The sequence below is a fragment of the Homalodisca vitripennis genome, chromosome 6 (assembly GCF_021130785.1).
Source record: "Homalodisca vitripennis isolate AUS2020 chromosome 6, UT_GWSS_2.1, whole genome shotgun sequence".
Classification (NCBI taxonomy): Eukaryota; Metazoa; Arthropoda; class Insecta; order Hemiptera; family Cicadellidae; genus Homalodisca; species Homalodisca vitripennis.
The window spans coordinates 56743714-56815802 of NC_060212.1; the positions used below are offsets into that span (position 1 = coordinate 56743714).

The 72089-nt window shown below is 32.5% G+C and overlaps 1 protein-coding gene across 1 annotated transcript; it reads right to left on the reverse strand.

The window, feature by feature from the left end:
* Positions 1-19277: 19277 nt before the first annotated feature.
* Positions 19278-28952, reverse strand: LOC124365387 (putative ferric-chelate reductase 1 homolog). The gene is made up of 3 exons (XM_046821364.1): positions 28599-28952; positions 20034-20125; positions 19278-19397 (listed from the first exon to the last, which is right to left on the reverse strand). Exons 1-3 carry the CDS (start codon positions 28950-28952, stop codon positions 19316-19318), a joined length of 528 nt encoding a protein of 175 aa, XP_046677320.1. The 3' UTR covers positions 19278-19315.
* Between the last annotated feature and the right edge of the window lie 43137 nt (positions 28953-72089).

The following is a 72089-nucleotide window of genomic DNA, read 5'->3' on the forward strand; positions in this document are numbered from 1 at the left end:
AAGGTTTAGAGCTTTGTCCATTATGGTGGTTTATAACGGTGTTTAATTAATATTTGAGATGAATTAGCCGGTTTATTATTAACTTGTTCAATCATGTGTAAAAACTTAGATTGTACCTGTCCAGACCAGGAAGTTGCGACTGCATGAAGTAATCTAGATGAAGAGTACTGTATTTTTAAAACTTAATTTAACTTTTTAACTTTTAAATGTTTAGAATTAAAGTTATTTTTCATGTCCAATGTACTATAACAACTTTTACTAATTGATAAGACAACTGCTGATTAGGTTCTATTTACATAATCTCGTTGTATGTATTTTTAATAACAAATATTTAATTAGTTTTTTTTAGATTAGCTTGCAACTTTTAAAATTATTTTAAAATTTACCTCATTGAACTTGAACGTGAACTAGCATAACTAGAAACCTAATAACGAAGATAAAAATTGGTAAGAAACTAATAAAGACAAATTAGATCTGCTCTTGGTTGTATGAAAAGATTAAGAAGTAATTTAATGATCTATTTCAAAGTTCTTCATTTCGCCCATTTCTAATTATACACTACAAAGGCGAGAGTGGCGTACGTATATTTTGAATTGAGAGGGGGTTTCTTCAAAATTTTTGAATATATAGTATATATATGTATACTGTGTTTTATTTACTGACCTGCAGTAGCAAAGATATATATATATATATCGATATAGATATATTTAAAGACAAGAAATTATTAGTTTATTTAATCAGCATTGTCTTTTTATGAGACTAAAATTTTGAGTTATTTTCCATCAAATTATATGTTGTCCTCATGTTCTCAATAATATAAATTATTAACATTTAGAAAAAAATGTACTATTGTGTTTGTTCTGAGAATTTAATATATTTATAGGATGACGAAATCGAGGCTCTGTGTTCCGTATATGGAGACCAGTGACAGAGCGAAGACGGGATAGTTCGAGCATACCGTGTGAAGCGGTGCTGCACATCAAGCTACTTCAAGAGGTATAGTGAATACAAGTGAGTTCCATGTTTTAGGGACAACATTGGTGAGAGCATCATATACCAGTGGGTGGAAGCTGTAAGGGAGTTTCTCCAAAATAAATTTTTATCTAGTGATAACTGTGATTTTGAGCAAGACATAGTCCACTCAGATGAGAAATCTATCAGAGAAAAAAACCACCAACACCAGATGACTGAAAACATTCCATGGCGAGGCCGTCATCGATCGTAAATGCATTTTTCAGGCTCATGCGGCCCTTATAACCTCGGTCTAGAGAGTCTAGTATGGAAACATTTATTAACTTTTGGTTTATATAAGTTACATATCCCTCAATACCCGTGCAGTACCCACTCTCAGTACCAGATCTCTGCTCCAAATCTGACCAGGAGCGATAACCAGAGCCTCTCAGCTAGCTGGAGCGTATCGTGTGGAGGTTAGGGAGAGGAAGTGTGAAGCGGTGCTGCACATCAAGCAACTTCAAGAAGTATAGTGAATACAAGTGAGTTCCATATTTTAGGGACAACATTGTGAGAACATCATATACCAGTGGGTGGAAGCTGTAAGGGAGTTTCTCAAAAATAAATTTTTATCTAGTGATAACTGCGATTTTGAGCAAAACATAGTCCACTCAGATGAAAAATCTATCAGATAAAAAAACCATCAACACCAGATGACTGAAAACATTCCATGGCGAGGCCGTCAACGATCGTAAAAGCATTTTTCAGGCTCATGCGGCTCTTATAACCTCGGTCTAGCAAGTCTAAAATGTAAATATTTATTAACTTCTTCAATTAGTGTGACAGATTAAGTAAATAAAGCCGTTGTAAATTAGTAAGCAGTTTAGCTTTAGATTTTTTCAAGCGGTATGACAGATTAAGTAATATCTCTAATATTAAGTAATGAAACATTAGCACTACCAAGATTTGACAAATTTTAAGTTTTGGTGTCGGTCGTATATAACTATTTAAATTAGTTTATTGTTTTATAAGATAGAGGAAACTCCATTTAAAATGTACGTCTTCACACAACATTAAACATTTTTATAACTTTCACATTTATTGATTTCCAATGTTATAGAACATCGTATTCCTGTAGTATTAGCAGTAATTTATAATAGGAATAGCATCAATAGTAGATTTTTATGGAATTTATGCATATTTTTGAAGTCTATGTTAAAATAACTTTACTATAGTCGGTTGTATAAAATTAAAGGTTATAATAACAGTAAAAATACTGTTACAATTGGGTTAAGTAGTTATACGTTTTCGATGGGTGTATATTATAGGTATAATTGTGCGAAGATTATTGTTATTGGGAATAAAGTGCATTTATCCCCAAAATCTCGTATATATGCGGTAAGTGGGGGGAATTAAAAGGTAGTTATGTTACCTAACATCACTGAAGGCTGCTGGGAGCCGGCTCCTTGCTTTACTGCAGGTATGCACACTGAAACATTTTATATCAGACAGTAGATTGGCTAAGCAACTCACAATATCTACGCCTACCGAGTGTTCCACGAGGGTGAGCCTGGCTGCATGCATAAGCAATGCGACGATGACGGGGAAAAGGCTGCTGGGAGCCGGCTCCTTCATTTACTGCAGGTAGGCAGACTCAAACATTTATATCAAACAGTATATCTGCTAAGCAACTCACAATATATACTCCTACCCCCCAAACGGTGGTAAACTAAAAATATTAATTTAGTTTAAATAATATTTTTACTGGTTATTCATAAACAAAATTCCATACCTTTTAGTAAATTTAGATCATTAAGAAAATACTTAGAGTTGAAGAGATTTAATTTCAGATTGATTTTAAACGGTGCCATAGTTAAAAAAACTACAATTTTTTTTATCTACTAAAGGTTTCACTAACCACTTCTGTATTATATATTATTATACTCTTTTCAATTATTAAAGATTAACTAATTCACTTGTTTTGCTAAAGATAATAATAAATTACTCTAGTAACCCCTACTGGATGTATAAGGAGGTATTGTCGACGTTGCTGGCCAACAAGAAGATTAGTCAAGCAACGCATAAAATTTATGCCTACCGAGTGTTCCACGAGGGTGTGCCGGGCTGCATGCATGAGCAATGCGACGATGCCGGGGAGAAGGATGCTCGGAGCCAGCTACTTCATTTACTGCAGGTAGGCAGACTGAAACATTTATATCAAACAGTAGATCGGCTAAGCAACTCATAGTATATACTCCTACCAACCAAACGGTGGTAAACTAAAAATATTAATTTAGATTAAATAATATATTTTCCGAATATTCATCAACAAAATTCCATACATTTTAATACATTTAGATCATTTAAAAAATACCAAGAATTGAAGAGATTTTGTTTAGGATAGATTTTTAACGGTGCCATAGTTAAAAAACAACAATTTTTTTATCTACTAAAGGTTTCACTAACCACTTCTGTATTATCCATTATTATACACTTTTCAATTATTAATGATTTATATATATTATTGTGTAGCTAAATGATAACGATAATTTACTCTACTAACCACTACTGACTGTATAGGGAGGTATTTTCGACGTTGCTGGCCAACAATAAGATTAGTCAAGCAACGCATAACATTTATGCCTACCGATTGTTCAACGAGGGTGTGCCGGGCTGCATGCATGAGCAATGCGACGATGACGGGGAGTAGGCTGCTCGAAGCCGGCTCCTTCATTTACTGCAGGTATGCACAGAGAAACATATTATATCAGACAGTAGATTGGATAAGCAACTCACAATATCTATGCCTACCGAGTGTTCCAAGAGGGCTTGTCAGGCTGATTGCATGAGCAATGCGACGATGACGGGGAGAAGGCTGACGGGATCCAGCTCCTTCATTTACTGCAGGTAGGCAGACTCAAACATTTATATCAAACAGTACATTGGCTAAGCAACTCACAATATCTATGGCTACCGAGTGTACCACAAGGGTGTGCCGTTCAACATGCATGAGCAATGCCACAATGACGGGGAGAAGGCTACTGGAGCCGGCTCCTTCATTTACTGCAGGTTGGCAGCCCCAAACATTTATATGAAACAGGTGGTAAACTAAAAATATTAATTTAGTTTAAATAATATTTGTACTGGTTATTTATAAACAAAAATTTCATACATTTTAGTACATGTAGATCATTTAAAAAATACTAAGAATTGAAGAGATTTTGTTTAGGATTGATTTGTAACAGTGCTATAGTTAAAAAGACAACAGTTTTTTATCTACTAAAGGTTTCACTAAACACCTTTGTTTTATACATTATTATACCCTTTACTATATACTCTTGTGTAGCTAAATGATAATGATAATTTACTCTAGTAACTACTACTGACTTTATAGGGTTGTATTGTCGACGTTGCTGGCCAACAAGAAGATAAGTCAAGCAACGCATAACATTAATGTCTACTGAGTATTCCACGAGGGTGTGCCGGGCTGCATTCATGAGCAATGCGACGATGACGGGGAGAAGGATGTTGGGAGCCAGCTCCTTCATTTACTGCAGGTAGACGGACTCAGACATTTATATCAAACAGCAGAATGGCGAAACAACTCATAATATATACTCTTACCACCTAAACGGTGGTAAACTAAAAATATTAATTGAGTTTAAATAATATTTTTACTGGTTATTCAGTAACTAAATTCAATACCTTTTAGTATACTTAGATCATTTAAAAAATACTAAGAATTAAAGAGTTTTTGATTAAAATTGATATTTGACGGTGCTAGAGTTAAAAAACAACAAGTTTTTTATCTACTAAAGGTTTCACAAACCACTCCAGTATCGTACATTATTATACACTTTTCAATTATTAAAGATTAGTATATTCACTTGTTTAGCTTAATGATAATGATAATTTACTCTAGTAATTACTAATGACTGTATAGGGAGGTATTGTTGACGTTGCTGGCCAAAAAGAAGATTAGTCAAGCAAGGCATAACATTTATGCCTACGGAGTGCTTCATGAGGGTGTGCCGGGCTGCATGCATGAGCAAAGCGACGATGACGGGGAGAAGGCTGCTGGAGCCGGCTCCATCAGTTACTGCAGGTATGCACACTGAAACATTTTATAACAGACAGTACATTGGCTAAGCAACTCTCAATATCTATGCCTACCGATTGTTCAACGAGGGTGTGCCGGGCTGCATGCATGAGCAATTTGACGTTGACGTAGAGAAGCTCGCTCGGAGCCGGATCCTTCATTTACTCCAGGAATGCACACTGACACATTTTTATATTAGACAGTAGATTGGCAAAGCAACTCACAATCTCTATGCCTACCGAGTGATCCACGAGGTTGTGCTGGGCTGCATGCATGAGCAATGCGACGATGACGGGGAGAACGCTGCTGGGAGCCGCCTCCTTCACTTACTGCAGGTATACACAGAGAAAACATATTATATCAGACAGTAGATTGGATAAGCAACTCACAATATCTATGCCTACCGAGTGTTCCAAGAGGGCGTGCCGCCGGGCTGAATTCATGAGCGATGCGACGATGACGGGGAGAAGGATGTTGGGAGCCAGCTCCTTCATTTACTGCAGGTAGACGGACTCACACATTTATATCAAACAGCAGAATGGCGAAAACAACTCATAATATATACTCTTACCACCTAAACGGTGGTAAACTAAAAATATTAATTGAGTTTAAATAATATTTTTACTGGTTATTCAGTAACTAAATTCAATACCTTTTAGTATACTTAGATCATTTAAAAAATACTAAGAATTAAAGAGTTTTTTGATTAAAATTGATATTTTGACGGTGCTAGAGTTAAAAAACAACAAGTTTTTATCTACTAAAGGTTTCACAAACCACTCCAGTATCATACATTATTATACACTTTTCAATTATTAAAGATTAGTATATTCACTTGTTTAGCTTAATGATAATGATAATTTACTCTAGTAATTACTAATGACTGTATAGGGAGGTATTGTTGACGTTGCTGGCCAAAAAGAAGATTAGTCAAGCAAGGCATAACATTTATGCCTACGGAGTGCTTCATGAGGGTGTGCCGGGCTGCATGCATGAGCAAAGCGACGATGACGGGGAGAAGGCTGCTGGGAGCCGGCTCCATCAGTTACTGCAGGTATGCACACTGAAACATTTTATAACAGACAGTACATTGGCTAAGCAACTCTCAATATCTATGCCTACCGATTGTTCAACGAGGGTGTGCCGGGCTGCATGCATGAGCAATTTGACGTTGACGTAGAGAAGCTCGCTCGGAGCCGGATCCTTCATTTACTCCAGGAATGCACACTGAAACATTTTATATTAGACAGTAGATTGGCAAAGCAACTCACAATCTCTATGCCTACCGAGTGATCCACGAGGTTGTGCTGGGCTGCATGCATGAGCAATGCGACGATGACGGGGAGAACGCTGCTGGGAGCCGGCTCCTTCATTTACTGCAGTTATGAACACTGAAAACATTTTATAACAGAAAGTAGATTGGCAAAGCAACTCACAATCTCTATGCCTACCGAGTGTTCCACGAGGTTGTGCTGGGCTGCATGCATGAGCAATGCGACGATGACGGGGAAAAGGCTGCTGGGAGCCGGCTCCTTCATTTACTGCAGGTAGGCAGACTCAAACATTTATATCAAACAGTATATCTGCTAAGCAACTCACAATATATACTCCTACCCCCCAAACGGTGGTAAACTAAAAATATATTAATTTAGTTTAAATAATATTTTTTACTGGTTATTCGTAAACAAAATTCCATAACCTTTTAGTAAATTTAGATCATTAAGAAAATAGTTAGAGTTGAAGAGATTTAATTTCAGATTGATTTTAAACGGTGCCATAGTTAAAAAAACTACAATTTTTTTATCTACTAAAGGTTTCACTAACCACTTCTGTATTATATATTATTATACTCTTTTCAATTATTAAAGATTAACTAATTCACTTGTTTTGCTAAAGATAATAATAAATTACTCTAGTAACCCCTACTGGATGTATAAGGAGGTATTGTCGACGTTGCTGGCCAACAAGAAGATTAGTCAAGCAACGCATAAAATTTATGCCTACCGAGTGTTCCACGAGGGTGTGCCGGGCTGCATGCATGAGCAATGCGACGATGCCGGGGAGAAGGATGCTCGGAGCCAGCTACTTCATTTACTGCAGGTAGGCAGACTGAAACATTTATATCAAACAGTAGATCGGCTAAGCAACTCATAGTATATACTCCTACCAACCAAACGGTGGTAAACTAAAAATATTAATTTAGATTAAATAATATATTTTCCGAATATTCATCAACAAAATTCCATACATTTTAATACATTTAGATCATTTAAAAAATACCAAGAATTGAAAGAGATTTTGTTTAGGATAGATTTTTAACGGTGCCATAGTTAAAAAAACAACAATTTTTTTATCTACTAAAGGTTTCACTAACCACTTCTGTATTATCCATTATTATACACTTTTCAATTATTAATGATTTATATATATTATTGTGTAGCTAAATGATAACGATAATTTACTCTACTAACCACTACTGACTGTATAGGGAGGTATTTTCGACGTTGCTGGCCAACAATAAGATTAGTCAAGCAACGCATAACATTTATGCCTACCGATTGTTCAACGAGGGTGTGCCGGGCTGCATGCATGAGCAATGCGACGATGACGGGGAGTAGGCTGCTCGAAGCCGGCTCCTTCATTTACTGCAGGTATGCACAGAGAAACATATTATATCAGACAGTAGATTGGATAAGCAACTCACAATATCTATGCCTACCGAGTGTTCCAAGAGGGCTTGTCAGGCTGATTGCATGAGCAATGCGACGATGACGGGGAGAAGGCTGACGGGATCCAGCTCCTTCATTTACTGCAGGTAGGCAGACTCAAACATTTATATCAAACAGTACATTGGCTAAGCAACTCACAATATCTATGGCTACCGAGTGTACCACGAGGGTGTGCCGTTTCTTCATGCATGAGCAATGCCACAATGACGGGGAGAAGGCTACTGGAGCCGGCTCCTTCATTTACTGCAGGTTGGCAGCCCCAAACATTTATATGAAACAGGTGGTAAACTAAAAATATTAATTTAGTTTAAATAATATTTGTACTGGTTATTTATAAACAAAATTTCATACATTTTAGTACATGTAGATCATTTAAAAAAATACTAAGAATTGAAGAGATTTTGTTTAGGATTGATTTGTAACAGTGCTATAGTTAAAAAAGACAACAGTTTTTTTATCTACTAAAGGTTTCACTAAACACCTTTGTTTTATACATTATTATACCCTTTATATTACTATATACTCTTGTGTAGCTAAATGATAATGATAATTTACTCTAGTAACTACTACTGACTTTATAGGGTTGTATTGTCGACGTTGCTGGCCAACAAGAAGATAAGTCAAGCAACGCATAACATTAATGTCTACTGAGTATTCCACGAGGGTGTGCCGGGCTGCATTCATGAGCAATGCGACGATGACGGGGAGTAGGCTGCTGGAAGCCGCCTCCTTCACTTACTGCAGGTATACACAGAGAAACATATTATATCAGACAGTAGATTGGATAAGCAACTCACAATATCTATGCCTACCGAGTGTTCCAAGAGGGCGTGCCGGGCTGAATTCATGAGCGATGCGACGATGACGGGGAGAAGGATGTTGGGAGCCAGCTCCTTCATTTACTGCAGGTAGACGGACTCACACATTTATATCAAACAGCAGAATGGCGAAACAACTCATAATATATACTCTTACCACCTAAACGGTGGTAAACTAAAAATATTAATTGAGTTTAAATAGTATTTTTACTGGTTATTCAGTAACTAAATTCAATACCTTTTAGTATACTTAGATCATTTAAAAAATACTAAGAATTAAAGAGTTTTTGATTAAAATTGATATTTGACGGTGCTAGAGTTAAAAAACAACAAGTTTTTATCTACTAAAGGTTTCACAAACCACTCCAGTATCATACATTATTATACACTTTTCAATTATTAAAGATTAGTATATTCACTTGTTTAGCTTAATGATAATGATAATTTACTCTAGTAATTACTAATGACTGTATAGGGAGGTATTGTTGACGTTGCTGGCCAAAAAGAAGATTAGTCAAGCAAGGCATAACATTTATGCCTACGGAGTGCTTCATGAGGGTGTGCCGGGCTGCATGCATGAGCAAAGCGACGATGACGGGGAGAAGGCTGCTGGGAGCCGGCTCCATCAGTTACTGCAGGTATGCACACTGAAACATTTTATAACAGACAGTACATTGGCTAAGCAACTCTCAATATCTATGCCTACCGATTGTTCATCGAGGGTGTGCCGGGCTGCATGCAATGAGCAATTTGACGTTGACGTAGAGAAGCTCGCTCGGAGCCGGATCCTTCATTTACTCCAGGAATGCACACTGAAACATTTTATATTAGACAGTAGATTGGCAAAGCAACTCACAATCTCTATGCCTACCGAGTGATCCACGAGGTTGTGCTGGGCTGCATGTATGAGCAATGCGACGATGACGGGGAGAACGCTGCTGGGAGCCGGCTCCTTCATTTACTGCAGTTATGAACACTGAAACATTTTATAACAGAAAGTAGATTGGCAAAGCAACTCACAATCTCTATGCCTACCGAGTGTTCCACGAGGTTGTGCTGGGCTGCATGCATGAGCAATGCGACGATGACGGGAAAAAGGCTGCTGGGAGCCGGCTCCTTCATTTACTGCAGGTATGCACACTGAAACATTTTATATTAGACAGTAGATTGGCAAAGCAACTCACAATCTCTATGCCTACCGAGTGATCCACGAGGTTGTGCTGGGCTGCATGCATGTGCAATGCGACGATGACGGGAAGAAGGCTGCTGGGAGCCGGCTCCTTCATTTACTGCAGGTATGCACACTGAAACATTTTGTAACAGACAGTACATTGGCTAAGCAACTCACAATATCTATGCCTACCGATTGTTCAACGAGGGTGTGCCGGGCTGCATGCATGAGCAATTTGACGTTGACGTAGAGAAGCCCGCTCGGAGCCGGATCCTTCATTTACTGCAGGTATGCACACTGAAACATTTTATATTAGACAGTAGATCGGCAAAGCAACTCACAATCTCTATGCCTACCGAGTGATCCACGAGGTTGTGCTGGGCTGCATGCATGAGCAATGCGACGATGACGGGAAGAAGGCTGCTGGGAGCCGGCTCCTTCATTTACTGCAGGTTGGCAGACTCAAAATTATATCAAACAGTAGATCGGCTAAGCAACTCACAATATATACTCCTACAACCCAAACTGTGGTAAACTAGAAATATTAATTTAGTTTAAATAATATTTTTACTGGTTATTCATAAACAAAATTTTATACCTTTCAATACATGTACATCATTTAAAAAATACTAAGTGTTGAAGAGATTTTGTTTAGGATTGATTTGTAACAGTGCTATAGTTAAAAAAACAACAGTTTTTTTTATCTACTAAAGGTTTCACTAAACACTTCTGTATTATACATTATTATACACTTTTCAATTATTAAAGATTACTATATATTCTTGTGTAGCTAAATGATAATGATAATTTACTCTAGTAACTACTACTGACTTTATAGGGTGGTATTGTCGACGTTTCTGGCCAACATGAAGACAAGTCAAGCAACGCATAACATATATTCCTACCGAGTATTCCACGAGGGTGTGCCGGGCTGCATTCATGAGCAATGCGACAATGACGGGGAGAGGGCTGCTGGGAGCCGGCTCCATCATTTACTGCAGGTATGCACACTGAAACATTTTATATTAGACAGTAGATTGACAAAGCAACTCACAATCTCTATGCCTACCGAGTGATCCACGAGGTTGTGCTGGGCTGCATGCATGAACAATGCGACGATGACGGGAAGAAGGCTGCTGCTAGCCGGCTCCTTCATTTACTGCAGGTTGGCAGACTCAAACAATTATATCAAACAGTAGATCGGCTAAGCAACTCATAATATATACTCCTACCACCCACACGGTGGTAAAATAAAAATATTAATTTAGTTTAAATAAAACTTTTGCTGGTTATTCATAAACAAAATTGCATGCCTTTAATACATTTATATAATTTAAAAAATATTAACAGTTGAAGAGATTTGGTTTAAGATTGATTTTTGACGGTGCTAGAGTTAAAAAAACAACAAGTTTTTATCTACTAAAGGTTTCACTAAACACTCTTGTATTATACATTATTATACTCTTTTCAATTATTAAAGATTAATATATTCACTTGTTTAGCTAAGTGATAATGATAATTTACTATAGTAACCACTACTGACTGTATTGGGAGGTATTCTCGACGTTGCTGGTCAACAAGAAGATTTGTCAAGCAACGCATAACATTTATGCTTACCGTGTGTTCCACGAGGGTGTGCTGGGCTGCATGCATGAGCAATGCGACGATGACGGGGAGAACGCTGCTGGGAGCCGGCTCCTTCATTTACTGCAGTTATGAACACTGAAACATTTTATAACAGAAAGTAGATAGGCCAAGCAACGCACAATCTATTCCTACCGAATGCCCCAGGACTATATGCCGGCTACATGGCTCAGCACTGTGATGATGACGGGGAGAATGCTGCTAGGAGGCCGTATGCTACATTAACCGCAGTTAGGCAGACTCAAAAACTTTAAAGTAGAAAGAGAGATAATTTGTATTATGTTATATTGTTTTCTCTAGATTTAAATGTCTTGAAAACCTTTTTAATCCCCCCTCCATACACTGATGAAATACTGCCGATTCAAGAGTTATGACCATAAATGGTCATAATTCAAGTGCGTCTGACTTCGGCGAAGCGACGTACACTAATATAGATCTAAAGTCTGGGATTTATTTCGTATAGCACAGCACCGAACTATTGTTTTTGAATACTTGCTATTTCAAGTTGGTGTAAGGATATTAAATAGGCTCCCTGAAGAGATTAGACGCTTCAATAACCACAAACAGTTTTAATCTCGATTAAACACTTCCTATTTTCTAGGGCATTTTACTCAGTTGACGAGTTTCCGATGGGCCACTGTAATAGTTCTCAGTAACATTTAAAAAATAATTTTTCTAACTCCCCTTCTGATATCCAAGAAAATTCGGCCACAATCGAGGAACCGGCGACAGATGTCACGTACCCAAAAAATAATTTTAATTGTATATTTATCTATTATTTTTAATTATAATTAAAATCGGGTTAGTTATTAGATTAGGTTAATACAATTATTGTGAATTGTTTCCTGCAATAAAGAATATTATTATTATTCTCTAGGTACTTACGTGATATGTTCTTACGATAAATCCACGTGACAGTTATAGCTCACGATATTACAGATTGAACCACGCTATACTTCGTTATATCGTTTCCTCTCATGTACACCGCCACTCTTTAGTTAAGTAGCAGAGATTTTTGCTGCCAAAAAAATTTGTTTTGCAACTAATTTAATTTTAGCCCTTCGAGAATAATAAATTCAAACTCTTATACAGGCTTAATTTTAATCACAAAGTAATGGAAAATGTATAATTTTTCAAATATAATATTTAAGAGTACAAACGATTTAAACTTTAAACAATTATGTATACCGGTTATTACAAAACAATATTCCATAACTTGCAGTAATAATTTTATTCAATTTTTAATACTAAGAGTTGTATTTATGAATTTTGTTGTTTAATACGTATTATTAACTCTGCGTAAGCTGAAAGGATAATTCGTTTTTCCTAGAATTTCCCATCACTATATGTTACACAAATGGAATAATGAAGTGATATAGAATTCTCTAGGTGTAAAAAACTCGTCAGGTGTTAATTTTAAACATAAAAAATATGTGCACAGCTAGGCCAAAGTATCTTGGGAATTAAATTTTTGATACCAGTGTTTGACATGATGTGAATCGGAATATTACTAAGCAGGCCTAATAATCAAGAATCCACTCTTATATTGTGTTATATTGTTATGTTGTTTGTTGCAGACTACGGGAGCTACTAACGTAATGGTGGTGGTGTCTCGCTGGCGTGGAGGTTGGCCCAGACTGCTCTCGTCACATCAGCAGTGTGGCGAGGCAGGTGCTGCAGCAGCTGGGCTTCGTCAAGAAAGGTAGCGACCAGATCCCGTTACAGTATTGGCCCACTGGTGTGCAATAACAAAAACCATGGACAAATTTACAGAAGTGCATGCGCTCGCGTGTGTGTGCTTGTGTTTTCACGTAGTTTGCATACTTAAGTTAACTTTGGTTTTTTGCGACAAGCAGATACATTTTTTCCTATACGATTGTATGATTTTATAACCCTCTGCTCATACGTAATATAAAAATTTGTGCTTGTTATTTGTTTACAAGTTTGGGGATCCAGAGAATCCAGCGCAATCCTCAGAACGACAGAATGCGAAAGAATGTTTTTGAAAATACTTTGTAGACTGCCCTTTAACACACCAAATTACACACTTTTCATCGAAGCTGGCTCGGAAAGATTATACTACTTTACCCTTCAGTTAAATCTAAATTATCTAGGTAGAATCTGGAGTATGAAGCCAAATCGTTTACCTCATATAATAGCAAAGGAGATTGTACTAAACAAGTACTCTTGTTCAGGGATTGGAAGAGCTTAGGAAGTATGTGTGGAACGAGGTAAATTTAAATGTTGATGACAGCGTTGATTTGGTGGGCCCGTTGACTAGAGTGGTTGAGGCGATGCGACCAGGCTGGCGAGTGGAACGTACAGGGCGTGCGTGTAAATCTGTCTATCACCCTCATTATTTAACAATCAAACTTGACCTTGGAGATAAGACATTCCTAAAAGATTTTTATGACGTGAATATTATGTCTTGGGCAGTATAGGCGTGGGCAGGCGTGGTCGATTTGAATTACAAACATTGGTTTCATCATAAAAGTCACGTTTGTTCTTTGTGTACCCGAAATGAATATGAGTCGGTCTTTTACTTTGTTGGTATTTGTGATAAAAAACTTTGAGATAACAGTTGTAATGAGCACAAAACAAACTAAAAACAAATTAACTATAACACTCTCAACAATTTTAAAAACGTGTGTTCCAAACTTAAACTTGAAACACTGTTAAATTAATTCACAAACTATTTGAAAACCTTTAATATATCATAAGATATAGTAATCTTGTGTCAGACCTGTTAGACTTCAATCTTTAACTTGCTCAACTATTTAAATTTCTTAACTCTGTTATAAGACTTAGAATCGGAAAACGAGACCTCACAGGATGGAGACGAGAAACCTAATCTTAATTGGGCAAATATTTATCTTTAATATTTGCCATAAGACTTTTGCACGGCTTTACTGTGTGTAAGCCTGCACTAAATCTACGTTATTTGTTCAGTTATTATAAGACAATACAAAACCACTTTTATTAAAAAAACAAAACTTCAATTTAAGCCTCCCCTTGACCTCTACTTGCAGTAAAAACAGGAGTCTAATGCTTCCGCCATTTTGGTTATCAATTATAAAAGAGGCCGAATTAAATACAGTAATTATAATCCCAGACCAATACATTATATATTGCTTATGTGGAGAAGGTTTTGTATATTTTAAAGAGGGCTAATTATGTTTTTATCATTTTAGTATTATATGTAATGTATTTCATAAATTTTGATAGCTAATGCGATATTTTTATGAATGTTATATGTGCTATATTTATTTTAATGTAGGCAATTAAGTTTTACTATAATTTCAATTTAATGTAGACGCCAACCAACGATCATAGTTCATGGCTAGTGTGCATTTTTATATATTTTTGTGAAACATGCAAGTATTTAAATAAAACACGTATCTGGACTTATTTATTTTCATGTTAATGCAATTTTACAGCATTATTAATAAAAAACAATATGGCTCCAGTACTGAAATAGAAATTAAAATATTCATAATGTTCACATTTCCCAACATTGTTTTATAACCCTTAAAGCTATATACCGTCCTCTCTCTAAAAATGTCACGAGGTATAACAATACATGTAAGTATAAAGATAAAAAATGACTCAATAATTCTAGAAAAACTTATTTATTTTAATCTACGTATAATAACTGAGATGAATTATTCATCATTCAAAGTTAAAACGTCCATCTTCAAGTCTTAAAAATTGAAGCTATAACGAACAAAGTACAAGGTTAACAGTTGTATAAAATTATCTATCATACCAATATTATGCAAGATTTTGCAAAGAATGATCTTTGGAATTTAGGCTACTTGTATTTTTGGATGTTTAGAGAGTTGATACTCAATCAAACAAAATCTAGTACATAGATTTAGACGAAGTTTTACATTCATAAGTCTGAGATAATATAGGAATAATGTATAGGCACAATAATATAAGTGCTAATATGTAATTATTTAAAACAATTATTTATGAATGTTGAATTATTGTGAAGAAATACTACCTATCGTTGTGTGCTGCAAATATTTATGTCAATAGTTCTGTATAACTTTTTAATGTACAGCAGCAATGATGAACTCAAACCATTCATTTTATTTAGACTCTCGAAATTAGTTTCATTTGACACGTAGAATGGCATATACACAGTAGCTGAAAGAACAAATAAACTGAGATACCAGTAAAGTCTGTAAAATGTCAAGTTTTAATGAAAGGGAAGTTATTGAGAGGATCGTTGGTCCATTTTGCCTTGGAGAGACACAGGATACAAAATAGATACATAGGAAGAAGTATTCTATAATTGATATTATCATTCCCAGACTGAATTAAGAAAATATGATGACATAGTGTACAGAGATCAGAAAGCAAAGTCGTACAGTGTACGATATAAGGATTAAAAATATCCATACTTTTGAAGTACTAATTTTAGTTTTCTGTACTTGTAGCTTCCAATAACCACATTGTAAATACGTCCATAGCTGTCAAAACATTGTCTAAAAGCTATTATATCGCAAAGCGAGTTGTAAGTACTTTATTGTTTAGAGTTATATTTACGTAAATCACAAATATTACACCCTGAGAAACGATGCTAAATAATCACAGTGAAATGCACCCGTTTGGGTACAACTGACTACTGACAAAACTGGCATGCCTTACAACTGTCATACCATGCAACTGTCATACTATAAACACTGCCATACCACTGTATTATTTACAATATGGCTCGATGATGGCTGATATTCAAAATTGAAATTAATAATATTATAAACGCTAAAGTCGATTTAGATATGGAGTGATTTAAAAATTATATGCACCTAAAATATATTTAGTTTTTACAAATTTTTAGTGGGTATAGCAATGCATTACTGGGATTTTTCACAATAAATACAAATAGGATAATAAAAATGTGACGGTAAGTTAAGTGAAATGAAATCGGAAAAATTGGAATACTCCTTTGTGTTTGAGAATAATACATTTACAAAACTTCCAATTTGAACATAGGTATTTTAAGTTTATTTGTTAAACAACTAAAAATAGCAATCCAAATATAATGAGAATTTTTATTTCTTTCGATAATTGACTTGAATTAATATTATCAATTAAGATTACACTCAATCAGCGTTATTAATTAAGTACAACCATTCAATAAACAATGGTCCGCCTCTTAGTTGACTGCACGAACAATGGTTTACATCAGTGAATTGATTCCATTGAAAGAACAGCCTCAATAGATTATGATAAATGTTCTGTATTTATGCTAATGTGTTTATAGCTTCGGCATCTCCTCATAATACCGCTCTGTTCTGCCAAAGTATCAACATTTTGTGTTATAAAACAATAACCCTATATAAGATGTTATTGCCTGAGCTTTAGGGAAGCCAATCACTATAGGGTTTGGAACAATTTCCTTTCTGTCTGTATGTGCACATGAAATTTCAAAAATAAACTGGCCTATATACTTGAAAATGTTCATGAAGCTTCATTTTAATAGGCAGCAATAAGATCGATGATTAAGTATGTCACTCCATGGATTTCAATGAGCGTTAGTGAATTACTTTTACATTGGTCTTATGAGTAACTATGATGACAACGAGAAAATAGCAGAATGAATAAAACAGTATGCACACTGAGTACTGTCATCTGGTATTTTAATATGGGACATTTTTAAGCAGTTCTTTGAAACATCAAATGATCCAAACGAGCTCTTTGCATTGATTGGACATCAAAGGCGCCTAGTCTATGTAATATAGTGTAGTCTATGTAAAAAGGCATTTTCATTGCACAATTAAAAGGACTATGTGGTTTTATACACAATTCCAAAGCAATAGTGACCACACCAGCTTATATCATCGTATTTTTTGACTTCCGGTTATTAAAAAACATTCTGTACATATATACTAAACAGTTATATTGTTAATGAAAATTTGAGGTTAATTTGAATGACAAAGTAAATTCAACTCACAATATGTACGGCGTCCCAGCACTGTGCTACACTGTTTATTTAAAATTAAAAGAACACATGGGTCTAGAATCTAGATGAAAGTTCTATGGTCGTAAGTTATAACTGTATAGACAGGTTAGAACATGTTATGTAATTCCTACACCAAATATCGGAGTTCAGGCCGGGAGCGATATTAAAATAAAGGCTGTTGACTTAGACAGAACCGGCTTCCACGGCATCGAATCAGGCTAAAGCTTCCGTCTCTCCCTTGTAGTACATTTTCGATCCGTTATTAATAACCATGAGTGAGTGAAAATTTCCTGAACCGTTGGGTGCTGGACCAATCATAGAGCTCTAAAATTACGTATTCTATAAGGGAATGGAAGGGGTTTTCCAGCAATAAAATCGCCTCTGTTGTTTGTGCGCTATGGTGAAGTCTAGTGAGTTAGAGTGCTAACTGGATAGGCAAATCGTAGATTACTAGGAGGTTTGTATGATTAAAAATTATTTAGTTTTTTTTGTGAATTAGAGTTCTATTGCTCATCCTATTTTTTTGTTCTTACACGAATGCTCTACTTCGAATATAGATGTAGAAATATATTTCAAATTCGAGGGAATTTGGTTAACAATGTTAAAAGATCATACTAAACCAATAGGGTTTCAAGTAAACTGCAATAAACCTGCAAAGTTAAATTAATTATTACATCGTTGAAAAATGACGAGTTTTCTAAGCTATCTGAAGAACTAAATATTAAATTTAATTCATTTTAGCTAATAGTATTTTAATAGACTAATTATACAATTAAATAATTTAAAATCACTTTGAAATTATATTGTAAGCATATGAGCAATTAAAATCGCATATATTATGATACTAGTGATATTTTTAGTTTGAAGAACTTAAAAGAATTGATATTTTAGTCCAATGTCGAGTTTTTAGTTAAGGATTTCCAATAAGATAAAATTAAGAATTAAGTCTGATTTTTTTCGATCATCTTTACTATTGGATATTTTAGAAAAATTATTATTAAGTAATCTTCAACTTTTTGTGTTACTATTATACACGTTGTTTTCTTGCAAGTAATATTTACACCAAAGCAACCCCTAGCATATTGTGAAATACGCCATAGAGAAAGCAAGTTAGGGAAGAAAAGGTTTCCTTAACATGCTATATCGTAATTTATTATTGTACTTTCCGCAAAGGCGTAACGTTATAAGAATGGAAGAGACGCATCCAGTAAATTGACTTACAAAAGTCCTTTTCCCGCGAAGCTGCCAAACTCTTCCTCTATCGGATTTTACTACGAAAATACACTGACGATCTAAAATACATTGCATGGCTATACGCATTTGTATAATTGCATGGTTTGTTTTGTGAATGTTCTTAAATTGATAACATTAATTTTTTCCACTCTTGTAACAATAATAGCGTTCTAAATAACGCTGATAATAATAATATAATCCTTCAGCATTCCATTACAATTACAATTTAGCTGTAAACTACTGTTAATTATTTTCCCCTAGATCTTCAAAAATATCCCTGAACAATAATATTAGTTGACTTTTAATTTATGAAGGAGATTTATTTTTTTATTATTATTCGATTAATAAAATGTATCCTTTAATAAAAATAACTAGATATTCTACTCAAAATAATAATTGCAATATTCCATTTGTACAATTTTTCCAAAAATATTTCTTAATCTATATTGCATTACTTTTACTGGTATGTGTATAATTAAATTAAAAATATTATACAATTTTTTTTATTCAATCACTCTTAATTATTTTGGTGTTTGTAAATAAATTTTTGTGGCTATTTATGAGGAATGTGTTTTTTAAACCAGACTGTACATTTGTGGAAAGTATGGAAGAGGTACTGTTAGATAAACAGTAGTTCACATAGTGTACATAACTCTCCTAGGTACATCAAGTGTAAAAAGACAGAAGCATTACAAGAAGTCACTTGATAATTTGAAGTGTTTTCGTACGCTGGCAAGCCCAGAACCTCACTAGAGGGTTAAACTTTTCAGCAATTGTGACACTGCAAAACGAAAAATATCACATTTAAATAAAAAAATTATACTTATTTATTATTTAATAATTTATATACATACATACAAATATAATAGACACCATATTTATAATAGTTACTTTTTCGTGAACGTGGTATATCGTTCAATGACAATCGGCAAAAAAAAACGGATATTAGACAAGATATATTTGAAAATCTGTCCGATCTTCTACAACATTGAGATGCAGTTTCTATCAAACTTGGTACTAGAGTATACAATATATTTCTTTTTTTAGTCCCCACCACTCCAGGGTTTTAGAAGTGATAAGTGAGTGTGTCTTTTTTATTTCACGCAAATGTTTATAATGTGATTATAAAATGGTTCAAACTATGATAGGACACATGTGAACAAAATAACCTTTAACATACAAACAAAACTAATATATAGAAACATTAAGGTATAAAATCTATAATAAACTTACCGACGGTATTTAGACATTTCCAAGGTTTAGGAAGTTTTGTTCCACTGATCAGTAAGCGACCAAAAAGAAACTAGATTCTTGAGATTAGGTATATGAAAGTAATTAATGTAACAACGCGAGTTTTAAAATCTAATGTATAAACTTCCTCCTATCAATCGGATATATACACATGTGATGTACTCACTAAAATGTGACGGTAGCGTCATTGTCATCCTCGGGCGCCCATCTGGCCGTCACCTCCGTCTTGGGGGAATTGTCAGCGTGCATGGCCGTGCTCTGACCATAGAACATACTTAATATACTCATATTTTTCATATTTCGTAATATTTATCATACGAGACACCTCAACATTTCTTTAAGTTTGTTTCTATGTAAATTAATTGAATTGAACATTGTATGCAGCTTCTTCATTATTCTCTTATCTTGGAAAATAAGAAGTATAAAATAAAAATAAAAGTTCATATAATAAAAATATTATAATAAGAAACTTGGGTCTTTATGGGAAATCTCAGCCATTCCTAATGTCTGCGTTACGGAAAAAACTTTTCTTTTACTACGGAACTAATTACTTAATAACATAGAGGACGTGAATTATTCTCATTCTTATAATAATCCACAAGGTTTTATTCATTCAATAAGATAGATAAAACTTAATCAGCTGGAATATATAAAAAACCACAATATAAATGGTATTACTGTACCTTGTTTTAGTTATACATGTCTATTTATTTTTCTGTTCGCATAAGTGATCATACATATAAATGAAGCGTGCGCACCTGTGATGGGAATATAAATATTGAAAACACACTTTAGGATTTTTTAAACTCAGCATAGTGTTATATTGCGTTGTGGTTGGGGGAAATTTGATTGTTAATCAAAAGTTCGTTTACCAAGAACATATTTCGAGTTATGGTCAATCTTAAATATGTGACACATGGCGAGGATTTCAGTAGATATTCGCAATCTACTTTATAGCCAATCTCACATCTAAGTTTGTACTCAATTAATTGATCTTGAACTATATATTTTATTTTCTCGATATAACAGTAAATTCAATACAACTATTCTGCAGAATGAAACTAACTTTAAAACATTGCAATTTTGTTTTATTATTTTAGTTTTGATATTTTCCACAAATGATCACTTTATTGTGACTTCTGTATAAATTATTACATAGAAAGCGTTCAGGCCTTTTCAAAAGTAATGCAAGTTATTAATTTTATATGGTATTGTCGGTCATGAAGAGAATATCGGAATAAAAACGGTATTATGCCCAGAGGGTGAACTTAGTTTAGTTCCCTCGTCAGGTTTGATGAACTGATTCTAAACTGTTACAAATAAAAAATTAAATAACAATTTATATATTACTAATATAATAATAATAGTATTTAAATATAATCTTGACTAACCCCATACTGAATACGTTAAACTATTCACGACCCGCCTCTTTTCTAGTCTCGAGACACGTACGACCTTTGCTCATGTGACCTTTGGCTAGTGCCAAAACCTCCCTCTCTACGGGGAAGAAACACGAGAGTAGATTGACCTTTAAGGGGTTAGGGTTAAGGATGGATTAAGTAACCAGGATATGTCAGTTCATCAACATACTAACTAAATAAAATGCCTATGCAGCAGACAATTCGGAATTTTGGTGGCCCCTCTCCTAGTGAGGAGCAGATAACCCCTGGTTGGATTTACTACGGGGCGACGCAATGTTGACATAACAGGCGACGTGCCGTGACGAGGCTCCAGGGCCTCCCCGGGGAGACTCCCGGCGACCAACGCGACCGATTCAACCAGTCGTGAGGTTATCAGTAGTTGGGAGGTAAACGTACCTGCTAATAAAGGGGGAGCACAGTACCAGATGCCGTGGACAGAGCGGACTCGAATTGTACATAAAATAAATGCGTTATAATTACCAGCGTGGACTCCCATCCCTCCTGGGGCGAAAGGAAATTAGAAAATGCATTAAGGAAGAGGCCTCTTAGAGCAGAGAGTAGTGAACCAAGGCAGGGTGTTTTGGTATAGGTTTTACTAAGACGGTATTCTTAGATACGTAATACTGTTAGTTAACAAAAGTTTTTGGGCCCACGATTGTAAAGGGTGTTTTATTTGGGTGGTACTAAAAGGTGAGTCAAGGCGCCTCAAATGACAAGTTGCCATTAATTCATTAGGTTAGAAAACTGTCTAGACAGTTCGTAAACATTAGGTTTTGTTTAGAGTCTTCAATGTGAAAGAGACTCTTGGGACTCACCTTAAATTGCAAGTAATTGTTTTTGGAAACTAACCCATTAACCCAATGCAATCGTAATGAATTTAAACAATCTGTATATATTTGTGAGACTTGGACTGGTAAGGATAGGGCTTACTGAAGGTACACACCCATCTGCTCCAATTTTAATTAAACACTAATTCAGTGCATTGGACTTGATATATATATTGCAAGTGCACGCTGGTAATTCGTTAACTACAATTCGAACTTCCTTCACGATTTCAAAGCCTGCTCACCTTCAGCATCTGTCATGCTACATGTTTGTATATTGGAATAAAATCCAACCGAACAAATGAAAGCACATACAAAACCAAACAACGACATTAACCTAACTGTGAAAACAAGTAGTTGGTAGAGAAGAGGGAGAGTTGGGTATGGTCAATTACTCGTTTATGAGCTAATGAAGAAAAAGTAATTAAAGAACATCGTTGACTACCCGTTTAAAACTAATTTTTAAGATACCCGCCTATATTTATTGGTGAATGAAAAAACCAATTAACGGATACCCTACTAGGCCCATTTCTAGCTATTTCCTTAACAGTCCTAATAGCTATGAAAATAAATCATTAACAATATTATAAACCCTTAAACATAACATTACTATAAGATTTCAACTACAAAACAATAGTATAAGTCTTTTATTAGATAATAATGACAAAGTTTTGTCATATAACAGAGATAAATAGTGATAGGAGTAGTAGAGATGAGAATAAATTGTGGTGGTGTGATTTGTTGTTGGACACTCCTCTGTCTGGTCTAGTAACAGACAGCTGCCAAAGGTTCATAAGAGTGGAAGGGGCCCTCCCGTATAGAATTAAATAACAATAATAAAATTAAAAAAAATAAATAAAAATCCAAAAGAGCTGGTCCAACTACTTTTGTTGATACATTCCAATGCAAACAAAATAAAAACTCCTTCCACTCGTATAAATCCCGGTGATCCACAACAAAGAGTTTCAGACCTTGACCGAACCCGGAATGTCCACCACTCTAGGTAAATCCTTTGAAAAGACGCACCTTAGACCAAGTGGTGGATACCCCGGACAGTTCGGAAATTAGTTCAAATTGATGTGTGTAAATATGAGAAGAGGAAAACTTAAAGAGAGAGAAGGACGTGAGAACTTAAAACTAATATCAACAAACGAAGGAATTCAAACCAAGATTCCCTCTGGGCATTAATATGTTGGTAATAAAAATGTTTTTAATTGTGATACACGGGCCGAGTGAATAAATATTCCAGTAATTAGAATAATTAGTTTAGATGTAATTGGAGAAATGAAAGATTCTATAACACAAGTTTAATACCATAATGGCATTAGTATGTGGTTGATGTTATCCAAAGTTGATGTGAGCCCTGGAGGAGCTGTAGTGTGCCCAAGCGGTCGCAATTTGGGAATCTACCGTGCTTGCAGTTCCCAGTATTACTTTTTTTCCCATTTGGTGTCGTTATCGTCGGAAATTTGAATATTTGGTGTGGGAATACCAGTCTGTAAGTTAGTATCACCTTGTTGCACCGCATAAAGTTAAAATTCCTCCCTGGTGTTAAGTTTAGTATTTTTTTCTCAAGTGTGGTGTTAATATTTGTACTAGGTTTATTATGTTGTATGGCGATAAAGCCTATCAGTAAAATTTTTGTTTTGATTGAAAGTATTGGCTGTGTCAAAGGACCAGACAATACGTTGTTCCTTGGCTTGTTCAGCTGTTAATGTGTATATCCAAGAACTGCCTGACGGAAGGGAGGGAAACAAATATACAGAGCTTCTTCCTCTGGTGTTACTTGGAGAATTTGTTTTTCCATCGACGTTCATTTTATATGTTTCTTTTGCATATGCAAAAAATATTGGTAATTTCTAGCGCGACAAATATAACTACTCTATATACAAATACTAACGATACACAATTTAAATTACGGAGGGGGGGAGGTTTAGTATGTGCATTCTTAGTGAGTGATTTAATGTAGCTATGGTATTTTAACGGACCTTAGAGTATTTAATTAATTTTCACACGTTGATCAGATCATTATGTCTCTCTTTATTAAGGTGAATCCTGTTGATTCTCGCCGACCGTGAAAAATACTTGTAAAAAATGATTATGACTGTAAATGCTCTCTTAAATTAATTATGATTAAAGAAGAACTTCGCACTTGCCTGTAATTTATTAAACATTTTAATGCAATGGATTTTATGAGGAACTTTCAAACGTCTCTGAAATATTGGTAGTTAAACAAGAAAAAGGGATATATCCTCTTCTGGTCAGATGCAACAGCGATAAATATTGGTCCTTAATTACTTGAAAGGAGTTCTTCCCACAAATATCATTTGTGCCAAGAAATATTAAAATAGGTAGCCTATATTAGTGAAACACTAGGACATGCATTTTTATTGTTTCTTTATTAAAGGAAACTTTAGTTCTAGGAAAAAAAATTCACAATGCCTTATTATTTTAATTTGAGTTATGGCGAGTAAAATAGAATCTTAAGTGCTTAGTGTGTGACCCACCTCGTATCAGGATCTGCAGCATTAATTATTATTTATATAAATAGCTTTTTAATAAGTGATTTGCCTCAGAGTACAACCTTTATTGTAATGGTGCAGATGGGTTTGGGGTTTAACGTATGAGGCAGATAACTGATTTGCTGTAGAAATTTAAGTCGCTGGTACTCAATTGAATTGTTATTGTACGCGTTATAATTTATTAGAAATCTTTTTTACCAAAGAAAATAATTACAGTATTGAAAAAATAGATGAAATCATAGTTAGTACTACGGTGTTCCCTTCCTTGTTTCAAAGTTTACCACGGTAATGGCAAAGAATTATAAAGAGCTTACAGAACTTACAGTTCGAAATAAACTTCTGACTTCTAGACACTATTAACCTTTAAAATTACGGGTGTCATGTCGCATATTCATTTGTAGATCTGCTTGTAAGTCAATGTGTGTATACATATAACAAAACGAACCTCATAGTTTCTAAAGTTGCTGGTAATCACATAAGCTTTTATAACATTAAACATAACTACTTATATAATAGTTAATACTTCATTTTGCACCTTTTGGACATGTTCGGACATGTATATTGTTATGTGATGATCTTACAAAGATATAAAATAATTTACTTTAAGTGAGAAAACAATAACATTTTTAATCAGAGTTAAAGTATTACTAATCTATAACTACTAAGTTTGTTTCTAAAATGTTAAATATAGAAGAATAAATTTAGCTATTGTGTTCTTAAAGGGAATTGAAAGGAAAATACTAAAATATTACATGTCATCAATTCCTGCGTGTGCTCTTGTAATCATAGTGCCTATCTACATTTAAAAATCAATAAAAGACAACCGGCTTAAGTATTTAATCAGTTGTTTGTTGGGGTAAGAAATTTAAAATCATAAAACGTTTAATTTTAGGTGAAGTAGAACATGACAAAGAACATATCCTGATTATAGAGGATAGTAGGAATATTTAAGATCCTTCGCTTATTTACCTTATTCTTTATAAATGTTGGTAATATCTGGATCATTTTCTCTTAAGACACAAAAACTTTAAATTAAGAATATTTTAATGCCTATGTACCTTAATTTTAATTATCAAGATAATTGCATTACTTTAAACCTCTGAAAACCCCAGATTTATTAAAATTGTGCAAATCTACCACCTTTCCACAAATTATTCACTTAATTTCACCTCAGAGCATGACTGTGATTTATAGATAATATTTCAATAAATGATTAAATACAACTTAAATTCTTTTCCTAATTCTACCTATCTCAGTACATATAAAATATAACATGGAACTAACTGTATATAGTGTAAGTTAAAGTTAAAGTAGTAATTAATTAAAAGTCTATTACTTGACTTTAATATATTTTAATTTATTCAGTTTAACTAGACTTTTTTGAAGATCAGCATATTATTTGCAGAAATGCTTGACTAATAAAGGAAATTTAATTCAAAATTAATTAATATCCACTCCTAAAAAAAATACTAAATATAAAATCAATAAATTTAAATGTAAACCTTTGCAAAGAATGAATATTGTAGAGTTTTTTTTTTACCAGAAAGAAGATATCACAATCAACTAAAACAATCAGTTTTATCCACTTGTAAATTATACGCATTGATTTGTATCTAATTTCAATAAAGCAATTATGTAATAAAAGCGCATTCCCTATTGTGGAAAACTGATAAACGTATTTCATTTTAATTTTAGAATTACAATCTAACCTGCAGATACAGTTTTTTGTTCAATTATGAATAAATTAGATCTTTGGGGGAAAGACCAGACATAAAATTTAATCTTTTCTTTTTCTCTCTCAATATTTTGCTATAGTAAAAATAGTAACTATAAAATTAGGAGAATTTTTTTTTTTAATATCAACAATCTGTAACTTATTAATTTAATTAATTTAAGACAATTCTTTCTAGTAAAACATATCAATTTAAACTTGATACCAAAACTATTATTCAGGACTTATCATGAATGTACTTACATGTAACAACACTGTTAAATCCTGTTCATATTAATAAATGTAAAACTGGTGAGGGAATAATATAACAACAATCTGCCACTACTTAAAGCTTTCGAGGCGCGAGGAAATAGTGGCAGGTATTAATTTTTGTATTAATTGATATCGTAGGTCATGAAGTAAATATCCGGATCAACCTGTATTTTACTCAGAGAGTGTACTTAGTTTAGTTCCCTCACCAAATTTGATGAACTGATTCTAGACTGTTATAGTTAACAACTTCAATAACAATTAATATATTACTGATATAATAATAATAATACTTAAATATGCAATAATCAGGTCTAACCACGTCGTACTAAGTGAGTGAAACTAACGAAAAGACATGTTGGCAAACCCTAAACCCGAAAACCTATCGAAATACTTAATTAACACATATTCAAAGTACGACATAGTTCGCGAAAAGACTATAATCAAATAATATAATTGGTTAGAACAATTGTACTTCCCCACACTGCTGCTACTGCTCGGCCAGGGATCGTCGTCATCTTCTACCGGTGCACGTCCTCGTGAGCTCTACTCGCGACTGCGACCCGCCTCTTGTCTCGTCTCGAGACACGTACGACCTTTGCTCATGTGACGTCTACTTGGGTTATGGCGCGGTGGAAAGGTTTGGTTATGATGGCCATTGTCTCCATATGTGTAAGGTATAAATATTGTATTTGCCTTAATGTTTTTACTTGAACTTAGATCTGCAAATAACTTATTTGCATTGTTATAATTTCTTATAGTTTACCGAAAGATTTTTGTTAAAAGGCAAATCATTAAGAATTTGACGAATTCATTTGTAAAATTTAGTGTTCATAATATTTTATTTTGGCAGTATGAGTTTAGATTTATCTTTATAACTGTAATATATAGTGCATAAAAAAGTGGGATGTATGTGTAATACTTATTAAATGAAGTTCATTACATTCAGAGTTCACGTAAGCAAGTACGATTAAAGGAACTTTATCTAATCTTTAAAGTTTATAATAAAACATGAAATCAATACAAAATAATTTAATTTAATTATATATTATATTTCGATGCTTAAACATTACAATTTAAGTATAAAAACTATGTTATGAATTTAAATTACAGAAAATATTCCAAAAATATTTTACTTTAACTGTGAAAAAATTAAAAACAGCATGATTATTATAATGTTTTAGTTAATAAACTATGTGGTTATTGTTTACCTTTATACCACTGAATTAACAGCTGTTTCAAAATTCCACTGAATATGCTCACTATATGTCACTGAATAGGCAGCTACTTTACAATAAACTCGATCTGCATAATATCCTTATAGAAACACTAAACCTTGAAAGATCTTGTGTCATTCAGAATTGCAATAAGCAGACTATAAACACTACGACTCGAACCCATGTATAACACCTTACTCATTAAAGTTATTAAAAACTAAAGGAAAATATTTCTACACATAGCGTGTTTTGTACACCAAGAAGTGAAATGGAGCTAAACTTAACGTTCCCGGATTATGTTTGTTTACAAAAGTGTACGTATAATAAATATATAATGACATAAAATATTGAATTATCACAACAACTTGTTAGGATATAGCCATGCTGTGTTACTTGGGAATGTAACTCTAATTTAGGATGTGTAATAAGTATTTCTGGCTAGGATAAAAATATGTATACAAGCATTTGTATCAACACTCTCAAACGCTTTTTACAATTAAATATTTATATTAGATTAGGAAAGTTAAGCAATACATCCCGGTATACATATTTTGGTTTGTTTAAACGCAATTATAATTTAAATATATATAAAGAATATGAAAATCTGTTAATCTGTATTGTACAAGCAACACTGTCACAAGTGTATGGGTTCGTCGTGTGTTACCTTTAACATCACCAATGGCCACACTTTCCCTATCACCCTCAGAATTGTGTTATGCATGAAATATTTACACCGAATCTAGCACTGATCATATACCGTACTTACATCTGGCCTGCCGAAGCAATTAATAACGCTGATCTTCCTGTTGTCTGTGTCGAACTCCCCGACAGCTTGACCGGTCTTGTCGTCCCGAGCCTGAATCATGAACCCCTGGAAACTGAGTGGAGGTAGTGCTCTTATATAGACGTACACTGCCTGATCGCTGTTGATGTAGGGTCTGTTGAGAGTAACTATGTAGGGCATGAGGTCGGTCTGGGGTTCAGTGAGGTTACAGGGGACCATGGACTCGCAGTTGTCTGCCCAAGGATCCCACAGTTCATATTCTTGACCCTTGACCTCCAGAAGGATTTTTGTCATCCACAAAACCATCGCTAGAGTATGCATGCTGCAAGGTACCATCTTAGTTAGTTATAAGATTAATCGTATGTAAACGGACTAAATATACTATACTATATTTATATTAAAGCAAATAAATTTTCGATTCCATTATGTTTACAAATCATGTATATATTAAGTTATCTTTCGTGTAATATTTCACATCTATAAAAGAGAGTAAAAATTTAACTGTCATAAATATTTGTAAAACATATTTGAAGTTGTGATGTATATCATGAACATAATAACTGTGAAGTATCATAAGGTTACACCAACGTAAGAAATATAGCATAAACATTGCAGTACAAAACGTTGGAAATAAAGGATGAAAAGTCAACAAATATTCAATATTTATTTTATATAGCAACTTTTCTGCATTGACATCCAACAATAATAGGAAATTATTCAGACAATATAACAAATAACTTTTTATAAATGAAAAAACTTAACAGATGTACCAATACAAAATCAGCTTGTTTATTAATTATTATTTACCTCTGAATGTTGCTAGAAAATTGTACCATGCAGCGTTCCTTTATGGACCAGATTTAGGGTAGTCACGGAAACGATAAACTTTAATAACACGTAGCCTAGTACTAACAGATCTAACAAGACCAGTATGTTCACTAATGAATATTTACCTTAGACCCTAGCTACAACAGTGCACCAGGCAATGTTCCTGCTAGGACAAGTTTGAAGGCAGCTACGGACACGATGAGCCACAACACGTAGCCGAGAACCATCGCTCAGATAGTGAACAACTGTAATACGAGTATCTCTATATCTAATCAGCTGCTAGCGATACCGCACACGATAGTGATAGTATCGTCTATTACTTCATTGCTATCACGATACGTATTTCTTCGATGTAGCTTGATAAAAAATACTGATTCGGCACCTTTAGTGGCTTTGATTTTTCCCTACCAGTAAATCTTGTTTAAGATTGCACTAGTTAATTTCATGCAAACGCATTATTCCGCATTATTTTCAACACGAATTAAATCCACGTTTTGTACAAGCTATAAATAATTTAATAAAACTTCAATAGAACCAAGATTTTTTAATATATTAAAATACTAAAATATATTTAAGATTACAGATTTTTAGTAGATATTTTTGTGCGGCGATGAGAGCCGATAGCTGAGCGGTCTAAGACGTTTGAATTTGTGTCTGAGTTAGAGATAGTGCAGGTTCTAATCCTGTTTATGACCGTATCCCATTTTATTGGTTCCATCTTCCTTGTACTCCATTTTCTCTCATCTTTATTCTTTTTTATAAGTTCCTCACAAACATAATACAGCTTAAAAGATGATCGACATCTTCTTTATATACTTAAATGATACACAATATATATTTTGTGCGTGTGTATTTAACTGAATTAACTCCTCCTAAACTGCTGGACTGATTTTTATGAAACATACAAGAATGATTTAGATTGAAAAATGTAGGCGGGAAAAAATAAAATTTTGGAGATAAAAGATAGTTCCTGCACAATATAAACTGCAATTACTAGACAATTTCGTGTACTGAATAGACAAATACTATTTGAAGGCGCTAAGTAATGATGTATGTTTGTCTTTAATACACATATCTGGTAGAACCTACAGCTTAAATGTTAGACCACATGTAATAAAATACATGTACGTGCAGCATGCTTTTTTATATTTTTTTTGTGGTTTCTAAGCTCCCGAGCCTACCTAAAATTTTAAATAGTCCATATTTTAATTTATAAATATGAGCAGTAATGACCATCATGAAGTAATTTTCATTATTTCTTAAACTATACTTAAACTATCGTGCGTCCTGTAAAATTAACTTGATTTTTGGTGATACCTTACATATTAAAAATGTTCCAACATAATTTTTCGTATAAATAGATGTTCAAACTAAGCCAAAATCAGCTAGATCAAAGTCCGTATAAAACGTTTATATTGGTGTCTAAGGTAATCTACTCAGTTGATGATTTATGGGGGCCGAGTGTTACTTTTTGTGAACACCAATGATTAGTTTAATGAAAATAAAAAGAAAACTTTATGTGAGAGTGTAAAAGAAGTGAAACTCTTACAAAGAATGAGAACTCAGGTTCCTAATGTATACAGCACACGCGATCTGCCGTGAGGCTTATCGTAGGGCAACAACACTCTCCAGTTGAAACAAGAACATTTGATAAAGAAAGTTGTTTTGTTTGTAGTAATTAAATAACAAACATCGAGTAAGTTAGAGATCCACATGTAGTTCTTACTTAAGGCGAGCAAGAAATTAAGGAAATAAATGAGTTTGACTCTATATATAGATGAATTTTGAACTTATTTTATGTTTTATCGTAGTTATGCGTAAAATATATTACAATAGTATTGTGGGCGATCAGTTTATATAAATATTACTAATAATTTTATCTGCTATTATTTTAATAACTAATGAGGAGATCTTTATGTTGTAGTAAATAAAAATTATTACATTTACTAATATTTACTAAGAGCTAAAATTTTCTACATAAATAAATTTAGAATTTTAACAAACCAAATTTTATAGAGTAACATCAGAGATCTCTAGTTTGTTATTCTTTTTCTGCTTATAACACCTTTAAAATAGGGTTACAAATCCTTACCCCTTGTTTTCCTAACGTACTCGTATGTAATATTCAAATTACTTTGAAATACAGTTGTTTTAGGTAACACGTAAACTTGAATGCCTCGATAGAAGAGAAAAAAGAGAATATATCACATGCCTTGGAGAAACCTGGTTCAGGTCAAGAATATCATTAAAAACTATGTGGTTAATTGTTTTACCTTTATACCACATTAAAAAAGTGTAAAGCTTCTTAGAGTACATACTTTGTCTACATAGAACATTGAGCAGTGGTAGAATACATGCAACAACTATAGGCTAATATATTTTATCTGTTTAAAATTTAAGCTACATTACTTCTATACATAGACAAAATTAAGTATTATTATAATACACAATTCGTCACTATTATTGGCATTACTATTTAGACTGGAGGTTGCTCCTTATTATTTGAGTATTGTGAGTAAATTGAACATTGACATTTCATAATAAATATTTAGTTTAAAAGTGCTGTAAAATAAAATTATTGCTATGTTATATAATAACATTTAATACTTATGTTCAGTTTAAGTGTAATTTGTACTAAAACTACACTTAAAACACATAGCTGTACAATGGCAGGTACAATTTAAGCTAGCACGATCTCTCAAGGGATCTGAAATACCTAATTATTACACACTATCTGGGGATTATTAACAGTAAAATACAAACGTATTCGGCACTGAATGTTGTGTGTCGGTCTGAGCTGATAAAAATTAACTGACTTTACATCACAAGAGGCACACAATTACAAACTCCGATGAGGTCAAACCGACACATGTGACAACGTAACAAAGAAGGCAATTACAAAGAGGAACACTCAAGTGTGAAGCGTCGACTTGTGTCGAAAGTACTTAACGAGTCAACGACATCGTGAGCGACAAGTATTGTGTTGAGTGTACAGCAGACTGTGGTCGAGTCCAACAACTCATCTAACGCACACGTTTAATCTATACGGTGGATAGTTATTTATGGTAAAGTTATTTATGGCTCAAGAGATTGTAATGAAGTTAAATTAGTACACTTGAGGCTTATAGTGCACAATTAATGACATCCGTTTATAAATATTAAATTTTACTTTGAGTCTACTTAGAGATTTTTTAATTCTAAACTGTTATTAATAACTTGTTATAAACATTTAAAGCATTACATTAAAACATAGTGTTCTACTTACATAATTATAGGAAACACGTATTTATGTACTTGTATTCGCAAAGTACGTTATCTTTTAAAAGCAAAATTATCTATGCTTTTTTACTTGAGATCCATAGAATAAATTCAAACTGAACTTTATCGATACCATTCTAATAATTATTAATATTTTTTGATACAATTATAATTTTAAAAATAACCAAATTAACCTAAGACGCGTTTATAAAAAATAAAATTTTAAATTCAAAGCATAAATAATATATATATATATTTAAATTATGATTTAGGTTCACAACCGTTATTTTTAATTAATTTTTATACAAATAATTTTGGTTTATATTATTATTTACACATATAAAAAACCCGTATCAATCCAATTTAAAAATTATTATATTTCAAGATTAAAGAGGGCTCAGGAAAACTGTTCACAAATAGATTGTGTAATGAGTATAAAATTCGTATTTTTGTTTTCATCAACTTTTTCAATCAGCAAAAATTTGATAAATGTATTGCTTTTCTATAACTTTTTCGCTTTATTCTTAAATTGGTTACTAAAATGTAAGCTACTAAACAAATTAGTTTAAACTTTGGTAGTCTCCTCAGCAGAAAAACGTGTCCTGAATGCAGATAAATTATTACTCATTATGATATGACTTGTCTTGCTTAGGTATTACATTTCTATATTGTATAATAAATAATATATTGAAGGAAACAGGATTTTCCGGACATTTGCCATCGTTGAATGAAACAAAAAATCAGTAACACTACGTTTCGAGATCTGCAATCTGATCTCTTCTTCAGGTAAATCTTTTCTATTTCGTCAGTCGTAGGTGGTACGTATACGAATGCAGACGTATTGTGACCTGTATTCTGTAGTTCAGTTTTAATAATTAATGTTGTGTATAGTTTTTTATTAATTGAATGTTTTAGAGTTAGTGAAGTTGACAAACAACATGGTGGTTGTGATTCCTGACTTAGGCGTGCCACAACGCTTTGGTATGATTTGTTTATTTAACCTAGTTTATAATTATGTATTAGGTTAGTTATTTACCTGAAGAAGAGATCAGATTGCAGATCTCGAAACGTAGTGTTACTGATTTTTTGTTTCACTGAAGGATGGCAAATGTCCGAGAAAAAATCCTGTTTCCTTTACAATCCTTCCATCTTCAAAAATAAACTTCAAATAAAACAATGTCAAGACAAAATACTTCTAAAATATATTTGAATTATTGATAACACGGCAACACGAGCCTCTTTCGAAATTAAAAACTATTTTCCTGAATTGGAAAGAAGAGAACGAGTCAAATTTAAAACATGATTACGAAATTCAACCAACAAGATTAACTAAAACTGACTGCACTTATAAGCCTATCATTATCTGTACGGTGTTTCCACTCCTTGGTTCCCTGAGGTAAGTGTGATCATTATCAAAGATCACTAACTCAACATTCCATCCTGTCCTACTCACCCAGATCTGCACATTCAGTAGGTCTATTATTATATAACCATACAGTACTTACATGTGTGTGCTAATTATTCCAGAAATTAAGTGCACCAATTTTCTTCAACACCACGTCTCATGCGATTGTTCCAGCTCTTGGCTATCAGTAGGGCTATCGATGCTTAATTAACCATACAGTATTTACATGGCGGTGCTCATACTGATAAGCATCAGGAGCACAAATAATCTTCAGTACCGAGTTCCGTCCTATTGTTCCAGCTCTTGGCTATCAGTGGAGCTATCGATGCTTAACCATTCAGTTCTTACATGGCGGTGCTCATACTGCTAAGTATCAGGAGCACAAATTATCTTCAGTGCCGCGCTCCGTCCTATTGTTTCAGCTCTTGGCTATCAGTAGGGCTATCATTGCTTAACCATACAGTACTTACATGGCGGTGGTCATACTGCTAAGTATCAGGAGCACAAATTATCTTCAGTGCCGCGCTCCGTCCTATTGTTTCAGTTCTTGGTTCTCAGTAGGGCTATCATTATTTAACCATTCAGTACTTACATGGTGGTGCTCGTACTTCCAAGCATCAAGAGTACAAATTGTCCCATCCCCATTATTAAAGTTTCGCTAACACTCACTTAATATAAAATGCTTAAACAATTTTCTTGAAAAAAGTTTTACAAAAAGTACACAGTACAAGTTAGAAGGCAAGGCTTTTATTATATTATTTTCTAAAGTTGCTCTTATGAGTTAGTCACGCATACGCAAATGTAACATCTACCCAGTGCTGGCAGTGAAGGGAACTAACTGGTAATGGCTCCGGGGAGTTGCAGAGTAAACCTAACGATATCCGAGCGTTGGAAACTTTGTCAGGGATGAATGTAACACATCAAACGTTTTACCAACTCTAACATAACAGTTAACAATATTGTGTAATGAGCACCAAATAAATGTTAATTTGCAGCAATTCATGTTTCGAGAGATGTTCACAAACAGAATGAAAAATTAACAGATTTATAAAAGAACAACATGTTTTAATAAAAAATCAAAATAAATATTGACTACTAATGATGTCATCGTGATGGTTTTTACTAATCGTCAAATTAGTTCTAGAAGTACAGGAAAGAATTTTATAAATATAATTTACGTATATTATATACACATTCGAGAATAACATGAATCCGTTGCTATTGTAGCATAAATGAAATGGATGTAAATAAAAATGTAAAAATAATAATTTTAATATTTAATATATATTTTGTGTTTGGTAAAACAATTATCTATGGAATGTTATTTTTCTCTTAGCAAGTGTTTGATACCTGACTTTATTATTAGTTACTGTTATCATACCATATTGATAATACATTACTGATGCAATCCACTTAAATTTAAAGAATGATTCTAAGTCTGATATTCAATCATCGCAGAAACATTGTTATGTCCTAATAACACAGTACTGGCCTGCACTATAAGAGTCTTGCGTTAGTCACTTTCCCACGTATTTTGGGGTTAATTAAAGCTCGTCTACAGTCAGTCGTACGATGCTCAAAATGAATGGCTGCCGAACCTAAAACACCCATACTCACAGACGCACAAACATACATTCACTAAAATTAAAAATTTAAACACTCATGTTCACAAGTATAAACTTTTATGCTGTACACAAACTGTAATATAGGCATGTCATGGCAAGGAGGTATATCTACTGACTGTTCATTGATCATGTTAAACGTCATGACTCCTATTTGATCATAGTTCTGCAGCTGATTTATCTTGGATATATGTTTTCTCACTCTTTCTATTCTTATTAATAGCTTTTGACTCAATAGTTTAAGTACAAAATACTAAATGTTATAGTTAACCTTTTTGAGTAGAAACAAAAAATTGCTTTAATTTGGGTGCATTAGCTCAGTTTTAATTACATTTATAAATATTTGTACTCACTTAAGCATAAAGTTTAACCAATGAACGAGCGATAAGGACCAGTTTTGTCCTTCGAATCCCAAATACAAATTTACTACGGTCTATCCACCCCCGCCCGCGTCCCTCGACTAGCAGTGGGGTTGTGTGTCTCGTACCGGTATGGTCGCTGGGCCTACCTCCACTACACTACTTCTGTGTCTGTCTCTCCTCTCCATATTCACTTCTCTATTCATTATCCCATCTCACCCTTTCTACATCCCCTCTTTCCTGTACTGTTTTGCCTATTTATTTATTTCTTTTTTATCCTTTATATGCCACGGTGTGCGTCCGCACAGGGATTGACAGTCTATTCCTTGTCGGTCCATTTGAAGTAGAGAATAGCCCAAAATGATATATTATAGAGTATAAAAGTTATAAATGACACATTACTATTTCATTCCAAGTAGTGATATTACAGTCTTCTCATCTCGATTCTTTATCCACATTAAAGATAAAAAATCATTGATTAAGGAACACAAAAGGGATACAATGTGGATTACGGAATATATAGTGAAAGTTGTTTAACTATTTTTTGACCAATTCTTTTAAATGATATGAAGTGTGTTGCAAGAAAAACCAATGACTACATAAAAACAACCATTTTATAAAGATACCCTACATACCCAGGTATCTGCACCTCTCAAACCAATATGTCAATAGCAAATTACCCGGGATACACGAAGTTAACATGAGATGACAATGTGTAACTGTTTCTGTTATATGATTAGCTTACATTTATGTATAATATTTACTTACCTAACCGTTGAATAGTAGAAAACAATTTATAACAATCACAGTCATTACTTACAGATACGGGCGAGATTTAATCCCAAATTGTGAGAGAAATGTCTGAATACGTACACTATTAGGGTTACGTATGTATTCGTCGTCAAATTAGTTCGCATGTTGACTAAATTTAGAAGGAAATGTGGTAAATTATAAGGTTAACTCGTCAGAGAGACACGTACAATATTAAACTTTCGTTTTAAAGGCCATAATGTTTTACGGTAAAACTTTCAGGCCGACAATAACTCTTTAAAACTATTCATAATAAAAGACAGAGAATCTTTTAAATTAAAAATATTTTAAAACTAAAGAGCTGCATGCAAAAATGTATCCAACCTTTGTACGCACTTTTGTTTAATATATTCAATTTTATACCTAAGAAAACGATATTAAGGAAGATAAATAGGAAGAAATCACACAATTCTCTAATAATTTATTTATTTAATTGGTATAAAAAAAACCTAATAACCGTTTAAATATGTTTCGTACGATTTAAAAACATGCAATAATGGGTAATATGCAAAAGTTTTCAGTAAGTAAAATAAAATTTAATTTATATTTGTAATGGGAATTCTTTTAATATGCCCGGTGGTAAACTATAGGTAATTTTGGTTATTATAAACAGTAACAAATCTTGCATATATTTACCGAACACTCTTACAAGTGGGCATCAATACTCCCAGGGCACCTTAACTTAACTATCAACAAATAGTTAAACAAGTAGTGTCAAAATAGTGTACCTGACGTGAACTCATGAGCTGCAAATCCAGGCATCAACAGTGATAAGGGATAAGGTGATAAGTAATAGTAACTGAGTTACACTGCTCACATGTTAGTATTAGTGTCGATAGCGTGTACCAGACGTGAATTAATGAACTGCGATTCTAGGCATCATCAGTGATAAGGTGATAAGTAGTAGTCATTGAGTTACACTGCTCACATGTAAGTATTAGTGTCGATAGCGTGTACCTGACGTGAATTAATCAACTTCGATTCTAGACATCATAAAGTGATGTCATTGCCTAAGTTACACATCTCAAATGTCGTGATTACTTGCATTTGCATGTGGTAGTGACTGAGTTACACCGTTCAAATGTCGTGGCTACACGTATTTTGTATGTGATAGTGACTGAACTACACTGTTCACATATCGTGACTACATGTATTTGTATGTGATAGTGATTGAGCTACCCAGCTCACTTGTTGTGACTACTTGTATTTGTATGTGATAGTGACTGAACTACCCTGCTCACTTGTCGTGACTACTTGTATTTGTGCGTGATAGTGATTGAGCTACCCAGCTCACATGTAGTGACTACTTGTATTTGTATGTGATAGTGACTGAGCTACCCTGCTCACATGTCGTGACTACTTGTATTTGTATGTGATAGTGACAAAGCTACCCTGCTCACATGTCGTGACTACTTGTATTTGTACGTGATAGTGACTGAACTACCCTGCTCACATGTCGTGACTACTTCTATTTGTATGTGACAGTGACTGAGCTACCCTGCTCACATGTCGTGACTACTTGTATTTGTACGTGATAGTGACTGAACTACCCTGCTCACTTGTCGTGACTGCTTGTTTTTGTACGTGATAGTGACTGAACTACACTGTTCACATATCGTGACTACTTGTATTTGTACGTGATAGTGACTGAGCTACCCTGCTCACATGTCGTGACTACTTGTATTTGTATGTGATAGTGACTGAGCGACTCTGCTTAAGTGTAGTGACTACTTATAATGGTGTATATGAGGAAATTAACTGCATTAGTTATGTTATATTTAATATTCAAAATGTAGTTGGCGTAGTAATTGGTATTCCATTAATAAGTAAAGTAAGTATATGAGAAGCGAAGATTTATTCTTTATGGGTTGTCTAATATTTACGGATACTGTTTAAGGTTTCACAATTATACATCAGTTACATATTCACATTAGAGCTTTCTGACATGGGACTTACAAACGAATTATTTTGTAGTTCACAATAAGTTGAGCATTATTTAAACTGCAGGTAGAGCATAGAGTAGTGATAATTACACGAACATAATATTAAAGTGATTGATTACTCTATGTTAAATGAAAACTTTATAGGTTATTTAGTGTTTGTTTTATTTTAATACACATTCTTGTTTCCTTTTTTATGAAGTCTCGATTGTTGTCCAAATTCATTCTAGAAATCGTACTGAAGGAAGTAAAAGATTAATTTTGAAATCCATTAATATCAATCAAACCAAAATTAGTTTTGTTATGTTAAGAATTTTTCTTTTGAATCTTTCAAGTTAAATTAATATTTTATGACTTTGTTTTTGTTTCATTTTTTGGCAAACTTAACTAAGTAGCAAACGAGATGACATTTTAAGAGAGTTTAAGATGTTAGTGGCCGACTTGAACGGTATAGTCAGGAAATAAAAACATAAAACTCGCCACAAATTACTCCCCACACCTATTGACGTTCCAGAGATTTTACACAACCTGTGGTGTCAATATTTTCACTAAATATTTGAACTGACAGTGTCAGCGGCGTATCTTGTGTCGTACTGTGACATTCCTTGTGACAGAAGTTGACAAGTGACAGTGACATAATGACGTACGCTGATGTTGCGAGACTCCCGCGAGTTTCTTGGAGTCAATATTTTAACTTATTCAATCAGACTCCTCCCTTGGGTTTCTTATTGTTTTAAGTTTATGATCCCTGGTGCTGAGTAATAGATTGTGTACAATCACAATTGAATAATAGCGTGATATTCTCCATGTAACTGAAATCTTCATTTAGGCTAAACCAAGTTTTATGGTTCAAATTTACTCTTCAATAACATGTACATCATGGGCATATCCTTTTAAAATGGTTTAATGATCACTAAGGAAATGTACAGGTAAGTGATAATCACTGGAAGCTATTTCAATCTCCTTATCTATTTCAGAATAATTTGAATTAAATTTTAAAGAAGAATGTTTTGGAAACGTGAAATAAATATTTTGATAAGCTCCGAAGACATACAGTACACAAGAAGTCTGTTAAGTAGATAATAGTCAAGAGTGTAAAACGTGATCTTCTTAGGGCAACGGGAAGTTGAGAAACGACATTTAGTTATTTTAGGAGTTGTTACACTATTTCAGCCGCTATGGGTAGTGCATATTCTTGAAGGATTTTACTTTGTTTCGTGACAACTTAAACCAAATGTATTAAAAACTAGCCTAAACCCGCGGCTCCGCTCGCGTGGCAGTAGAGAGGGCTACATCAATCAAGCATCGAAAAGAAATGGCGGCATTATGTTATTTTCCAATAAAATTCGTCAAAAAACTGCTCAAAGGAATTCTGTAAAAAAAAATGTTGAGAAAAACATTCTTCAAAGAATATTTACATGAGAAAACAAAAATACTTGCCTATTTTTTTAAACCTTTTACTGATGGAAAATAACACTGTTCTTGGAAATTGTAAAAAAGATATCAAATCACGTTTATCAAAAATTTGACATTTGTGACACGTTGTAAATGTCAAAAAAATGTTTGTTTACATAGAAACGTCAAAAATATTTATGTTTACTTAGTTACTGTCAAAAATAACAACAATTTTTTGTCGCATTATATATGTTTACAAAGAACAGCTGATTAAAAATTTGAAAAGACTCTTTCACTTAATAACATATGTTTGCTGCAATGCATTTCTTACGGGTATTTCTGTAACCAGTGGGGCGGAATCCTGAATCGGGAAAGGGATAAAAAGTATCCTATAACCTTCTACAGATCAAGACGAACAAATTAAAAAAAAAATTAGGCGAATCCGTCCAGCCGTTTGTGAGTGATGCTGTTACACACGAACAGTTTCATTTTTTATATATATAGATGTCATCGATGTAGGTTCTAATATACTAGACTCTATTGATTATACACATACTTTTTGGGATAAGTATAATTCTTTCCCAATTGTTCAAGACAGCCAGCATAGAAACTGTCAATATAATGTAAAAAAGTGATGAAAGAAACCAAATCTGATATAGTATATCATGAAATTCTGGAAATTTGTAATAGTTTTACAACGATAAAAGATACTTTGTATTAATACTATATGAGTTATGGGTATCAAAATGGCAGGCGAAAGCGGAAAATCGGAGAATAAGTTCCTTGTGACAAATTCCAGGATTAACTGAGTTAAGCTGACCTACATTAGCCCACTTAAATGTGAAAGTAAACATAAATAATCAGTTGTATTAAATGTCTCTATTCAATCCCACAAACTGGCAAACGTTTCTAGCCTGTTACATTTCACTGTAGCGACACTATTCCTAATAATTTTACAACATCTTGAACAGTGTATTTGATTTAAGCGTCCACGAGTAATTATTTACCTAAGTACAGCTTACGTTCCGCAGAGAGTTGGGCTGCTAAATCATGCAGAGAGCATGGAACCTGTTAAGTAATTAATGAGATTTACACAGCCCAGCACTACTAAGTGACCCAAATATCATATTACGAAACAAGATTACTTTTTGGTTTACTGCAAGTGTATTCATAGTTAAATTATAAGAAATCAGTGCCGAGTTACTTGAATTCACAGAATTTATTTATTTATATTTTTATGCACATTAAGAGGAATATCTTAATTTACTTGAATTAAAAGAGTCCCCAACTCATCAAAAACAAAAATTCTGATATTTTAATTAAACCCTCAACTATCAAATAAAGTAACTCAATTGGCCAATATGAAATTTTATAAACGCGTAGATGCTAGTAGGTGAATAAGTTATGTGATATGACTAACAATTGCATAGGTCATTTCATACGTAAGATGTCCAGTAGACAGTTAGACGATCAGTCAAAAAATATTTTATAGCTCCCAGGCAGACTGAAAGTCTGTATATATATAGAGCAACGTAACAAAAAGTAACCGTGACTACATAATTTAGAAAAGAACTGAAATGTTAGAAATTTATAGGCAAATAAGGCATAAGCGAGATAGATCTAATTAAAAAAAATCGTAATACTTAATACAATAAATGAAATTACAAATGTTCCATTATATAATTTTAAAATATCCATATGTCAATTGAGATACCCAATAAAAAACAGACACTAGGAAGAAAAAAATTTTTAGGAAGAACATTTAGGAAGAAAAACAGGCCCTTAGTGATAAAAAAGTATAACATGAATAAACTACGCAAGTATATAACTCAATTCATTCTAACGATACCATCCTGATTTTAATAACGCTCAGCTAAACCCCATGGAGGGAGACACACATTATCTCCGAGATTGTAAAAACAGTATACTGATGGAAAGTATTATTGGAGGACTTGATATGATTTAACGAACGTCGTATCAACCAATCCATCAAAAATCTCGTTAAAATATAGGCGACTGTACTTGTTTGTGGATATTATTTTATTTTTAGGTTAAGTACTCACAGCTTAAACAATCCAATTTACCCTTAGCGTGACGCGTTTCGCTCGATCACGACATTGCCAAACGCACACTAAAACAAGTAAAAACACAGTGTAGGCCTCCAAAAACAAACACATGAAATAAAGTTAATTAATTAAAAGTTCACATAGACACGTCTTCAAAATTAAAGTATTTAAAAATACGGCCAAGTTGGTTGTCCGCGTACATATCCCTCAAGGTCAAGGCGTCTTCTTTGTCATCTGTTATATCTCGCTCGAGTCTACCGCATTGTTTGTATTCCTATTATTGAGCTTCTGTCATAAATGGGATGGTTCCTTCCGCCGATTCTTTCATTTAAAATATTGTTCTCACTTGTACACTGACCTTTATATAATATAGGACTTCTAATATATTTAACCTTTATCCTTTCAGGCAATGATGTAATATTTCCATATTACCTTGTACGCTAGTATAAGAATGGTTGTAATTATGCAGATGATCAGAGAATATTATGAAGGGCTGAAATGTGCTCTTTAAAACGGGTTCCCGTTTGGCCTATGTAAAATTGTTCACAGTCTGTGCAGTTCAGTTGCCTGAACTGGAATAATTATCTGGTTAATCAATTGTCAGTTTAATTGGAGAAATTCAAGAATAAATTGGAACCAACTCTGGAATAAATTTTGCTCAAGCTGTGAGTACATAACACACGATTTATACCAGCAATCCAAGAACCATATAAAATAAAAATTAATTTTTTCTACGTTTTCTTATTGCTAACATGATTAGCTATAACATCAATGTAAAAATGCTTAGCCAAATTCCTTGCAAAAAAATGACTTATCATTACGAACTCAATGGTCCTCATAGTAAGTCATGAATATTTATGCCAAATTTCAAGGTTATAGGTAATTTCGTTGTCGAGACTTCGTCTTAACAGAAAAACCAAATAAAAAGCTTTTATTCCCTCGAAAGATATGCTTCACTTGTGATCAGCCAATAGAATATAAGATTCGATTTTGTAAGAGGATTTTTATTTTTATGACGATTGGCGAAAGTGCGTTTTAATGTAAAAGGTGACATCCTTGCAATAACTTTAATATGTATATTTTAATATTTACCTAAAGGTAAATCTTGTATAAGTAAGTTATAATTACACCTAATTACACTTGCTAAATATTCTATTTTTAACTAGGTGATATCTCACACAGTAAACGCATTTGTTTGTACTGTTAACATTTGCAATTACTAATTACTATCACAGAACTAACTTCTGTTTTCCGGACTCTTACAAACTGGCTCTCAAATGGAAATACTACTGAGTAGTAGATGAAAAATGAAGTAGGTTGCATCAAAGAAGTGTAAGAAGATTATCCTCTCTTAGTAGCATATCGCCCCACTGGTTTGATGCCAATTTCCAGCCCAATTAAATTATTACTCTTCGTTTAACATTTATCTGAGCCGTGCAGTTTAAGAGATATCGAAATATTTCAGAATATCTGAAGGTTTTATGATTATTTTTAAGCTTACTTGCTTTATTATTATAAATTACACAAATTTTAATATCTGCAAACAATACTAGCCAAAAATAATAAAAGTATGCGTGAAATTAACGATTAATGATTTAAAAATCAGTTGCCGAAGTGAGTGTTCACCAGCAATACGAATAAACTCATTCTTGATTGTTATAGAGGCTGCTTTTCGAAATCACTTTGTAATAAGCAATGTTACAAGTGTTAACTACCATTGGTTGTGGAAGGCTTTGTTGTGAAAGGGCATGGCTTGAGGGTGGAAATACATAATTTTCACAAAGCAATCGCAAAAATCACAATGATTAATGTTCCCTTGTAAAAATTAGTTTGTTATTAAAGTTCAACTATTATCATTCTTTAATGCTCTGTAAAAAAACGGCAAATTTTTGTTGATTGTGTTGGTACTCCACCTGAAATGCCTGCCATCGGATGAGAAAGGTAAATCTTGTAAGATCTAATTTACTTTCTTTCATATCCACCACATAAATAGGGTCAAGATTCATTTGCAAAAGTTGGGTGTGTTGTATTTTATAAAAATCGTAACGTCAATTAGATTATTATATTTTTTCATCAATTAAAATAAATTGGAATATAGGTAGTGAGCAATTGAAGTTCATTTATTATTTATAATATTAATGGATTGTCACGATTAAAATTTAAACTTATATTTAAAAACAAAATTATTATTATGTTATTTAAAAACTAAAATACCATCAGGAATTTTATTTCCACGTTTTCTAGAAATAAACTGCACTAACATTAAAACATACAGAAAAGCAACTACGATTTATTGTATTTTTAACGGAACTGTAATTCCTCTTACTGATTTTAATTGCAAAAACCTCTTGATTCATCGCTTTAAAGATTAAGTTATATGGTTGCTTCTTTTAAAACTTACGGGCATTGAAATATTCCTAGTTCATAAAAAGCCTTTAGATTATACAATACATATTTTTTTTAAACAACCACTTCTCTGAAAACTCGTGGGCATTACAGATTATTGTGCTCACTCATATATGCAACTAAAAATTTTCAAATACAAACCCCTATCATGTGACCCCTCATTTTAAAGGGAATAAAAAAAGAAATCCAATAATCCAAACTAGAGGTCTCTACGTTTATTTTAACAGATTTGATGACAAATGTACAATAATAAAATCAGTAGCTGTCTTGTCCTGTTTATCGTAACATGAGTCAACACTAACGCAAATTCTAAAAACAGTTACCTGTTTTAATGTAGCAGGTGTTCAAACTCTTCACCTTCGGCTGTTTGACATTGTGCTAGACGTGTGTAAAAACTTGAGACATGATAGGGGTTTGTATTTGAAAATGTTTAGTTGCCCCCCCTTTACTCAATTGTAAATTTGTGATAAAATCTGTTAAAATAAACGTAGAGACCTCTAGTTTGCATTATTTGATTTCTTTTTTTATTCCTTTTAAAATGACGGGTCACATAATAGGGGTTTGTATTTGAAAATTTTTAGTTTGCCCCCTTTACTTAATTGTAAATTTGTCATAAAATCTGGTAAAAATAAACGTAGAGACCTCTAGTTTCCATTATTGGATTTTTTTTATTCCCTTTAAAATGACGGGTCACATGATAGCGGTTAGTATTTGAAAATTTTTAGTTGCCCACCTTTACCCCCCTTTAGAAAAGGGGGGCAAAATTTTCAACAACTTGAAAAATTGAAAAAATATGTTATAATGGGTGGGGGTCAAGGTTTCACATAGATATCTCAGACCGTTTAAAAATTATATCCAGGTGTGCCAGGACATAAAACTCACTCTGTATATTTCATTAGCATACTATAATTAAAACTTGAATAATTTATAATCGTATAAAGTTACGTAATCTCTAAATATATTATTATGACACTGCCTCATTGTTCTACTGAACGAAACGAACCGCATAACACAAATTAACACGTAAAGCTTAGCAAAGTTTGTTGGTTTTTTCGTATGAACAATTCGTTTAGGTAAAGTTATTCATTAGGTTGGGACGCATCTAGTGGATTATTTAAATGTGACTTTGCTCATTATGAGTTTTCAAACTATTTTGTTTAATTTTCCAATTACTGAAATAAAATATAACTCCAGAACATATGCAATGGAAAGGGAAACCGTAAAGTCAAAGTTTTCAAGGGTTTACTCCGGATATAATTACCATCGCGCTGGAGCAAATAAAACAACACAAAAATAAACATTTTTAACTTTTTATCATAATTTTGAATTTTGTATAATTATGTTTTTATTTTCGAAAATTAATTTTTAAAGCCTGTCACCATTTTACTTGTACTCTCTTTATACATATAAATATTTTTAATTAAAGGAATGGTAGAATTACTGACATTCTCACAGCTTTAGAGCCTGTAAGTTTAAAATTTTTATGAAGTTTTTTTAATCTTACAATGAATTCAGGGCATGCTAATCTTCGATATAGTTATTACATCACATGGTTGTCTAGTATTTAAATGTCGCTTGATTGAAGTTAGTTTTCTCTATTTTTCATATCAGGTTTAGGTTTTGGGAAATCCGATTACTGACACCTGGTATGTTGAAGCAATTGTTATATGAAAGAAAAATGTCATATGTAATGTTTACGTTTTTATATATACCTCAGTGCCTCTTACAAAGTTTTCTGAAAATTTTTTTATAAGCCCTTTCCTCGTAATTTAATTTCACCCATTTAGAGGGGACATGCAAACTGGAGGCTGGTACATAAAACTATTGTCTGCTACCATACTATTTTGAGGGGCAACCACCCTACATGAGCCTTTACCTGAGATTAACTCATTGTTAAGTCTAGTGAAAAATTACAGTGAAAACAATTAAGGTTTTTTACAATTATAATTGATTATAGATAAAACTTAACTGTCCAAATTATGTAATACTATCAAAAAGACCCCTCTATGATTATAAAAAAAATAATATATTGTCACTAATTAGAATTAGAATAAACATTCTATTGTTTTGTGTGTTGCCAAATTCTTCCATGTGTTAAAATACCCTACATTAAGCCAGGTACTTACTTATTTATATATATATATATATATATATATATATAATTTTTTATCGATATATTTTTCACGTTCTTAACCATTACTTTGTATTTATAATCTTCTGGAACTATGCGAAACCTAAAAGACACCTATTAATTAATGAGTTTTATGGAGAAACATATAGCATTAAGGTAGATAAAAGCTTTTTCGGTTTTACGCAGGGATTAAAAAGAAAGGGTCGTTTGAAATGTATTCCTTTTATCCCAAGCAAGAATAATTATCCCAGTTTAATTTCGTGGAAACAACAATTTCCCTCTCGTTTGTTTTAACCCATCCATCACACTGTTTACTGCACAAAGCCAGCACATGATATTCAATTATGTTGGCTCACATCCTTAACGTTATTATATTTATTATTACTTTATACTTTTAATTAAAAATTTACGCTATACAAGGCAAAAAACAATTAAAATTAAGAACCTCTTGTCAATGTGAAGATTGGTACAGCCACTTCAATTTCTAAACAAATATTTGAATCTAGTCTAAGGAAACATTAAAAAGATAATGTATTTCATCTAAAATGTATCATTTCATAGCGTGGCTAATGGTAAACTCTTAAAGGTGAGTTATAATACTATTATACTACTATTATACTACACTATTAAATACTACTACTATCTTCTATTGAAGCATGTTATATTTTAGGATCTCTTATTTTAATTTTTATCACTACTACATACGAGTGATGGCTATATCGTATTCATATAATGGCTAGAGTAATTTTTTTTATATTTGGTAAAAATCTTAGCAAGTACTAAAATTTATAGTTACTACATTTAAATTTGTTACCTTTAGTGAATTATTGGAAAAGTCTGTTCATTGTAATTATTATTTCAGGAATGTTTAGCTAGACTTTCTGAGTTGAACTGCTCAGTTTGTGTTACTGTAAATAATTAAAAAGTAACACTAAAAGTAGTTACTATAAATAACTATTAGGTACACTGTCCAATAGTTATACAGAGTATCAGTACAGGGGTTATTCTTAGTTCAAAATAATATATTTCCAGTTGTGATATAACTAAAATTCTTTATTCCCCATTTAAAATGTTGTTTTTGTATTTTTGTATTTTTTTAAATTATAATTGATACTTTATATACTGATTTTAATATAGTGGTTGACTTAGCTTAGATTGGGAGTGTTTAGTGTTCAAATCAAAACTCACTTTACGTTAAGTTTTCTCAGGGCTCTGGTTGAACCTTGTTAACCAGATCTCCTTAGGTTTCTTCGAGAAATATTCAAGAAGTAATCTGTAGAGTATACGAGTGTAAATTTAGTTATTTATTTGTTCTGTGAATTACTTGTTTGCTATCACAGTTAACAAAAAAAACAGTGTGAATATGTTCACTAATCCTCAGACAAATCCTATGCTTTTTGACTATACCGGGATAAAAAAAAATGTTCATCAAGGTAAGTTTTATTTTAGAGGTATCGTACAGACCTGTAATGCTTAGCCAATAATGAAGTGCCTCTGTAATAAGGTTCGATACTTCAATCGCGAATAGTAAGGTTTAAAGTATAGTTGTAGTTAAAATAATACGACACGCAAAACAACTATTTTATATATTATTATTATTAATTATTATATTGATAATTATTTTAAATACAATTTTAATTATATTTATATGTTGAATTTTATCATATCTAATTCGCTTCAGTCCATCGCCCGAGACATAGCGCAATTACAGCACTGACAGTATTCATATAAGAAGTAATTTATTGTATACAATATACACGACCCCCCTCTCGCTTGACAGACATCCTCTAAGCGGATACAGTCACGATTGTTTTAACCGTCAGCCATGCAAAACAATCAGAAAATAAAAAAGTTAAATGGTGAGTTAAGTTTCCTTAACCTGCATACTAATATAAAATAGGATGCACGAGAAGATATAAACTCCTCCGGCTGTTGGCTAGCTAACTGGCCGGAAATTACCTGTTGACAACACCGGACCTGTTTACTTCTCCGCCGTTACTATAATCTTTGACATCAGTGAGCACTCAGTGTATACGTTAGTACGGCTCGTTACATCATCATATGGGGAGTTATTTTTGGACAAGGGCAGGAATTTTTCAAATTTATAAACACAACTGAACTGTTGCATGTTTTGTGCTATATGAATTTGGGTTTTATTTTTTAAATCAACTAGGTAAAATTTAGAAACCAAAATGGTAATAAATAAAAAAAAATAATTAAAAAATTAAAATTGATAAAATAATAGGGTTTCAAATTCCTATCTTGATTATATTTTATACACGAGAAATGCAAGAGATAAAGTGCTTAGCAAAGGAAGTTCCGGACATTTCCGGTGCTATATCTTTTTCAGTTTGACTCAGGATTCGTTGCGGTCTACTTCTATATTCTGTTGAACATAAAGCAAGTGGATTTTACCTAAACAAGCACCAATATATGACAGGTACAAAAGTATATACCATATTTAGTCTATACCATAAAATAGCAAATTTCCTTTCGTTTAAAAATCAGAGAATATTACCCTGATTTTGAGGAAGACAGATTTGCTTAATATTAAACATTTTTATAATTTCCTCGCGCACACCAGTATATTACTACGTGTGTAATCAATCTTGTTACTCTTTACTTTCTGTATAAAAAATGTTCATAACTCAGGGCTTAAAATTAATAATTTTAATGATTTACTGTTGTTTAATAATTTCTGTAATTTGCCTTACGAAAACTGAAGATTAAAATGTTAGCTTTAACGTAATTTTTATACATTCTTACGTTATTTTAAGTTTGGTGTAAATTAAATTATACATTTTTACTCTCACAGCTATTTTCCTCAGTGTAATTCGGAAATATGGATCTCTGGTATTACATAAAGAATAGTTGTACCGTCTAATTTAGTTTGACGTCTTTCTTCCTCTCTCATTTCCTGATCAGGCACTCGGTATTATCTAGGTAATTGCAGCGCTCAAGTGATAAATACTCTGATAGTCCTTTGTCCCTCCACCGTGATAGACTTCATCAGTCCCGTAGACCTAAAGAAAACAGCGTGGACTATTTTCTTCACAGGTCGTTGTTTCTTAACCTTTGTAGGTGATGGCTCGTCTTCGAAACATCCATACACTCTCTCCTCGAATTAGAACATTATAACATGGTATGTATGTCTCATCAGTAGTGACAACTTTGGAAGTAAAACGATGCCCACCTTTATTGAGCAGCTGGAGGGAATTTATATGTAAAATCCTGAAGTACATTTTGACAAAAGGGTTTTCAGGCTTTTAAAACGTTATGCAGTATTACTTACACCATTACGTACTTAATCAGTAGGGAAGTGTAAATAATAAAATAAGTGCATTTTTGTCATTTTAGATCGCAGTTTTTTTCGCGCGCATCAGATTTTCTTAAGTGACCACGGAATTCGGCCTTACTGAAAGTTCATCGTCTAAAAGCGAATATCAGTTGCTTCAAAGTTTTGAATACCTCCTAAAAGAAATAGCACGGGATTGTAGTTAAGTTTTCTTAAGCTCGTTAATGATATTTATCAACGTACAATAAATAATTTAAAACTTATTATTAGTTCTATAATGTTTCATTTATGTGTAATTTAAGCTGCACATGATCGATTCCTTGGTATTTTCAATCATAACAGCTATCTCTTCTCTCGAATTGTTTTAATTAAGGGCGACATACAGTCCATTCACAGAGTTACAAGTTTCCACTATGGTTTGTTTGAAATCTGAAAAATGTCATCACATTTCTCACTAGAGAAGAGAAGGCAGTTTGCTCTAGATAAAAGATTTTTGTACTTTCCAAACAGTGGTCTTGAGATATATGATATTGGAACGTGATGAACCTTCTTACCCCAAGTGCAATCTGCGGAGACGATTGACGACTAAATAACGGTACATACTAAAGTACGATGATATGCTACAATTGCCCTGTGTAGGGCTGAAGACAACAAAGAAAGCTTTTTCTTACCTTGGAGCCCAGAATTGCAATGCACCTACATCCACCATAAAGGGGTTTACTTCATCAGATTAAAATATATGTTTAAAATCTATATACTGCTTGATTAAAGCCCCCTCCCACTCACTTCAATCTGACGTTTTTCGTTTTCACGATTTTTTCGTTTTCATCTTTTTCACGTTCATTTTAATATAGATTAAAATACCTATATTTAGATATATCTAAAGCTATGAACGCGAGTTAATTTGTAAAACAATTAAGTACTAAGAATTGTTCTAAAAATGTTTATTCATGTATGATACATTTTAGCTTGAGCTTAACTATTAATTTAAGAATCGTAGTTTGGTAAACGATGTAACAATGCTAATTGGTTAGATGTATACCACTCCTTTACACGAGTGGGGTTTAGTGAAGTGCAAGGCACTTGCTATAGGGCACTTCTCTGCCACTAAGGGTTGCTCTATTTTTATAAACTAAACGTCATATACCACACGATCCGTAATTACTACACTGCATTTTACACATACTATAAAAAACGTTCTCGGGATATGAAATAAGTTTACAAGTTTATTGTGGTTCAATATTATTTATTTGACACAAACTAGTTCTGCTAGTTGTGAATTAAAAATTTAAATTAGAAATCAGAAGTTTTAACTTTCAAATACAGGATTACGTTACAAAACATTAATGAACACTGTACATATTGACTTTACAAACAAGTGACCGTCGAAAATCACATTTTAAGTTGTAATTTTTTGTTGCAGTGAATATAGTTGTTATTGTGAATAAGAACCATATAAATAAACTTCCATGTGTACGTAGTGCGATAAGAGTGTAAACAACTGTATGTTAAAAATTATTATTTAGATTGTATAATTGATATCTCTTTACCCATACATAGTTCTCTTACTTAATAAATGTACCATTTTTCCTTCTTAAGTTAATAATAGCTATATATTTCCTAAACTGTAATCTTTTAATTAGTTTTGATCAAGATAAAAAAAATTCAACCTTATATTTATCTTATATGTTTATCTATAAACCTATTTCTATCATGATGATTTGATTTTGTTTAAATATACTGTATATGAGTGTTAAATTTTTTTGAAAGTAAATTCTATTCATATTAATCACTTTATTAATGTTTCTCTCATTTGGTATGTAAGTAATAAAGTAGTTTCTATACATTGCGTGTAGTAGATCACCGGAAATGCCTTTAAAAATATTACCATTCATAAAGATAGTATAAATGTTATTAGTGCACTGAAACTATAAGTAACTGTTTATTTATTGAAACTTGTAATTTACAAGTTAGTTTATGTGTAATTTAAATTGAACTGTAAAATCTTACGTAATTTTTACAATAGCTAATATTATGTATTTTGATATAAAAACGTCAATTTTAGAAAATATATCAGAAAACGTATGCCCCAACTAACGATAGGATGAAATAAAAAATGTAAATACATTAAAACTAATTAAAAAACATTAAGGAAATGAGTAATAGATGTAAATATAACGTAAAGGACAGCACAATTAGCTTGAGAGCTGAGATGTCTGCAGCACACAGATCGATCCGTCCCTTGGTAAACAAACCAATATATGATCCTCGTGTCTGGTCTCTCTATGTTACATCTTTAGTTGACAGAAAAAAAACATCTTTATCTTTAACATATGAAGTCAATCTATATAGTCCTAATAGTTTGTAAATACACCGTTTACAAAGTAAATTGAACATTATTAAATGCAATTTGATAGCATAACCAAGGCTAGTGGAGGGGGGGGAACGTAATAAGAGAAACATAGCAAGATACAGATTTATCACTATTAACCGTGTTCTGAATATGCAGTAGAAAATATGTACTCTCTCTCTCTCTCTCTCTCTCTCTCTCTCTCTCTCTCTCTCTCTCTCTCTCTCTCTCTCTCTCTCTCTCTCTCTCTCTCTCTCTCTCTCTCTCTCTCCTCAAATCGAAAGTTATCGTCAACATACAATGCCATGGGTTTAATGAGATATTTACTCTGCAATAAAGGTAGGGGTATAAACTTTCTGTATAATTTTCTCCCTAACAAAAGTTTTTATAACTTCTTCCGATTACATTTTTTTTATTGCACCCAGAGGAGAGGTAGAAATATAAACCAGAATTAGACGTTATATAATAAAGCCCAAAGAAGAGAAGAAACGTAATAATAAAACGGCTAATCATATTAAAATTAAGTTCTAGCATTATGTACAAGGAAGATGATTAGAGGGAGTAAAGATGGTTTTAATTATTAACAAATTTGCTAAAGAAAAAAAACTGGTAAAATATTGTTTTCCTAAATAATATTAACAGTATAAATAACTGTCATGAATTAATAAAAACCATGTCACTCCTTAAAGGAATAACTGATAAATAAATTAACAACTTTCCTTTTTTAAGGGCTTTTTATTTGCGCCTTATTTTTTTATTATAAAATATCCTCGTTTAAGTGCCTGTAACTCCCATTAGAGTTACAAAAAGTGTATGTACTTTGACTGTTCTCAGGAACATGTCGTAAAAGGCAATGATTATTAAAGTCAAACCGATTGTCACAACTTAATAATGACGAGAACAATCAGGACGTTCTATCTCATTTTATATTTGTACTCCGCTTGAAGGCAAGATATCCGAGAGTTTGTTACCGTTTTTTTTTGTGTTTGTAACGTACTCTGAAGTTTATTATTATAGAATTCGTGCTCCTTACGTTATTTAGCACGTAACCTTCGAGAACATATTTAAATAACCAATTAAAAATATACCATGTTTTTAAAAACTTACCTGATTGAGTTTTGGGATAGATAATAATCTTTTAACTATACTTAAGTTTATTGTCATGTAAAGTCACCTTTTACCAATAGTTTATATCGACCATTTATTTCCAAGATCAATTACGTTTCGTAATCAGCTTACTACATTTGAATGTTAGGTTTGCCTCGTGAGATCTGGAGTACTGAATAGCCTAGTAGTCTGATGTGACGAACCAATTACCCTTCCTAATTGCACAATTCCATACGGTTATTATTACTTGTATCGTATAGCTAATATTATAGTACTTGAATTCATTTCCAAGTTTTGTAAGAAAAAGACTTTATTGGCGGCCTGCATATTATAACTTTCGAATAAGGCATCAGTTTTATTGCAAACTATAACGACTTGGATTGTTGATCTTAATATTCCAGAGTATTAATATATAAATCATCAATAATACATCCAAGACGATATAAAATATTTTTTGATTAGTAAAGATCCCTAGTGAATATTAAGTACAATGTATTACTAAAATTGTTAACTATTAAATATTATCTGGTTTGTTTAAAATAAAAATCACAGTTCTAAATGAAAACAATGAATTTATTTTTAACTGGCAAATTAATAAGTTCAACGTTTCAGAATTTTTATCACTCTATTTTCCACAAAGAATTGACAAACCTTTTAGTAAATTTAAAAAATTCCTTTGGCAAGAAATAAAAATATTAATCAAATTAATTATCAAACTAAAAATCAGAGCTCTCTTCTAAAATAAAATAATAAAGTTTTAAAATAAAAATGAAATACAACTTGGAAACAATAAAAATAAAAATGTTCACTTCTAAGTTCACTCAAAATACAAAATAAAATTTCAACTACTCTTTACACTATTTGAACCTTAACTTTCAAGTCTCTGCAATTCAGATTACAACTCTCTCTCTAACAATTATAATGTTCAATTAATTTTCAATTAATAATTCACAATAAACAGTTCCAGTATCAAGCTTATTCCAGCTGTATCAAACCAGGAGAACAATTAACTCACAATAAGACAAGTTCTAATCAATTCAAGGCAGTCAACCTGCCTTCCTAACAATTTAAAACTACCAGTGCTAACTTGCCAAAGGATTACATGTTCGATTTTACCCTGACATTTCACAATCTAATCTAAAATTAAGTCCCAATATTTCGATCCCAAAATTTTTTATTTAATTTAAGTTTTAATTAAAAAAATAAATCAATGTAGCTTTAAAAACGCTACATTACTTCCCCCTCCTTTACTTCTAAAATACGGCCCTGAAGTTAGCAATTTAAAAAAAATGTTTTTAAAATGTACATCATTTAGTTACCCACCAATGTTTTTAGAAACAGACAGAAACAGTTAAACAAATAGATATTGACCGTTATAAAAGGAATGTAGGTCAATAACTCGAGATAGCGAAGCCTATTCCCCTCACAATTCTAATTTTACTATCTACAACAGGTCAGTCTTTTCCAGTCTAAGGAATTTTTTGTCCTTTCCGGTCTCCTCCTGTCGACGTCTAGGTATGGACAGCAGCTCCCTCAGTCAGTGAGTGCTCGTCTTCACGGTCGTATGTATCGTCCCTTGGATCCGTCGTGTAGTGTAGGTCACCATCCCCGTTGTTGGAACCGCCGGTGGGCCGCGCGCGTGGTCCGCAGCGTGTGACCAGTGTTAGTGGAGTGTCAGTGCTGTTCCGTTTCTCATCACCACAGCATTTCACATATAAACAGAACATTCTCTCTTACAATGACATAAGTCCCCTTTGTCACCATTTATGTCGGAATTTCAGAGCTTGTCTCGTTTCGTTTTCAAAAAATTTTAATTTTTATCCAACTCAAAGATTGCTCATTCTTTCCTTCATAAACTGTATTAAAATATTTAAGACCCTTTTTTTTAAATTACTAACACGTTATTTACATTGGATTACAAGGGGGGGGGGGGTTTGAGCTGAATTTCTTTCTCTCATTCATGCACTATAAACAAATAACAACATGAAATTGGACACAACAAGAAGGAATGTTAGTACATCAATAATATAATGTCTTTATACTAATATCAGACAGTATAAATTGGTTGTAGACACTATTATTAAATACTACATTTCTTAATTTTAAAGTCCTGAGGCCATGTAAATTATCCTCTTCATGTAAATATTTATTTATATGTCATAAAAATCCCCTTTTTTCTTTTAATACCTGAAAGAAAACACAAAACCTTGACTTGGCCTATGGTTACTCAATTATGACATTTTAATATGGGGATTTTTTTTTTTAATTTTTATGCTGAAAGAAAAAATTGTCCAATCGTTCTTAACTGTCCAAGTGTTCCAATAAAATTTCACTTAAGCGGGTCTCAAATCTTGTAAATGCACTCTTTTAAAAAATTTTTAAGTCCTTGGTGTGTGCTGTATTATATAACTGTTCTCTGAGATAATAATCACAATCTTGTATAGTCCGTCAAATTTCCTATCCAATTTATTTTCTGTGTCCGGGTATTTTACAAAACACTTCATCATTAATTTTAAACTTCCGGTGGTTTCTATTATAGGGCCTTAACTTCGAATTTTTAATAAACTGTTTATTTAAATTTTCCAACGACTCCGCATATTTTTGACATTTTTCCTTTGGCACTAAAAACGCTACACAAACCGGTACCCAAATTTAAGGAAAGTTGGAAAGATATACTTATGTATAGGCAGCCAACACAAGGTGTAGACTGAGGGACGTACATAGATTTATAAAGTTTTAAAGACATTATAATAGACATTTTCACGAAGTTTTGTTTTACTTGATGAGTAATAAGAATTATTAAAAACTGGAATAGTTTTAAATACAAACGTCTGAGATTAAAATAAAATAAAATAATTTAATAATTCGTTTGAAACACAATATTATTTACATACCAAGCTTTCCCTTTACTAAATCAGAATTTTAACATTCAAATCACATATATACCAACATAAGACACACTTATACATTCAGTCTTTTACAGCGGCTATTTGCAACAAACATCCGATACAATAATTTATATTAAATCGGTTCTGTAATGTGTTGTTATTTTTTTTTTTACTTATTACAGTTATTCCAGTGTTTAAAAATGTTCACGTTCCATACAAAATGTTAGATTAAAACTTGTAAACGACAACTATTTTACACTAAATTAGTGGTTATTTGAATGTAGCTAACATTAAATATTATAATTATTGTAACTAAACTTTTATAGAAAATTAAATAATTAAATAGGAATAACAAGCCTCCAAATACAATCTTGTTACAGATCACTATGTATCTTACCACTTGTGACTAATACAGAAAATTGTTTGCGCAAATTCAATCGTAAGTTTCCACACGGCTAAAACCTGTCTACCATTAGTAAAACTGAGCTATGGACAGGAAAGTGCAATTGGATCATACAACTCAAGACATAGTTTGTTTACATGTCCTAAAATGTTTACCCTAATGGATAAAGCATGTCTACCACTAGTAACACTGAGCTATGACAGGAAAACGCAATTGGGTCATACAACTCAGGACATAGTTTGTGTACATGTCCTAAAATGTTTACTCAATGGATAAAGCATGTCTACCACTAGTAACACTGAGCTATGACAGGAAAACGCAATTGGGTCATACAACTCAGGACATAGTTTGTGTACATGTCCTCAAATGTTTACTCAATGGATAAAGCATGTCTACCACTAGTAACACTGAGCTATGACAGGAAAACGCAATTGGGTCATACAACTCAGGACATAGTTTGTGTACATGTCCTCAAATGTTTACTCAATGGATAAAGCATGTCTACCACTAGTAACACTGAGCTATGACAGGAAAACGCAATTGGGTCATACAACTCAGGACATAGTTTGTGTACATGTCCTCAAATGTTTACTCAATGGATAAAGCATGTCTACCACTAGTAACACTGAGCTATGACAGGAAAACGCAATTGGGTCTTACATACAACTCAGGACATAGTTTGTGTACATGTCCTCAAATGTTTACTCAATGGATAAAGCATGTCTACCACTAGTAACACTGAGCTATGACAGGAAAACGCAATTGGGTCATACAACTCAGGACATAGTTTGTGTACATGTCCTAAAATGTTTACTCTAATGGATTAAAGCATGTCTACCACTAGTAAACACTGAGCTATGACAGGAAAACGCAATTGGGTCATACAACTCAGGACATAGTTTGTGTACATGTCCTCAAATGTTTACTCAATTGATAAAGCATGTCTACCACTAGTAACACTAGTAACACTGAGCTATGACAGTAAAACCAAATACAGTTATACAACGTGAGAAACTGTTGGCAAATTATCACATCGTTTAGAACCTACCTAACACTTGGCATTGAATACCGCAAGCATGTACTAAACAAAGCATGTCATTTTCTGTATGATTCGAAATGGTTTGACATTGTGGTCTTGTAATACAAAACACTGGACTATTGTATACTTAAGTGTTTATTCTTTCCTAATTAATATTCTACCACTAATGTTTACTAGGTCATGCCAGTTTATATAGAGTTGTACACGGGAACTAAAATGCATTTAGGATAAAGTACACCTTGTGTCATACAGTAATGCCTAAATCATCCGCAGGCTGTATACCATCAATACATGTTCAGCTGTGTCGGAATTACGTGGCAGTTTAAGTAAAACAAGCTTGTTTAAGTGCCACAACATTGAGTAGTGTTTACCAGTTGAGAACAAAATATTTACCAATTGTGCTCATACCTGCTAGTTTATATTTACCTATGAGCGGGAATTGAGTGAGCTCTTAGTAAAATAAAGCGTTGTTTGTGTATTAAAATATAGTTTAGTCTGACTATTCGTTGTCGACCAATGGTGTGGGGTATCTGTGAGCGGAAATTTGTTGTATTCCTTAATAAAACATGGTGGTTTATGCACAGTATAGATAGTAAACCAATTTGTGTGAACACATACAGTACAAGCGGGTTGCTTTATACCTGACGAGAGATAACGTTACCCTAACAATACAATTAATTGTTTATTTATGCTGCACTGTGCAGCGTTTAACTATTCTCACGATCTGTAAACTATTATAAGACAGGAACACGATGAACCTCATTTCATTCTCGAGGATGTCCTACAAACATACAATCATAAAGAAAATATATTTTTACCTTCTAACCTGCTGAAATTAAAGAAATTGTGTACGTAAAGTAAGCATTTGAAAATAATGCAAACCCTGAAAGCTCAAAGAATTCTTGGATCATTAAGAACTTCGTTTTTAAGAAACATTAAGGGTAATCGAAAGAGTTAAAATAAAAAGAGTTTCAAATAATGAGGGAACATTTAAAAAAAAACTTATTTTTAAAATTAAATACATTTTTATTGGTTTATAAATAGCTTGTCATATGTATACATATATTAATTTGATAATGACTGAAATCTATTTTAAAACGTCTACGGCACATTGGTGATTTTTTTTCTCTTACTTATTCATTTCCTAATATAACTTGTGAATTATTTAGTTTTCCTTCATATTTTGTCAGATATATTGCTATTTTCTTCCTCTGGCAGGTATTTAAAAATAAAGCCTTTCTACAAAGATTTTCAAAAACTGTATTACTCCAAAATCTCTTCCGTGGAAAGAGTGAAATTCCTAATGATTCATTCACAAATTTTCTATTATCAAGGACACAAAAGAGGTTTTTTTGTACTAGAAATACACAATATAGGAGTTTGGGATTTTATAGTAACGATAAAACTTTTGTTACTTAGATATGATTAAGGTGTTAAAAAGTTTTTTGGTGATGCTAGTGCTATCTGTGTACTTGTGTTAAAGGTGGTTATTAAAATGGAGCAAATAAAAGTCCTTAAAAAGCAGAAGATGAGATCAAAAAGCCCTGAGTAGCAGCAAGAAATAAAAAGAGGAAGCTGGGCGACATTGGGGAATAAGAAAGAGCTTCAATAGCCTGGAATTGGTGCTGCTGCCTCAATAAAGATAATACTTGTTCTTTTGAATTGATTTCTCGACAAATATAAAATGCCAAATTCCGGTTCACTTTTTTAAAAGTATTTCCTAGAGGTTGCACAACATATTTATTTATTTATTTATTTACGGTAACACCATTAGTACATGGAAAAAAACAATAAGATATTCTTATATCCAACAATAAGCTAATGAAAATTATCCACATTATAAATTATTAACAATGCCAAAATAAATTGCTACAACATAACAATAACATATAAAATAGACTATATAGAAAATAACAATAATAGCATAGCAACAATAATAAATAGTAACAGTAATTATACGATCAAATATACATCCATCTGCACTTACACATATACTACATAGGAATAATTTATTACAATAAAAGGGGGAAAAAAAGAATTAAATGTATGCATGAGGAAAAGAGTAGAGGAAAAAAATAGAAAGAAATAAATATATACACATATTACTATGAGCCAGGTGTCAATGTCTACAACAAAAGAAAATGTTTTTTCAGGTGCATAACACTATCATTGAAAAAGTCATGCTGGGAGGAGACGAGGTTTCCAAGTCTGTGAAGTCTCGGGATAGTGCTGTGATGTACATAATTGGTTGAGTAGACACGACGGCAGAAAGTGTGAAGGGACCTGGTTTGATGAGGCACTCGGAAGTCGATCCGCCTGAGCAGTTCTGGACAATTCACGTCTCCGTTAATTAGTTTATGGAGAAAAACCACATCTAAAAGTTGTCTACGCTTTCACAAGCGAGTGCATATGGAGTTAACAGTAGCCACTTATATAAACAGCTAAACCTTTGAAAACAGCCGATGCCTTTCAACTGACAGAATGTACTCGTATTATGGCAAGCACATACTTTAAAGTGGTCGTGTTCGCATGCGTATTAACAGATTTGAACGAATTTTGTTGAAAAAAAAAAAAACAGTTGCTATTCTGGTACAAATTTGTTATAATTACTATCTCGTAAAATGTTGATAAAGATATTGGTTTTATGATATTGACTAAAAATTTTCACAATAAATACTATTTTGTTCATGTTTAAGCAAATAGTCCCATTATTATTTTTTAATTTTTCTCTTATTTATCTATACCATTATATAAAGTGATGTATCTGTAGCGTTACTAGTTCTAGAGATAATATTTTTATAAATATTATAAAATGGTCGCTAGCGACTAGACTCATTTTTTAACATATTTTTAAAGGAGAGTTTTTGTTTGGACTGATGAGTTCTACAAAGCTTTGTTTGACACCCCTTTTCCAAACATTATGTATATACAATTTTATAATTTAGTAATTATCAATCCTGGGCCAAACATAATGTATATACATTTTTATTTTTTAGTAGTTATCAATCCTAGGGGTCATAAGTAGGGAAAATATTTATATTACATCTTCAAAACACCAATACATTGTAAATGAATAATAATAAACAGTTAATGTATAATGTTTATATTGAATTGCAAATATAAGCTAAAAATGTTTGTTTAAAATGTTCTCTTGGAAAGATAGAAAAATCAAGTATTACATTTTACTTGTGCTGACTATTACAGTAAACGTTTGTGTTGGTTTAAGTTTCATACATTACAAAAATTAATACTATAAAGTTTATGGTAATTGCAGTGCAAGCTGATTACGCTGTAAGAAATGCTGTAACTAGACACGAGTCGGGATATTGTATGTCTCCTTTCCACACTCACACAAGCTTACGATAGTATACGCAGTGTGATGTAGATTACTAACAGTATCTTGATCATTAATTTCACTGCAAGCGGGCAATATCAAATCAAATTTAATACAATCATTAGCCTCAGCAAACCTATACTAAAGTGCAATACAAGGGAAAGTATATTGCTTCCTGTATTTAAATACTTGCGTGACTACTAATATGTTTAGGATCTACAGATTTTTGCGGTTGTTTGATGTCGTTGTTTAATTTAACTGAAAAAGATAACGACCCTATCAATAATACAACACTTTTGCATAAAATCGTGTTTTAATCAACAGAAACGATTTTCCTCAGACTTCACAAGTAATTTATATAGAAAATACTTTTATGTTTTTACAAAACATATATACATCTCCTTAACCTTCCACCACTAACCTCAGGATTTCTGGGAAGAAAGGAAGGACATTTTATTGTACTTATTGAAATGCAGTTGTATATGTGTCACTAATGAACTAAAGTGTCACTAATGAAGCTTCGAATGAACTAAATTATATTAGTTGTGTAAATTCTCAACTATTTCAGGCAGTCTGAGTCGTCTATGCCGCTGTTGAGACAATAATTTTACCAATCTAATATAATTTTAGAGCCATTTACACTGGACATAAAACAATATTACAAAATGGTCAATAATTATTTGGCATTTCATGGCATTGTTCAATATTAGAAGAGCAAAACATTTGGTTTTGAGGTTTAGAATCTAATTTTTCCTTTGGTGACAGAACCATTTAAATGACAAACATTAATTTGACTTATTTACCACGCTACATGAAAGCAGACCAGGTTATACGTTAAAATTTGAAGTAGAGTAAAATGACTAGACATAACAGTCAGCATAATTGTAAGCAATATTAAAGAAGAAGAGCATGTAACATTTTTTTAATCGTAAGGTTAAGGAAAGTCTAAAATTAACGAAGAATTTGTGTTTTATTCGAGACCATGTGTCATTCCTTAAATCAGCTATCGGCAATAATACATTTATAATATAATTCATAGCAGTTAAACAGTAGTAACCAATTATGTAATACAAGCCAAACATTGCCAGACTCGGCGTCATGGGGTAAAACAACAATGGAGTAATTGTTAACTAATTACCTCCACTGTTTCTATATGTTCTATATATTACAAACCAGTTCCACATATTAAACGTGTATTAAAATAATATAGTAATTGTTTAATAATTACCTGTACTGTTCATGTACGTTCTCTGACTATTATATTTATATTACAACCCAGTCACACGTGTCAAATTGTATTAAAATGTACTTAAATTAGCTTTAAATTCTATTCCAGCTATGTCTCTAAGCTTCGTATGCACCATTGTAAGCCAACTTCTGGGTGAATTAACCAGTTTGATATCAACTCAAATTCTTAACCCAAAATTAGGTGGATATTCTCTCTAATTTCAAGATGCTTATGTACTAACTTCTATTACTTATGATTATTATTGATATTTTGAAGTGCAAGCTAATGATATTTAAAACAAACTTTTTAATATTTATTTATTCCTCCTTATAGTGACAGAAGAATGTCATCTTGTTTATTTCTGTTGACCGAGTCTGGATTGCAATCAACACATTAGTTTTCATTCTCATTATATTTGTATTTACAGTAAATTATACATTGCTATTTTTATCATTATTTCGTTTGTATTAGTTCTCTGTGATTTTTAACTGTAATTTATAATTGCCCAGTTTACGGCTGTAAATATATTGTGTATTTATTGCACTTGATACTTGTCACGTTATGGTATTTATTATAAATTATTTGAAAAACATCATTTAAAAATTAATTCGTACAGATTAATCAGACCCTTGCATCAAATACGTAACATTGATCGTGTCTATAATAGTTTTAAAACATGTGGGCTCTTGTAAAATACTCACATTTGTAGAATAAGAGATTTTCTTCTTTAATTTTCGTTTGAAATTTGCGTTTTACCATGATTCTGGGCAACATTAGAAAAGGAGAATTTTGTTTTATTTTTAGATGCGTCATTTTCTATAATTGATTGTTATCTTTTTTGAGATTATGTTCATTCTAAAGACGCAAGAGAGCCGTCTTAACATCGTGATATATTCTGTTCCCATACTCGTCCGTCTATAGACTTGTGGCTAGGTACACGTATAATATTAGCAGATATGCATCTACATACTCACGCTATGCCCAAAACGTAAACACAAAATAAACATTCAATAACCGAAAATTGTCTCCAGAGTTTGTTACAGAGTGCAAATGCTTACTAAATGCCATAAATAATTTAAAGTCAGTGCACTACGCTTATTTAATTAATTTATTGCAAACATAAACCATTTAAAACTATATTAAAATCATGTTGACTTATTGACGTTTCCTAATATTCTATATAGTTTCCTCTGAGATTTATGTAAAAGATAAAACTATTGATAATGTCTAAATCTAACATAATTGTTTGGTAAATCATTTTAAAAGTTAATTATATCCACATGAGTTCCGTCTGTTATATTTTAATTATGTTCTGATTTATAAAATTATAATATATTTTATATATTTATAAATTTTATACATTTATTGTATGTTATTTGAATTTATTTTAGAAAACTTGTTAAGATATCTACGCACAAAACTCTATTTATCCCTTATAAATTGTTTCTAATTCGGGCAAGCTACCAATATTCAATTATCACTCTAAAATATATTTTCACTGTATATTAATTATTGATTTATTAATATCAACTGGAAATAAATATTTATTTTAAATTAGAAAGAATATGAAGAAAAAACTGAAATATTGTTATATTATGTAGCGATAATTTCATAATTTAGGGGTATATTATATTGTTAAAAAATATTAGCATATACGAGTTTCTAACACTTAGTAATGAAATATTAAAGTCTATAAATTCCTTAAACCTTTCCTTAAAAACCTTTAATTCCTTTCCTGTATAATTAGTACTAGATGTTCTCACATAAATTTCACCTGCATGCTTGAAATAGTAAAGTTCACGTCAAAGAGTACTTTAAAATATCATTCTCATGTACAAGCTGTTGAGGTCAGTTCCCCGTGGGTTCAGGGAAGAAGGCGACTCGTTATGGAAACCCAAGGGACGCGAGCCGTGAGCTGAACTTTGATATTATTCTCCAAATTGTTCCCTTACTCTTGTGTGGATGATTGTATCTTTAAGATTACTAGAAGTACTCTCCCACTATAGACTTTCTTTGCATTAAACGATGACGTAATAATCCTTTTCATATGATATTGTGCTTACGTAGTAATGCAATAATATGAGTAGATTCAGTAAAAAAATCATTACATATGCTTTTTTCATGATATTAAAATAACAGTTTTTGTATAAATCCAGTGAAATCATCTAAACTACTGCCGTCTTACACTCTTGCTATGTCTAAATACACGGCATGGAAATTTATATATTTCAATACGAAGAAAACAGAATTGTGCCGATCATTTGTCATCATTTAGTGATGAAATGTATCTTTAACACTAAGGTTCTTGATCGGCAATAGGATCTATCCCTTGATGGATAACTGCCCTAACACATAAATTAACTTACGTTAAATGACAAAATCATAGCAGAGCAACAATTTTGTTTTGTATTTTACTTTTGTGTAACACTTAAAAGTAAAAATATCAAAATAACCCGACTGTGAGCCAATTCTATGCACAATATCCCTAAAAGAAGCACGTCATAAAAACAAAAACTAATTATCAACACCTACATAAATAATACAGGTCACTATAGGTCTGCACTGAACGAGCAACCACTAAGAGCTGCCCAGATATCAATATTAAATGGCAACCTTAGGCAGAAACAAAACAGGCGGTAATTTTCGGAAATATCCTGTTTCCTACTCAATCTTCTCATTGTTAAAAACGAACTTCAAACAAATAACTTGTTAACACAATAGATATTATCATCTGTACGATGCCAAATTTTGGATCAGCATGGGAGGCTTTGCGTTCACCCATCACAGGACAACATCCTAGTCCGATATTTAATCATTTACTATTTTCACGATCGGAGGCATTATACCAGGTTAACACCCTCTGAGTTACCTTGTTAGAAAGTCATCGTGAATACAATTTGACAGAACAAACCCCAAAATCCCAGGAATCTGATATCATCATTAACTGTTGTAAGAGGGGAGGGGGAATTCTACCCTTACCACTTGGCGAATTAACTAAAATAGATACTTGTTTTAATTTAATGAATACGAACAAACCTATATTTAACGAATCAAACAATTTATTCATTTTCCAGTGACACCTCGTATTAAATCTTTTTTAAGACCTACACTTTGTTTCGTTCTTTTCCTGTACAGTATGTCTTATTAAAATATAATGTGTCTATAATTGTAAACTTGGAATAAAATTTCAACCATAATTATGTCAGTATTCTATGTCAGCACACAGTCTAAGCTCACATACAATTTAGAGTTACGTTATTTTATTGTGTTTACATTCAACTTTACCTTAGGTAAATAATTTTTGAATGAGGGACTAATCCCTATTTAATAATATCTCAATTCAATTCAAAATTATATAACTTTTCATTTGCGTATTTGCTTAAACGTTTTGAATACCTTTAGATAAAAAGGATATTTACGGCTCAATAACTAAATTCAAACACATAATAATTAAATAAAATAATAACGAAGAAATTCATGAATAATCTATTGAGATAAAGGTAACATGTTAAACCATTTTATCACAAAAACATTACAGTAAAGTAAAGCCGATACGTTAAAGGAATAGCATGAAGAATGACTCTGGTAACGACCGTTCTCCCTCGGCCACCAAACCCTCAATCCCTCACAGTAATATTACCTGTTGATGGCGACAAGATTTAACCCTGCCTGCCTTAGGAACATTTGTCAAGGTAACGCCCTTTCCATTCATGATAATAAAAGGCTCATACACACACACACACACACACCCACACACACACACACACACACACCCACACACCAAAGCGCGCGCGCGCGTGTGTCTGTGTTTATTGAAATAAAATTCTGCTATCGCCTTTTATACAAATGAATGTAAATGAAAAATCGATTGGTAGGTATTTTTTTCCAATCATATGACAGCTTTGTTATTTAAAACGCATATGTGACAGATACGACCAAATATAAAATAATTCAATCGTAAAAAGTAAGGGTTCTGTGGTGTAATGGTAGCATATTCACGCAGAAAATCAGATATTCGGGTTCGAGTCCCGGCGGAGCAAGTACTGTTTGTGATTCAATGTTACATAATGTTACATATATATTTATATTTTAATAAGTAATTATATTTTTTATAAATTTTACATATTATATAATATAAATATTATATAATTTTATCTAATATACTTATAATATATATAATTATAAATTGGTGTGTGTGTGTGTGTGTGTGTGTGTGTGTGTGTGTGTGTGTGTGTGTGTGTGTGTGTGTGTGTGTGTGTGTGTGTGTGTGTGTGTGTGTGTGTGTGTAATTCCATACGAGGTATATGGAGTTTCTTGACGATATATTTACATTGTCTTGTGAATAACAATGATGACAACAATGAAATCATAGAATAATTCGTAGGCAGAGATAGCTCATAATTAAGATAGTTAAAATGTGATACTTGATGGATTGGTTGGTCGTTCGTTACATTATATATGTACCTTCGGTGCTCCGTTTTATCAGTTTATTTGTGTATAATGAAACCGTACATCGCCGCTCGCACACCCCACAGCAAACCATCAGGGAAGCGCGCGCCCATGGTGGCGAACGGGATGCCGGATCAAAACTAAACTAGGTAAAAAAAAGAACACCGTGAGTCAGCATACTCAGGTTCATTTACTAAGACACAATATAGGCCTATCTAGTCAATATAAAAATATAAGTATATATACTATAAATAAAAAAAAAATAAAAAAAAATAAAAAGTGCCTGCAGTAGTATATACCTCAAACAATCCTTATCAGGTGCACCTGCATACAAAAAATTAGAAACGCCACAATTTGAAACAAGAAATGCCAATTCCACCCGGTATCCTTCGGCTAAGGGCGGGCTCCTAATAAAAATCCAAGAAATAACTAAAATATCTAAAACTAACTTAAAATTAAATAACAAAATATAAACTATATAAATGGCAACAATAACAATAACAAATAAATAAAGAATATGAGCAGGGTATCACAGATGTTGACTAGTAGAAATGTCCATCATGGTGGCCGTCCTTCAGCAGAGCGCAAAATCGAAGGTTCTCTGCGACCACGCATGATGGAGAGATGACAGCAGAAAATCAATTCATCTCCTCCTGGACCTCATCAGTGAGGGGCCGTAAACTTAGCCGCACATGTTAGAAGGAGAACAGCTCAGCAAAACTAAATAAAACACTTAGTTAAACAAAAATTTTAACTTGGAGCTACTCCTAACTTGTAACACCACGGCTCGGAGTCTTTGCCACTCTACCGGAAAGGCCAAACGCCTTCAAATGGTCAGTGGCCTCTGCAGCCAATAAACCACACCCACATACACTATATAAAACACACATGAGCCGGGGGAGATATAGGTATTGAACCGGCTCAATAACAACAAATAGTTCAATAATGGTTCATTTCCATATGTGGGATCTGAAAGAATGTTAGTAAACCACATATCTCAATGTTATATATTTGGAGTAAAAAACTTGTAATTTCTAACATATTATTTAGCTATTACTAATGATTGGCAACATTTCTCCTCTGTCTGTTTTCCGACTAGAAAACAGAGTCTGGTATATGTCTCAAGAACTAATTGAGCTTATGACTTTTGGATGAAAGTATAATACTTTAAGGTTTATAATATGAGTTAAACTTTTTCGATTAGTCTAATTTTCATTGTAATACAACAAACAAAGCAAACCAAAACTAAAAAATATGTCGTCAAGTATTGCAGTACATTTTATTTCCGATTTCCGAAATTTTTAATGGTAAGTATATAAATTCATACGTAAGTAAAAGATTTCTAAGAACTCTGAGTCCCCGACCTTATTATTAAATAAAACCTCCATCTGACGTATAAAAACAATAGCAGGCAATCTTTTAATTTATTAGGATAACAGAGAAGGTAGGTTTCATATTAATGTATTGCAACTTGAGCAAGTAATAAATAGCAATAAGTTTTCTTGACTCAAACCCATAGAATAATTTTATTTTTAGGTAATAAATTGTGAACAGCTTAACTCAATGTAAGCGAACTTAAATCCTTTAATACATTACTTGTTCTTAGAAATCCTGAGGAATAATTTAACCGTAACGTCATAATAATACTTTAGTAAGAATATTGTGAAAGAATTTAAAAGTAAAACATACAAAATTATCGGTTGGCCACTCACCTTTGTTTATGGTTCAGTAACTTTTAATAATATAAGCATGATGATATTGTATTCTCTCTCTCCGAAAAAATTAATATTACATTCAATAAAGGCTAGGCTTATTAAATCTAAAAGCTTACTTTTAGGATATGGCTGAATTGGTTGCTTTATAATTACTTTCATGCTCACTAAAGGTCATTACTTATTAATATTACTTAACAAAATTATATAATCTCCAATTTCTTGTCTAATTGAAGACTTTGATTATAGAGTTTCCAGTTACTGTTTACATGGGGAGAGGCTTTGATATCAACTTTGTAATAAATGCTACAATAAATGTTTTATGTTTCAAAATATTAATTCTCAATTCTTAGAAAAATTTAAAATAATAATAAAGGTAGATAATGAAATGTGTATATCGCTATTTCAGGTAAATACTAACTGTGACATAAGTGAACATACATTACAATACAGACACTAAATTTACTGTCTTAATATAACAAAAAAATTGTCGATGATGTTACGTATGCGTTGTTTACAAAACCGAATAATTTAGAACAATCATTTTAAGAATATTAAAATGTTTTATTAGCGCTGGAAATACGAGCGGAATCAGAGCAATAAAATTAAATTAGCAGATACCGACAGGAATTATAGGAAGTTGTAGTATTCTTAAGCAATAGGTATCAGACCTGACCGAAAATGTCGCCCCAAAAGCTCTGGTTGTCGTGTTACCAACGAGTTTTAGATCCGTACGAAGGCATCACACGCGACAAAAATACTATGAAGTTCCTTAAACAAAGTGTTTTTTCAGGAGAAAATTCACTGACATGATTTAATTCAATTGTATTTACAAATAAATGGTTTTGTGTTAACAGAAAGGAACTACGTACATATTAAAACGATTAAACTGTGATTCTACCGACACATCATTAATATAAAAACAGTATAATGTATCACTTAAATGCTGATCTCTATTATTGGGTGTAGCAGAATAATTGTATATGATAATTAGTTAACGTTTCTAAACAATGTACTCATGCAGAGCTAAACAATGTATATTATGACGTTACGTCCCATTGATCGGTTGTCACAATCACGTGATACGTTGACACACAATATGTGTCCTGGTTTGATTCAAGTGACACGAAATAATATTCTTTTTTACTTTTTGCAACCGGTTGAAAATATCAAAAATGTATTAAGGACATATCGTCTAAGTGTTTTAAGACTTTTTATTCCAAAATAGCGTTTTTAACGTGTTTTAAAGCTTGTTAAAATATACGAAGTATACCTAATATTGAATTTAATTTGAGATCAAAGAATGTAGTAAATAAAATATCCCTTTCGGCTCAGGCAGAAAAGAGATCAATTTCACATGAGGCCGTGTTAGACTAAAGATGAATTATTTGTTTGGATATTTACTCGCACAACTTTGGTCCACAAAACAACCCTCTATTTTGGTATGTTAATATAATTATAACACTTTACTTTATTCTCTATCTGTACCTTCATAATCTTGAAACATTGAAACCTTTTTTTATTATAACTGTTATAAGCATATATATATATATATATATATATATATATTATATATTATTATATTATATTATATATTGTATATATATATATATATATAATCTTTTTTTTGTTGTGTTTCTTGTTTCTTGTTTTCTTCATTTATATTATGCTTCCTGAAGATGTGGGTATTAAATCCCACGAAATATATAGAAGCCTTGTAATCTTCGTTTTTCATTTCAATAAGTGAAATTATATATATATATATATAGTGTACACACGTAAAATATATTAAATTACATTAATAAAACTTATTTTATCTCGTACTTTTATGCCTTAAAAGATATAACTCGTATGAATATGCAAGAATAAGGGTATTGTTATTTTTATATTTATATTGTGATATTGCCTATATAAAGATTTTGCCCGCGTGTGAATGTACACCCTCTTGAATCGTGTCATTGGTTAAGACTTGCTAACAATCTCTTAAAAGATATATAAAAATAGTTCCTCTGTACCAGTTATTGTCAGAATGGATTATTCTTGTTCATGTATTTGATTTTGTTTTTGGTTCTATTGGGACGAACATTCTGTATGAAATATCTTTGTTGCATTTACTACTAAAAGTTTGAGTGTCATGTAAATATTGATACTATTTAAGAATGTTATTGTTGTTATATAGATTTTGGTACTGTTCTGTTCTAAAATCAGGAATATTCAAAAAGTACATGGCGACATTAAAAGGCACGCTTGCAGGAAAAGCCGACTGATGCGGTGTCTGTCGGAGGTTCACACGTGATCGTGTGTTGTGCCTGTGTACCGCGTATCCATCAATAATCGATACACTATACAATTTTGCAAAAATATCAGTTTCGAAAATGTATAGTGGTTATAGTTATTCTAGCCTAAGAATGGATTTCTACAATATTTTAACACTTGATACTATAATTTTCAAAAGATCATCAAACGCTTTCGCGCTCCACATAAGCTTTCCTTTCATTTCATTAGAACGTTATAATGTGTTGCGATGGTAGAATTCTCACACCTTAGTCAATCCTCCTGCTCCAAGACCAATATTAAACTGATCATGCACCACTGTACGAAAAAACATCGTGGTCTCATTAAATTCTTTGTGGTGTTAAATATTGTCTTGAGATTTATGTACGGCCTTGCGTAAGTACCTTGAGTAACCACATGAAGTACTTGTAAAATATGTAGTTTAAATACAAAATGTATTCGATACTGTTAAATAAAAATGGTTTCTGTAATTAGTTATAGTATAGAAAGTTAAAATAATGTTATTTTAAAATTCATTTTCAGGTAGCGTAAAATAGTTTAAATGTAAATTATGGGAAGAAAACTTTGTTTCTACCACATTCAAGAAAGCCAGATCTTACCATTAAGTTCACACATACTTTTGCTTGTTTTTATGTATACTACCCATTTATAAAGCTGTATATGAAAATGTATATGAAAAAACAATTTAAATCTATTGTTCCTGCGAATTAGGAAAATTGAATATCTTTTTCCTTTATAATATCTAGCTTAGTCCATGCATGCATAATTTTTTATCTAATTTGAAAAACCATATAATTTTAGTTTTTAGTCTCTAATTTGAGCAAACGAATTGAAATAAAGGATGAAGGAACCCTGTATTTGCCTCTTTAAAAATAGAATGATTTCAATGTTTATTTAAGATCAAATGGAGTGTTGCATAAAACTGTTTAAAACCTTTAAATTCAGACTAATATGACATAAACAGTACGAAGCGATCAGTTTAGCTGTAAAAGACTGCAAACCTAATAGGCTTATTTCATTGAAGGGTTTAACGGGTTTTAAAAAGTGTCAAACGCCAAAGTGTCATTAATTGTACAACCTATTTAACCGTCAAACGAACGTTCTATTCATAATCGTTATAACTAATACGGAACTGCAATTAATTTTAATTACT

Bases quoted from the DNA above. Each gene is read 5' to 3' on its own strand.
- LOC124365387 (XM_046821364.1), bottom strand. From the start codon at position 28,952: ATGGTACCTTGCAGCATGCATACTCTAGCGATGGTTTTGTGGATGACA. The intron at 20,126-28,598 runs GTAAGTACGGTA...TTCTATGGTCAG, and splicing joins ATTGCTTCGGCAGGCCAGAT to AGCACGGCCATGCACGCTGA. The intron at 19,398-20,033 runs GTGAGTACATCA...TTCGTTTTGCAG, and splicing joins GACGCTACCGTCACATTTTA to TGTCACAATTGCTGAAAAGT.